The 71,164-nt window shown below is 46.1% G+C and overlaps 2 protein-coding genes across 3 annotated transcripts; both read left to right on the top strand.

Annotated features, from left to right (window-relative positions):
* Positions 1–13,060: 13,060 nt before the first annotated feature.
* PLA2G15 (phospholipase A2 group XV) lies at positions 13,061–43,890 on the top strand. 2 transcript variants are annotated; one of them, XM_053271245.1, is made up of 6 exons: positions 13,061–13,199; positions 27,947–28,103; positions 33,244–33,362; positions 34,663–34,761; positions 37,526–37,750; positions 39,159–43,890. In XM_053271245.1, exons 1-6 carry the CDS (start codon positions 13,154–13,156, stop codon positions 39,671–39,673), a joined length of 1,161 nt encoding a protein of 386 aa, XP_053127220.1. In that variant the 5' UTR covers positions 13,061–13,153; the 3' UTR covers positions 39,674–43,890. The 2 variants fall into 2 exon arrangements, with proteins under 2 accessions (XP_053127220.1, XP_053127219.1); XM_053271244.1 differs by lacking the exon at positions 13,061–13,199 and adding an exon at positions 13,337–13,600.
* Positions 43,891–52,787: 8,897 nt separating this feature from the next.
* On the top strand, positions 52,788–67,370 carry LOC128334466 (phospholipase A2, minor isoenzyme-like). Its single transcript, XM_053271332.1, has 5 exons — positions 52,788–52,945; positions 54,421–54,449; positions 59,077–59,236; positions 61,774–61,901; positions 67,249–67,370. The coding sequence occupies exons 1-5, from the start codon at positions 52,788–52,790 to the stop codon at positions 67,368–67,370; spliced, it is 597 nt and encodes a 198-aa protein (XP_053127307.1).
* The last annotated feature ends 3,794 nt before the right edge of the window (positions 67,371–71,164 follow it).

Raw genomic sequence — 71,164 nt, 5'->3', positions numbered from 1 at the left:
ATGGACAGGCAAAACCTTGTCACATTGCATATAATACTGCCTGAGAATCACTGCGCTCCTGGTTTCAAACCACTGCCTCATTCCATTACACTCTGCAACACTTTAAGCGTTACAGATCTTGTAGTCTGGAAAATGTCCGGGTGAAATATAAACAACAACACATATTTATACAACGCTCTTCAATGAACATTCTCAAAGCAGTTTACATAGAAAAACAAATAATAAATAAATAAGACGGCTCCCTGTCCCAAAAGGGCTCACAATCTAAAAAGAAACATAAGATAGACAGCAGCAACTGTAATGGAAGTGCTGTGCTGGGGGTGGAGAGGGCCAGTTACTCTCCCCCTGCTCAATCAAGAGAATCTCCACATTAAAAAGGGCTGGTTACCACCTTTAAAGACCTAAACCGCTTAGACCTGGGCTACCTGAGAGAACGCCTTTCCCTACAAGAACCCCACTGCTCACTAAGATCATCAGGAGAGGTCCGTCATCAGGCTTTCTCTGGGCTTTCTCAGTTATCGCCCGGAGGTTGTAGAATGCACTCTCCGTGGGTATAAGAGGCTTGTCTTCTTTGGAGGCCTTTAAGAAAGCCCTAAAGACTCATCTTTTCAGCCTGGCTTTTGATAATAGCTGTAAAGGCAAAGTTGTGCCATCGAGCTGGTGTCGACTCCTGACACCCACAGAGCCCTGTGGTTGTCTTTGGTAGAATACAGGAGGGGTTGACCATTGCCATCTCCCACGCAGTATGAGAGGATGCCTTTCAGCATCTTCCTATATTGCTGCTGCCCGATATAGGTGTTTCCCATAGTCTGGGGAACATACCAGCAGGGATTTGAACCAGCAACCTCTGGCTCCCTAGGCAAGTTACTTCCCCACTGTAGCAAGCATGAATTGTCTCTTTTGCTATGCAGGGTCCGCCCTGGTTGCATTTGAATGGGAGACTCCATGTGAGCACTGTAAGATATTCCACTTAGGAGATGGGACCTCTCTGGGAAGAGCACCTTCCTGCTTGCATGCAGAAGGTTCCAAGTTCCCTCCAGATAGGGCTCAGAGAGACTCCTGCTTGTAACCTTGGAGAAGCTGCTGCCAGTCTGTGTAGACAATAGTGCACTAGATGGACCAATGTCCGGACTCAGTAGAAGGCAGCTGCATATGTTCCTAATGTTTGATTGGTTAAAAATGAGTTTTATATTAACATTTTAACTGTTTTTATTTTATGTTTTATGAGAACTACCCTGAGCTATTCAGGAATGGGTGGTATATAAAATAAAATAAATTAAATTTATTATGTTAAAAACTAACCCTTTTAGGCTGAGATAATGGGGGGGGGTCCCCTAAAGAGAGTGTAAAGCTTTGCTTTACCCTTCACTTTTGTTCCACTGATGATTCTGATCCAACTGGTTCTGTGGGCCGAAAGATGCACAAAATGATGAATTGTTTGCAAAACTGCTGAGCAGCCTTACCAGGGTAATTAGTGTGGGGTCCATCCTTCTTCCTTCATTTCTGGAGGAAACAACAACGTTGTCCCCAGCCTTACTCAGTTGGACAAGGAAGCAGTGTTGCAAGACCAAGAAATGAAAACATGATGAATCGGGCTTGCAGAACCTGTTTTGTGAATTCCTGGAGGGCCATGGTGAGGCAGGGGTGGCCATATTTGGTTAGTAATGCAGAAGTCCCATTCATGTTTTTCTCTGTCTAAAGGTAAAGTTGTGCCATCGAGTCGGTGTTGCGTACTTGCGTACGAAATGAAAGTGGGGTGTTTTTTTTCACTTCAAGAAATCTCTTGGATAATGACCTGTCTGATTTCTTTCCGAACGGAAGACTCAAATGTAGATGGTCTGTGTCCTTTTGGCTTGAGGTCATTCTGGAAGATAGGGGACATAGACTCTCTTTGACGTAAAATGGTTCTTATTAAACTGGGCAATGAACAGATTTTTCTTAACGACAGTCTATAGTTTTTGGACGAAGAAATTTTTTCTTGAGCAAAACGGTTTGATCACTATCTTACAGGAGGGAAGAATTAAGCACAGTTAGATGATGTTTTCTTTAAGTTGCAGCATAGATAGACTTCACCGTAATTTTTTGTTGAATAATGCCATATTGCAGTTTGGAGCTCAAGCCACTTCCTTATAATCAGAGATAAGACCTTGGCATTAGAATTCTACTGAGATTTTAATCATTTTTGGCACTGATATAGTTAGTAAATATAATACTCAGATACCAAAGCTTTTACATATAGTTTAATTAGGAATAGTAAAACATATCCTTAATTAGGGTAGAGATAGCTTAGGGAATGCTACTTTCTGATTATTTTGATTTCACATTGAAAACTCAGTTAATTTGAGACCTGGCTTTAGATATTTTAGTACTATCTGTGAATCTTTTATAATTCTAATAATACTTTCTTTGGGACTGCCACTTATATTTAGAAACTGTCTTTTATTACTGAATTGTAATGTTTAAATTTAAGGGGACTACATTTTTTTTTCTTTCCTCATTGTTAATTTTGAAAATCTTTTCTTTTATCTTAAGTGTACATATACTCCTGAATAGTACTGATTCTCTTTACTTTTGTAAAGAGAATTTACTTTACTTTACTTTGGAGGATTGGCGATAAGATGGAAGAGATCTCCTTTTCTATTTCAGACCATTTTTGTAATACTATATATAACTTCTGTTGCTTGGAAATTCTTGATGTAATGTTTTTATCTCTTCTTCTTATAAAAATAAAAATTCTTAATTAAAAAAAGAGAACTGCTCAAGTTACAGCAGTTGAGAACTACTCAATACTGCAGTGTCACTTTTTTGTAATGACCTCCTTTATGCAACCATTTGAGCAATACAGATGTTGGGCCATTTCAGAAGAAGATACTTGACATTGTGAAGATCTTGGGAATGAGCACACTGAGCACTAAGCGAATGATACTGTAGATCAGGGGCTCCCAGCCTCGGGAACCCTGTTGGGGCTGGGGATGACGATGATGACGATGATGATGATGAAGAATTCGATTACTATACCACCCTTCCAAAAATGGCTCAGGGTGGTTTACACAGAGAAATAACAAACAAATAAGATGGATCCCTGTCCCCAAAGGGCTCACAATCTAAAAAGAAACTTAAGATAGATACCAGCAACAGTCACTGGAGGTCCTGTGCTGGGGGTGGATAGGGCCAGTTACTCTCCCTCTGCTAAATAAAGAGAATCACCACATTAAAAGGTGCCTCTGCCAAGTTAGCAGGGGTCATGATGGGATCTGTAGTCCCACAACATCTGGGAACTTAAGTTTGGGAATGGCTGCTGTATGTGTGGATACATATGGACATGTTTGAGTATTGTAAGAGATTCCCCTTAGGGGATGAGGCTGCTCTGGCAAGAGCATTTGCATGCTTGCATGCAGAAGGTTCCAGGTTCCCTCCCTGGCAGCAACTCTAAGAGAGGGCTGAGAGAGATTCCTGCCTGCAACCTGGGGGAAGCCGCTGCCAGTCTGTGTAGACAATACTAAGCTAGATGGACCAACGGTCTGACTCAGTAAAAGGCAGCTTCCTGTGTTCCTAAGACTTGTCTTGCCCAGTGCCCATGCGACCTTTACCAACCTGGGAGGGAGATGGTTCACAGCTAGGCTTGCCAACCCTGACTGAAGCTATCCATCTCCAGCCTCAGAGGCACGATGCCTCTCGATACCAGTGGCAGGGAAGTAACGGCAGGAGAGAGGGCATGCTCGTCTTAAAACAAAAGAGGCCATTTAAAACAATCAGTTCAAACTACAAGGCCACAATATATTATGACTGTGCTGTCCAATGCTGTGCTGTAAAGTTCCAGTCTGGTGGATGGGGGAGCAGGGAATCTTTGTGGGGGTGCACCCACTACCCCTTCCTACCCCTTGCGGTCAACCCTGTCAGGAAGCCTTTGTTTGTAAGAAGAACGTCCATACAGTCTCGTCAGCCCAAGACTGCTCTTTGGTCATTCAGGGTAAAAGCCGGCACGGAAAGAGGAACCGTGTTTCTTCATGTATATTCAAAGCCACCTTGTTGCATTAAAAGCCACCTGTTTGCTCACCTGACCTATTTCCCGATATACCAAGCAGACACTTCCTCTTTGCTGATGGATCAGCATAACCTCACCAAGTTCCGGTCGGTTTGCTGGTGCAGTGAGAACTGGATTGCATTCCTCTGCAGGTGCTTTGTTTACTACTGTCTCAACCCAAGGCCAGGCGCTGATCTGCCTTCAGCGTTTGCTCAGAGATCTGTTGACCAAAGGATTGCATGGTCAAGTGAAGGCTTTGGTGGTATTCGCCCTGAGATGGCCAACCTGTGTTTAGGCTGTGTGACTGCAGAATGCAGTGGGGGGCTCCCATGATAGGATAATCCTCTGTTGTTGTTGAAATCCCTTTGGACAGAAAACTAGTTGACAGGGAGAAAGCTAAGCAGCAATGCTTCTTTATGGGAGATTTATTAATATTATTATTAATAATTATCATCATCATCATCATCATCATCATCATCATCATCATCATCATGTGCCCTCTTGTCACTTCCCCTAGTGGTGAGGAGTTCCACAGGTACAGCACTACTAGGATTCTGGTTTCCTTTGGCGGAGAGATCATTGGAGGTTTACAGTCTTACTGTAGTCTTTGGTTTATTTACAGTTAGGAACACAGGAAGCTGCCTTCTAATATCTAGCTCAGTATTGTTTACATTGACTGGCAGTGGCTTCTTCAAGGTTTCAGGCAGGAGTCTCTCTCAGCCTTGTCTTGGAGATGCTGCCTGGGAACTTGGAGCCTTTTGCATGCAAGCATGCAGGTGCTTGTCCCAGAGTGGCCCCGTCCCCCAAAGGGAATACCTTACAATGCTCAAACATGCACTATCCCATTCAAATGCCAACCAGGGTGGACCCTGCTTAGCAAAGGTGACAATTCATGCTTGCTGCCACAAGACCAGCTCTCCTTCAGTGGGACGCAAGGAACCGAGGCTACAGAGCAGCACCCGGATACTTCCATTCCAGTTGCCAAGCCATCTGTCGTCCCAACCAAACTAGACAGGGACCCCCCCCCACACACACACATAGGGCCCCCAACCCAGAGCCCCCTCCCCTGCAGTGATCTCGAACAAGGAATAATGGAGGAACCCCTTACAAGCCCCATTATGGACTCCGAGACAGTAAAGCCCTTAGCTCAGGGCTGCACAGATTTGGCCTGCCTGCGCAATTTGGACTAAATTCACATCATCCCTGACTACTGGCCACTGTGGTTGGGGATGATGAGTGTGGAGCCCTGCCTTAGATCAAAGCCCTGTTCCCAGCACAGCCATATGGGATGTAGGGGTCTGCACACAACCGGCTGGTCTGGTCTGAGTCCGAACTGGACCCGAACTGGACTGGGCCAGTTTGGTCTGGCACCCCCTCGAACCCCCCCAGTCCGGTTCGGTCCGGGGGGGGGATGTGAGGGTTTGGGGGTTTTTTGGAATTTTTTTAAAATGACCCCCTGCAGGGGAGTTGTCCTAGGCGGTGTGTGTGTGTGTGGGGGGGGGTCCGTGGAGGTCCCCCCCCCCTCACTGGCCTCCCATATGCCATAACGCAGAGAGCTATTGATGCAGCGGCCTCCAAAATGGCAGCCGCACCAAGGGGGAAAGGCTGAAGAGTGGCCATAGAGCTGATTTATGGCATAAGAGAGGCTGGCGGGAGAAGGGGGAACCTCCGTGGACAACCCCCCACCACCACCTTGGACAACTCCCCTAGAGGGGGTAAGTTTTTTTAAAATCTATTTTTTAAAAAAAACCTCACGAACCACCCCAGGGTGGGGGCAGTGGGGGTGTTCAGTCCGGGGTCAGACTAAACAGGGTGGTTCAGTTCGACCCCGTAGAGTCGAACCGAACTGGTTTGACATCAAACACATTCAACATCAAACCTGTCCACACATCCCTAATGGGATGCAGATCAAGCAGAAACCCGGATGGGGGGTTTCCCTCCCAGGAGAGTGCCACCTCCCTCAACACCAGAGTGCCAAGACAGATCCCAGTGGCAGACCCTGCCGGGGGGGGGGTGTTCCAGCAATGCCACAGGCGCACAAGGCTAGCTGCTCGGTGCATAGACCAGGAAAGGTCTACTCAGGAGGAGGGTTCGGAGCCAGAACCAGCTGCTATGGTTTAAGCCTGGAGAGAGGTGGAGACCTGTTGCTTTTTTAAAGCTCAGTAACATTTCAGCCAAGCTGTTATGATAAGCTTTATTTGCTTGGCAAGAGAGAGGATGACCTATGTGCCTTCTGTGGAGTTCCAAAGAAAGTACATCATGTCCTCTGTGGTTGTGCAGTGTATAGTAATGAACAACAGGTGATTTTATTTATTTATTTATTTATTGCTGTCCAGTGGGCATTTTGACACCATTGCTGCAATCAGTTTTTGAAAAGAAGGACATCTGGAGTTTGGTTCTGTGGATCTTATAGAACTTAGTAGGAAGCTGCCATATACTGAAACAGACCATCTGTCCATTTAGCTCAGTCTGGTCTACACAGACTGGCAGTGGCTTCTCCAAGTTTGCAAGCAGCAGTCTCTCTCAGCCCTATCTTGGAGGAGCTTCCAGGGAGGGAACTTGGAACCTAGATGCTCTTCCCAGAGCAGCTCCACTCCCTAAGGGGGAATATCTTACAGTGCTCACACATGTGTAGTCTCTCATTCATATGCAAACAGGGTGGACTCTGCTCAGCATAGGCGACAACTCATGCTTGCAGATGAGATCTCCTCTTCCTTTGAGCCTCTTGGCTATGTGAAAGATTATGGCTGCTTGTCATATGTCTGTTTGACTCTAAGTGGTGATTATGGGACCTGCCTAGTTCCTAATTTGTAACTTTCCCCAGACAGAAGAAGAAGAAAAGCTGCTGGCTCAGCTCTCTTTGAAGTGCCTAGCAGCTGTGTTCTCTGCAGCTCAACTGTCTGAGTCTTCTGCTAGACTGCCAGAACCCCATGGCTCCGACCCCTGCCTACTCTGCTAACCAGCCTTGTCCGTCTTCTGGCCAGCTTGTACCTTGATTGATTGATTGATTAAGTGCCGTCAAGTCGGTGTCGACTCTTAGCGACCACATAGCTAGATTCTCTCCAGAATGATCTGTCTTCAACTTGGCCTTTGAGGTCTCTCAGTGGTGCCTTCATTGCTATCGTAATCGAGTCCATCCACCTTGCTGCTGGTCATCCTCTTCTTCTCTTTCCTTCAACTTCCCCCAGCATTATGGACTTCTCAAGGGAGGCGGGTCTTCGCATAATGTGTCCAAAAAGGATGATAGTTTGAGCCTGGTATTTGTACCTCATAAATATTGATTACCCCCGATAGTAATCAATATTTATAGTCCTGCTCTGAGTTCCTCTGCTCATCGAGGTGCAGTGGGAGAACCTATACATGAGAATACAATCTGGATCATCCCTTGAAGGATAAGGGAAGCCTCCGTGGTGTATCTTTATATTGATTTTGTTGCCTGGGTGCTTTCCAGATTACATGCCACAACAGTGTCACTACTATCCACTACGTGTGCTTCCATACTCCCTGTGTTTCAACATCACAGTCTCTGCACTGTCAGCAAGGTGCCGTTCACATTTCCGATGCCTTCTTTCAGATTTTATCCTTGTGTTTTAGTCCTACAACGCTGCATGTGCGTCCCACCCAAAAAGCTGTATTTTCCCATTGCAGGAGGGTTGCGCAAGGTATTTATGCTTTAAGAATGATTCCTGCCAAGCCGAAGCATTTTACTGCTGAACAGCATGTCATCTGGAAAGCACCCTGGTCAAGATATGGCTTTTCAGAGTTGGCTGACTGCTAATTGTGTTCTCTCTTCTGCTTTGATTGATGGGAGATTTTTTAAGTGGGATGGAATTCTTTTTAATTCTGCTGCTGCCGTTGCATTCTGAATTTTCTTTCTTGCTTGTTTCTTGAGTGATGGGTTCTTTTCCTGCATGTCAATTGTTTTGTAGTTATGCTTATTAAGGCAGTTCTTGTTCTTGGGGGTGGGGTGGGGGAAAAGCAGGGTAGCCATTTAAAAATGAACAAGTATAAATAAACATGCCCATAATGGATGTACCTTTTTGCAAGCAAACTTTACAAACAGCAATAAACATAGTTGTTTTTTCATGACAGCTTCCACCCAGGTGGTTGATGAACTGTGAGAGATGCTGGGTCTCATGTAAATGGCAAGGTAGATTTCAGAAGGATGTGTTAAAAGACTCCTTGGAAAAGAAAATATATTCTCCAGTGCATTGCTCAATGTCAGATAAAGCAATGGCTTGAAAGGGTGAGTTTCTGAGTCCCGAACCTTGCTTGCAACATCGGAAAAGTTATTGCATTGTCCCATTTGAAATGTTTTTCAAAGATGCAGCAAACTAGCTTCTTTGGTTTGTACTTTGTATGGTGATTGCATCACCAGTGCAACACACCCACACCCATCTCACTTCTGGAGTAGTCGCTCCTATTCCACCCCCATCCCCGCACTACTCCACAGCAACCTACCAGCAGTTTGATGTTGTGCAAGCCTTTCTCTATTTCTCCTAAGCATGTAAAGAATTTGGGGTTAAAATTCCTCAAGCAAATTCTCCTTATTACCCTTCTCCCCCCCCCCCCCAAATTCCTAGTTATGGATGGTGCGAGATGGAACAGTCAAGTGCCCTGAGCTTGTTGCACGGAGAATTCATCCCACCCACCCTTGCTCTGAGGTGCGGGCCTGCATTTTCGTGTGCAGAGACAGACTAAAGCATTCCTTAGGTGGAAAAGGACTGAGTTGGCAACCTTAATATCTTGTGGTATTGTCTTAAAACTCATTAACAAGGCTTATAATTAAGGACTCAGATGCAGAGATCTTGTGCTAAGTCAGCACGGTGCCTCGGTTAGACAAGGTTGCCTAGTTAGTGGGTCAGACTGGTTGGCTGATAGGAGTTAATGGTTGGGAGATAATTAGAAATCTCTCTATGTGCTTTAAATGTAATATCTCTTAAAGCAAGGGGACTTACCTGTAACCAGGGTGGATTTGATTTAAATCAAACTGATTTAAATCACGATTTAAATCACTAGCAGGGTGGATAAAAAATCAATGATTTTTTAAAAAAAATCAAAAAAATCCGATTTTTTTGATTTTTTTAAAAAAATCATTGATTTTTATCCACCCTGCTAGTGATTTAAATCGTGATTTAAATCGTGATTTAAATCGTGATTTAAATCAGTTTGATTTAAATCAAATCCACCCTGCCTGTAACTAAGAGAGAAAGCAGGTGTGTTTATGCGAGAGGAGAAAAGTGTTTGAAAGAGAAGAAGGTCATTCACACGACCATTTTCGGCAGGGGCTGGGGAGAAGGCAGGATAGTACCTACCTTCTCCCACATGACAGCCTGTTGCTCCTGAGCCACACCTCTCACACACTCACATGATCACTGCTGCAGGCCCCCTTTTCTCCCCCTTTAGGATTAGGGATTGAGGAATCCTCAAGGAGTCCCATTTACAAGTATCCCCGAACTGGCTCATGAACTGGTTCAGCCCGGTTCAGTGACCGGACTCAGTTTGGTGGCTGGACTGGACTCTGTTTGGCCAAGCCCAAGGCTGAACGGGGCCAGGTCAGTTCGAATCTGGATTGGATTCAAACCAAACTGGCCAAACAGTCACTCACACATCCCTACTGCAAGGGAGTATGGGTTTGCACCCTGCTGCACACATGGGTCTCATCCAGCCAACAGCGTAGGGAGGTGCGGCCGCCATGGCAGCCCCCTTGGCCCTGCCCCCACATCTGACATCAGATGCAGGGGTCCAGATTGCCACACCCCTGCATCTGATGTCAGACACGGGGGACGTGGTCTCCATCCCAAATGGGGCTGCGTGGACCTGTTTGGGAGGGAGATCGAAAGGCCCCAATGCGTTGGCTGTGAGACCAGGAGCGGCACTCCCTGCCTTTATTTTGGGACCAAACTAAAGCCCCACATGTTTGACGTCAAACATGGGGTGTGTGTCTGGGGCCGCACTCGTGGCCCCTGATTGGTGGCGGCCTGGGTTCTTCGAACCCATTTGCCCAATGGTGGCTCCGCTCCTGCATCCAGCTCAGTTCCTGATCAAGGAGGAAGCTAAGGAAGCTGTCTCCAGGGAAGCTGGAGGAGTCTCCTACTGGCCCGACTGCACTGGTGCCTGCATTGGCTTATTGTCTTACCCTACAATAACTCAACACTGTTGTGTTGCCTAGAAGAACCAGATGGGAATGACCAGGCAGAGATCTTTCCATGACTGCCGATTAAAGCCCAGATTCCGCATTTATTCACAATTATGTGCACCAAATATGAATGGAGAAGTACATTTAAATGCACATTAAAAAAACACCCTCCTGTCTATATTAGGCAGTGGTGAAGCTCTGCAGGCCAAGTCCTTTCCCCTGCTCCAGGGTCTCAGCAGGGACACAAAACCCTCGGCTTTCTGCATGGAAATCATATGCTGCTCTTGCTATTCCAACTGTTTGTTACATCATTGAATATCGGACTACAATTGATTTTATTACCATTCTTCCTGTCTTAGGAACATAGCAAGCTGCCTTATACTGAGTCAGACCCTTGGTCCATCTAGCTTGGTACTGTCTACAGTACACTGACTGGCAGCAGCTCTCCAAGGTTTCAGGCAAGAGTTTTCCCCAGACTTACCTGGAGATGCTGCCAGGTATTGAACCTGGGACCTTCTGCATGCAAATCCAATGATGGACTAGTGTCCAGGCATCCTAAAATGAATGATGGGGAATGACCACTGAAATGCACTGGTTCCTTCCAAATGGCAGTGGAACGCATGAAATTTCCGAATGCCCAGTGGCCATTTGGAAATTCCATGCATTCCTATGGCCATTTGAAAGGAAACAATGCATTGTAGTGGGCATTCCCTGTCATTTGTTTTGGCACATTCCTTAGAGTCTATGATTCTTGACTTTTTATAACAGAACCCCCCCCCGCCCCCGCAAATTGCATGTATCTAAGTGGAGTTGTGGCCATTGGGGTTGGCATGGCTATGGGGCATGGCTGTCATGGAGGGCACCTGATTGTCTGGATTGGCAACTACATCACAGATATTAGGGTGTGTTACTTTGGCTCTGTGCCACATTTTGTCTCTGACTCTAACAGAGATTGTTGCAGGGGCGTAACTATAACAGGGCAAGGGAGACAGTCGTCTGGGTGACAGTTGTCACTGCCTTGCCACCCCCAAGGTAAGTCACATGACTGACTCCCCCAGCTGCGCACCTGCCCAGGCTTCCTTCAGTTGTATTCATCCTCTGGAATTGAGGTGGGTGTTAAGACCTGGAGCTACCAGAAAAGCATGTCTTTCTCTAGTACCATTCAATGACTTGCATCGTCCACAATATACAATACCTTAAAAAAAATAATTTAGGATGATGTTCTGTTGTGGCATATCTATCTATCTATCTATCTATCTATCTATCTATCTATCTATCTATATAATATATATATGCTTTTTGTTACCACTATTCAGCCTCATTTAAGGTTTCTTTTCTTCATGAGCTGAGCTTCAATGGGGGGGGGGACATTTTAAAATCTTGTCTCTGAGCCCACTCCAACATTGCTACACCTTTGGGTTGTTGTACTTGGAAATCATGTATAGGGGCCCTTTGAATGAACAACCCCCCATGCAATAAAGGGTTCATGCTATAAGGGTGTTAGGATGTTTGCCCCCTTCCCAATGGCATGGGCAGAGCAGTATCCTCCAAATCAGTCCCATGTGTGCTCCGAGTCATAGGGGTGGGTGTTTTCACCAAGACAGGGTGATGTCATTGAAGGATTTATCAGTAAAGTTCTCGTTGTAGATTAGCAACAATCGGTGTCCTATTGCATTTATTTTATTTAGCACATTTTTATACCACTCCATACAGAGGTCCCTGGGCAGTTCACGATCTAAAAACAACCATTAAGACATTAACACAAGTAACACAATTTAAAATACAATCTATAAAACCTGAAGCTTTAAAACTATAAACTAAAAGCCTGGCTAAACAGGCATGCTTTCAGGTCCTTCTTAAAAACACTCAGTGAAGGAGAAGGCACATGACAGCAGGAGCTTTAGCAGTTTTCTTCCACAAGACTAATTTAAGAATCATCACAACTGATTCCACAACTTTATCTGTTGCTAGTTAAACAGAAAGGAACTCAGCAAGCAGATTAAGCCAGTCACATGCTGCCGAGTAGTTGCTTTTGGCAGCAAAGGTCGACAAACTGTCCCAGATGGAATGAATCGGGCAAAATCTCTTGTCTATGGCAAGCGTTCCCCAGATGTTGGGTCTACAACTTGCATCATTCCCAGCCACAGTGGCCAAAAGGGAACAGAAATGAAGGGATGTGCTTGGTAGAAAGTTGGGAGAGTTGGAAGGTCCAGTATAGGGGTAAAAATGAAGGCTACTGGGATAATAATACTTAGGATGCTGGAGTGCTGACCTTTTGAGTGTCAACTCAAGAGGATTTGGGGGCCCTGGACTTTGGCCCCAAAGTCCAGGGGTAAGAACACCTCTGCCCCGAAGTCCCCTGCAAGTTATATGGGGAGCATTTCACACAATTTGGGTCTTTCATTGCACGTTAGAGTGCTGCCTGATTTATATCCAGGGTCAAAAAAATCCACTTTTTGCATTGGTTTTTTAGGCAACTTTGAACTCACAGTAAAGCCTTGCAGAAAACCTAGCCCTAAAGTCTGGGAAAGCTCCATGAGACTGTATAACCTGGCAGTATAAAAATGCACTAGATCAACAAGCAAGCAAACATTCTCTAAGTGCTAAGGATGGGCTTTAAAATGCTAAGTGCGTAGGCTAACCCACAAAAGAGATGTTTACTCACACACCTCTTTCATATTTTTAACTTACAGTTATCTAAATGGCTTTACATGATGTATTGTGTTGTTTGTTGTGATTTAGTCTGTAAACTGTCCAAAGGTCTGCATGGGAGGGTAGTCTATGCATGCCATAAATAAAATAAAAAGCTTTTGCTATAAATATTCAAAACCCTTTATATTCCTCACGGCAGCGACGGGGCCTCTCCTGCAAGTCTATGTTGGGGAGCGAGAGAGAGTGCAACGGCTCGATCTGCGATTGGCTTGGCCTGGACGGCTGTTTAATGGGGTGGAAAGGAAGCAAAAAAACAAACAAACCTGTTTTGAAAATCTATGTACTCTGAACTCAACCTCCTCCCCTCAGGAGATGAAGAGGAAGGTAAGTGACGAGAAGGGAGGGGAGAGGCGGAGTGGAACGCCCTCTGCGCGCTCATTGGCTCCTGGGCAGCCGGCGAGAAGCCGATTGGCTCGCAGCCTCCCTTTATATAGGCCGCGGGCCCTCCGCCGAGCGCCTTAGTGAGGCTTCGGCCGTCGAAGTGGGCGTAGGGTGCTGCGCATGCGCTGTGCGTGTGTGTTGGGACAGTTCTTGCCTCTCCGGGGCGTCAGTCGAGGGGATGGTGCTGCCAGCCGGGGCGACGAGCACGAAGGGGCTTCTGCGGAGCGCGGTGGTGGGCGCCTCCCTGCCGGCCCTCCTCTCCCTGCTGCTGCTGCTCTGCTCGCCCCACGGCGCCTGCTGCCTGCCTCAGGGGCGCAAGTCCGGCGGCCCCCCGGTTGTGCTCGGTAAGGGGGCCGGGCGGGAAGGAGTGCGGGGTGGGGGGCTGCGTGGGGAGGGGGCGCTCCCTCGTATCACGGGGTGGATGGCCGGGGACCTGTGTCTGGGGGGCAGAAGCGACCAGGAGTCCTGTGGCGCCCGGAGGATGGCGCCCTTGCATTTTTGCGTGCCAGGAGGCAAGCATGCTCCCTGGGCAGCAGGTTTCCTCGTCTCAAGTAGGCATGTTTACTCGCAGGTAATCTGATGCGTGGCGTCTGATGGTGGCTTGCTTTCCAAGTAAACAAGCGTTGGGTTGAGCTTCTAGTCCTTAAGAAAGATCTGTCAAAACAAAAAATCAAATGCACACCTTTAAAAAAAAGGGTGGGGGGGAAGAGACCTTTAAAAATGTGTAAACAGATTGCTTGCATCTGGTTTAGTTCTTTGTGTTTTTGCTTTTTAATTATGTAATCTTGAATTTTAAACTTTTAAAATTTTGTATTCTTTGTGTGTGTGTTAGCCTGGTCTTTTTTGATTATTATCTTTAATTTATCATATTTTTATACCGCCTGATATGTACATCTCTAGGCAGGTAGTAGTAGTATTAAAGTAAAACTAAAGCTGTGCTGCCTAGTCGGTTTTGACTCCTGGTTCCCACACAGCCCTGTGGTTGTCTTGGGTAGAATACAGGAGGGGTTGACCATTGCCATCTCCTGCACAGTATGAGATGATTCCTTTCAGCATCTTCCTATCTCGCTGCTGCCCAATATAGATGTTTCCCATAGTCTGGGAAACATAGTCTGGGAAACATACCAGTGGGGATTTGAACCAGCAACCTCTTGCTCCCTAGGCAAGGTACTTCCCCACTGTGTCATTAGGTGGCTTCAGTATTAGTAGTTTCTATTTTATTAATGTTATGACCCACCCTGTGCCATAATGTACTGGAGGGATAGGGTACAAATATTCTAAAACAACAAATTAAGGAAACCTCACTATGTTCAGTGGGACCATCTCCAGGTAAGCAGTATATGTAAGATGCTCTCAGTGCACACACCTCATTGAATACTGGAGCTTGCTTCTAAGAAAACATATGTAGGGTTGTGCCACTTAAGAAGAATCCAGTGTGTTTAATGGCGCTGACCCACATGTAAGAAGCATGTGTAGGACTTCAGCCTAAATGTAAGCCCCACTGAACACAGTGGAACTTGTTCCTAAGTAATTGTGCACAGAGTTGCATTGTTGTGGCAGAAGGTTTTGTGGGACAGATGCCATGTGGTCAGATGTGTTTATTTATTATTATTTGTTTATTTGATTTCTATACTGCCCTTCCAAAAATGACTCCGGGTGGTTTACACAGAGAAATAATAAACAAATAAGATGGCTCCCTGTCCCCAAAGGGCTCACAGTCTAAAAAGCAACATGAGATAGACACCAGCAACAGTCACTGGAGGTCCTGTGCTGGGGGTGGATAGGGCCAGTTACTCTCCCCCTGCTCAATAAAGAGAATCACCACGTTAAAAGGTGCCTCTTTGCCAAGTTAGCAGGGGTTAGCAGATGTAATGCACAGAGACCTGCGAGTCATGCCAGGGAGTTGGCAAAATATTATGGCTGAGGTAGGCTGAAATTCTGCTCTTGGTTTTCTCAGAATAACAGTCTTAGGAAGCCAGCTGTAAGATAACGCTTGGATCTTCAGGATAGAGGGAGGCATTTATGTCACCACAAAAACAGCACAAAGTCTTGTGGCAACTGTGGCAGAGAGAACATAATGTGGAGCAAGGGTAGTTACCAAATCTTTATCATCTTGAACTGTCAGGATGGTAAACAGGGTGGATTTTCCCATCACTTCTAATTTGATACATGCTTGCTTATGCAAGACAGAGCGGATTTTAATCCATGTGAGTGATGGTTACTCATGTGATTGTGGAGGGGGACTATGGACTCCCTTTGTGGAAGGGAAATTTGCTTCTTGAAAGATGATAGAAAGGGGAAGTTGCAGCAGGAATACTGGGAGGGGTACAGTACTTCTTAATGCACCTGACTCTCACATAATCTCAGATGCTGCTAATAAGTCCTTGTCTAAGGAATTGGTATGGAGAGAGAAGAGGCAGGTTCTCTGTTTTTTATTTGATCTCTGGCTGCATTGATTGTACAGGTAACTGTGAAGAGCAAACACAAACTAGGTGGGAAGTGTTTGGGGTTCTGTTCAAAATAAAGCTTTGTGTATGGGGGGAGAGGGGTTAAGTTGAAAGACGTGGCTGGTAGGATGAGGGAGGTATCTGCCTTTAGGCACTGGAAGGAAAGGTGGATGTTTGTGGAAAGCGTCAAGTGCCAAAGTGGTGTGGTTTTTTAAAAAAACAAAACAAAAACTTCAGAGTTTGCTTCCTTCCGTTAGTGGGCTACTGCAGATGAGATCTTAGAGGGTTGATGGTGGGTTATAAGTGCTGAGAATAGTAATGTTTCTGAGTCTGGGCAAGGCTTGGAGTCTAGATTTTTGTCTAGTAGTCTGGTGAGATCCTATAGGCCAGCTTATTCTTACAGATTTGGACTAGTACTGGAATTAAATTGGGGTACAAAACTCCTTCCCTGTAGTCAGCATGTTCTTCATTGGCCATGAGGACTTGAGCTAAATTGCCTTCCTTTGTGAGTTCCCCAACTTGTACATTCCTGAAATCATCACAAGGAAAGTTCAAAAGATGTGTGCGGTCTTGGCTTTATTTACAGATTTCTTCTTGGCAAAGCTGCTGCTTATAACTCTGTCTCTGAAGGTCGACTCGTAAATAGCCGTTTGCCTGTGGCAAATTATAAGTATCTCCCAGTTGGCCCAGCTTTACAAGAAAGCTTTACAAAAGTTGTGTTTTGCTTCTAGGCTGCAAATGACTGGCATTGGGGTATGTATGTGCAGGTAGACTGGTTAGATGGTAGATTTCTTATTTATAAGGCTGCTGTGGATGTGACAAAATATAAATAATGTCTTGCTGTTGCGTGGTTAAATGGCTTCTAAAAGGCTACAAAAGTCAATATTTTAAGGAAGGTATTAGGAACATAGGCAGCTGCCATATACTGAGTCAGACCATTGGTCTATCTAGCTCAGTATTGTCTACACAGACTGGCAGTGGCTTCTCCCAGGTTGCAGGCAGGAATCTCTCTCAGCCCTATACTGTATGCTTTGGTAGTTTGTTGGTTCAATAAAAAAATCTTGTCCTATTAAAAAATAAATCAATCTTGTCCTATCTTGGAGATGCTGCCCGGGAGGGAACTTGGAACCTAGAGGCTCTTCCCAGAGTGGCTCCATCCCCTGAGGCCCTGACTCTCTCTCTAGTCTAACCAGCCCCTAGTTACAAAAGAGTTTTTTTCCTTGGCAAGATGCAATGTCTTCCCTTTGGCTGTTTTGTTGGGAAAGTCCCAGAACATCCCGTATAACAAAAGAGTATGCCCATGTGATTTAAGCTCAGTGGAGTCTACCAAAGAAAACCACAGGGCTTTCTGTGGGTGCCAGGAGTTGAAATTGAGTTGACCGGCACACGTTATCTTTACCACAAAACCAATATAGCCACCTAATGGTGCAGCGGGAAATGACTTACATAGAACATAGTCAGATCATAGGTCCATCTAGCTCAGTATTGTCTTCACAGACTGGCAGAGGCATCTCCAAGGTTGCAGGCAGGAATCTCTCTCAGCCCTATCTTGGAGGTGCTGCCAGGAAGGGAACTTGGAACCTTTTGCTCTTCCCAGAGTGGCTCCACTCTCTTCCAGTGCTCACACATCTAGTCTCCCATTCAGATGCAACCAGGGCAGACCCTGCTTAGCTAGGGAGACAAGTCATGCTTGCTGCCACAAGACCAGCTCCTGAGAGAATGTAGGGAAATGGTTTCAGGCAGAATTATCCACTTGATTATGTTTCTCTCGTTTTGCTTGGGAAGAGGTTAAAAATGCATGCAATCTTATTTGTTCGAGGAGAAATCAGGAAGGCCCATGTTCCAGTGTTCAGGAACCTTGACTTAAATACATGCACTAAGTTTGTTAGCTGACACACTTTACCACTTCAAGGCACAACTGAAGGTGGAAAGGTTTTTTATTTTATTTACTACATTACTTTCCCACCAGGGAGCCCAGAGCCTAAACATACATTCTTTACGTTTATCCTCACAACAACCCTGTGAGGTATGTTAGGGTGAGAGATAAAGTGACTGGCCCAGAGTCACCCAGTGAGTTTCATGGATGAATGGGGATTTGAACTCTGATCTCTCTTGCAGAAACTTGTTTTCTGTTATCAACCTCAAAAAATTCATGCAGTTATCTGCATATTGCTTACACTTGTTTTTTGACCCTCTTCAAATGGAAATTCATGATTTTATTTAAGGGACTTAAATTGTCATTTATGGAGAGTAGAATTTCTCTAGTGAAGTACAGGTAGGTTCTGAGCTCCTTCATAGAATTAATCATACAGGTTATTCATTACCTAGTTCACAGAACAGAAACGAGAGAGAGCTCTTTGGTTAATTATAGTGTAACAGTTTAAATATAGAGGTGGTTGTCATTGGGGAGAAGGCTGTTTTCCTTTTAATGAGTAACGCTTGTTTTATACATGATACTGAACTGAAAGGCTGGTTAAACAAAAGGACATAGTTTCTATTTGGATCGAGTTCATGGAGCTGCAAATACAGTAATTGGTCCACACGCTTCTTTATGAAGATGAGCAGGTATTTCCTCTGTTTCTTTCCACAGAGGCCAAACAATATGCTTTGGTGCTTAATTGTGAGTAGGGATCTGCTGAGACAAAGCAGACAGTAGCTTATCAGCTGATCCAGTATCAGTCCAGCCACATGAGAGGTAAATTAGGTTAGATCAGTCATGTGTTAGACCGTTGCTCGCTGTGGGGTTGTAGTTCTGTTGCTACTTAATTCATGATGGGTAAGCAGATGGCAATCGTGTTAACATTTGTTTATATGACCCTCCCAATCCTGCTGTGATCCTTTATCCAAGGGAAGATGGGTGTTTTGCCTTTTCTCCCAAATGAACACAAACCACTTGTTGGTATGCATGCCTTAAAAAAAGGATAGGGAAGGATTGGATTCCAGACCTGCAAATATCTCTGCTGCAGTGGGGGTTTGGAGCCAAATAAAACTTAGAGCTAAGATTGCAGCATGAATCTATAGCTCCCTACATAAATTAGAAACCATTGCAATGCATTAAAAAAAAACCCCTGAAAATCCAGATCATAGAGCTAAATATGAATGTGAGGTTTGTGGTTGAATGACCAAGGGGTGGTGGTTACAGCATTAGTTACCCACTCCTGGTCACACGTTTTAGAGCACTGTCTAAATATTTCTATTTTCAGTTTCCCCCCCTTGATGAGTGAGTGACAGAATGATGCCATGTGGTTGTGTCCTATTGAAAGGAAACTTGGAAGTAACACTGCTTCCCAACTGTGGGTCTAGAGAGGCTGGTAGGGGGTTGTCCTGGCAAATGTACAGCAGTTCCTGCCCACCTCCCCATTTCCAAGGTTGCGAGGAAGACTGGAAGTGTAGCCATACTGCTCTTTTACCACGCCGGGCCAGATCAGTACCCTGCACCTTCCTTTGCTGCCTTGAAATGAGGAAGGTAGGTACTGGGGCGGGGGCTGCTTTGGTCCCTGCTCAGTTGAGATGCCCTAGGCCCCTCTGCCAGAGCAGGAGATGAAATCTGGGAGTGGGCCTTGGCTGTGCTCCCGTGGAGCAATAGGCAGGCAACCAGCAACTGTGGAACATAATCGTGCCTCCCAGGGTGGTTGGGCAGCATCACATCTTCTCTGTACCAGAGGCTTTCAAACTTTCTGCCTTCAGGGACGCCAATCCACATCAACTCCTCTGCATGTTGCAGAGGTTTCTGGGTCAAATTCTAGGGTTCATGCTCAGTAGGGTAGTGGCCAGGCTCACTGGAGCTTTCCTGGAGCTATGCATTAACAGCGGGTACCGTCTATAAGAGTTGTCCTTGCCTTGGACCCTGGTGGCCATGGGACCCTGCTAACTTATTTTACTGCTGCTACTACTACTGGGGGAAAGTAGTACCTAATGGTGCAGTGGGGAAATGACTTGATTAGCAGGCCAGAGGTTGCCGGTTCGAATCCCTGCTGGTTCGACTGTGGGAAGCACCTCTATCGGGCAGCAGCGATGTAGGAAGATGCTGGAAGGCATCATCTCATACTGCACAGGAGGAGGCAATGGTCAACCCCTCCTGTATTCTACCAAAGACAACCACAGGGCTCTGTGGTCGCCAGGAGTCAACATCAACTCGACAGCACACTTTATCTTTATTTATTTTATTTTATTTTATTTTATTTTATTTTATTTATTTACATATTTTATACCGCCCAAAACTTGTGTGTCTGGGTGGTTTTCAACAGATAAAAACAACCTTAAAACTTTAGTTAAAAACAAAACAAGAAATTTAAAACACAACAATTTAAAAATTTTTAAAAAACAATGCTCTAAAACAACATTAAAAACAATCAAAACAGTATCAGTTAAAAGCCTTGGTGAACAGATGTGTATTTAAAGACTTTTTAAAAGCTGTCAGAGATGGGGAGGCTCTTATTTCACTAGGGAGTGCATTCCAAAGCCTCGGGGCAGCAATGGAGAAGGCCTGTCCCCAAGTAGCCACCAGAGGAGCTGGTGGCAAATGCAGACGGACCTCTCCTGATGATCTCAATGGGCGGTGGGGTTCATAATGAAGAAGACGTTCTCTTAAATACCCAGGGCCCAAGCTGTTTAGGGCTTTATAGGTTATAACTAACACCTTGTATTTTGCCTGGAAACATATTGGCAGCCAGTGTAGCTCCTTCAATACGGGAGTAATATGGTCTCTCCTAGATGACCCAGAGACCAGCCAGTTGTCTTTGCCTTGAACCCTAATGGACATGGGACCCTGCTAACGTATTTTACTATGACTACTTATATACAGCTTTTTAGCCAAAGGTTCTCACTGGTTGACATAGAAAGTGGTTCCCTGTCCCCCAAGGACTTGCAGTCTAAAAAGAAACACAATGGTAGGCACCAGCAACGGTGCCCGCAGGGACAGTTGCACTCCCTTTTTTCCTCTCAGGGCAAATCGGCATTGCAGAAATTCAGGTTTAAGTTATTCATTCTCTCTAGGGAAACTAGAGAACTGTAATTTTGTGAGAGGTGATAGTGGTAGATAATTGTAACAAAAAATTCTCAGCATTGCTCCCAAATTATCATTTCAAGGAAACTTTATGATATTTATTTATTCATTTTATTTTAATTTTTACATTTTATTTATTTATTTTATTTTATTTTTTACATTTTATATCCCACTCTTCCTCCAAGGAGCCCAGAGTACAACAACAATAACAATTTATATACTGCTTTTCAACAAAAGTTTCCAAAGTGGTTTACATAGAGAAATAATAAATAAATAAATAAGATGGATCCCTGTCCCCCAAAGAGCTCACAATACTACATACTTGAGTTTCTCCTCACAACAACCCTGTGAAGTAGGTCAGGCTGAGAGAGAAGTGACTGGCCCGGAGTCACCCAGCAAGTCTCATGGCTGAATGGGGATTTGAACTCGGGTCTCCCCGGTCCTAGTCCAGCACTCTAACCACTACAGCACAGTACTGCATAATTTGTAGTGTAGACATACTCTTTCTTTCTCCTGTCCTTCCATGGGGCTTTCTAGTCTAAAAAGAATGCCATTGGTGATACTGGTATAATCCACCTTAATTTAGCTATATCCCACTAGCTGAAGTCCAGAGTATAAGATACCTAATATTGTCTTGTAGTTGATTATTATAGCAGATCATCTGTCTACCTGTCTTTCAGAGCAACTTTTCTGCTACTACTGATCTTTCTCATTGAGGAACCCTAGCTAAATCTCCAAGGATATCCAGGGTTCTCTAGTAATCCTTGAATGCCATTGATACACTAAATAAAACAGTAATAGCGGTAACACTTTGTTTCCATGGTGGCTTCTCTGTCTTGTATATATGCTGAAAGGAATGAGATTCCTGTTTGGTGTGTTCAGTTTCCTTTTCTGTCTTCAGCACAATGGGTTGACACCATCCTAAATGCAATTGTCTCTTCCCCTTTAAGAGAGCTTGTGCCTTTTCGGACACCATTAAAAACTGGCAGCCTCTTGGAGCAAATATAACTACTGATATTTGCTAGATATTTGCATAAGCTACAGCAGTATCACATCCACTTCTGTTCTGTTAAATGCATAGCTAATAGTTCCTTCCATGGAAGTCCATGATTTTATTTGAGCCTGTGAAATAGTCATAAAACCTTCAAGTGTAACTGTCTGGAAATCTATGCAGTAGTGCAGGCCTTGACAAATGTCCTCTGGATGTAGGAGCCAGCCCCAGAATTTAGGAGCCAGACAATGGACACTTAACAAAATTACCAGATTTAGTGACAGATTGTGGAGGAGGAGGGTGAATTGTTCTCCTTATCCGCATTACAATTAACCTACTTAGAACAGAAGCAGGGCTGTCTGGGGCAAATACAGATTTTATTAAATAACTCTACCTCAGAATAGCCACCTAATGGCGCAGCAGGGAAATGACTTGATTAGCAAGCTAGCGGTTGCCGGTTCGAATCCCCGCTGGTATGTTCCCCAGATTATGGGAAACACTTATATCAGGCAGCAGTGATATTGGAAGATGGTGAAAGGCATCATCTCATACTGTGCGGGAGATGTAGTCTACCAAAGAAAACCACAGGGTTCTGTGGTCGCCAGGAGTCAACACCAACTTGACGGCACACTTTAACTTTTTACCTCGGAATATTCTAGCCTAGATGCCATGGCTCCCTGGCAACTGGGGTTTGTCAAGTCCTGCAGTAGTGATTGCAAAAAGGAAAGGTTATGATTAGGCATGATGCTGCATGTTTCAAGCTGTTCCTAGAACTCTGGTTTCAAGAACATAGAGTTCCATAGACTGATTTTCACTATTGCAATAGAGCACAGCGTTGCTTGGACATAGTGTAAGAAAAGTATGCCAATATTTGACTAATCAGCATTTCGAAAAGTGTTTTGGGGTGCTTTCTCAACAGAACCTTTATGCAAATCTTGCATATTTCCATGCCGAAGTTTGATGGAGGCTAGAACTGGCACAATTAAAGTTGGCTATCAGAGTAGCATACTGGTATATAATCTCTGTAAATGAAGTTCAGAACTGATATTTACTTTAGACACTTCAATACAATAAAATTCATTTTTCAGTTTTTATGTCCTCTGTTTCTCTGTTCTAGTTCATACAAGCTTTGTTCTAGGCTAACCAAGTAGATTAATAACATGTATATTTCCAAAAGAACTAGAAATGTTATCCTTGTGGATTATAACATTTTGACCAGAGCATGTGTAAAAATCGAAGGGGCCCTCCTCTGCTCCAATATAAATCAATGGAGTAGAAACGTTCATGGACTCAGAGGGTGCTTAACAGACAACCAACTGCATGCAGTTATTGGAACTTGGTGTCAAAGAGTGGGGTGGGGAGAAAAGGTTGAACAATGTCTTGGCTTGAAGAACTCCCTGAAAATTCCCCCGAGCCCTTCTGCTCTTGAGGGGAAAATGTGCCTGGAACTTTCACCATGTTCAGGTAACACATGTACACCAGGCCCATACTTGTGTGCGTATTAATTCAAAACTCTTAAAGTCCTTGCTCATTCTTCTAACGCACTCATTTTTTGGAAACAAGTTTCACCTCAGTGCCTCAAGTTATTCATCCCTGCTATTTGTCTCTTTGTGGGCTTTAAGCAAATGCTTGACATGGTGTTTTAGGATCAGTGTGGGCTCACTGGGCTATTTTCTGCATGTTGAACATTCCGTGTTAATAGCTGTGTTACAAATGGTTTGACCTGGCCGTTGATAAAAATCCCCAGAACTGAACTACATGTTAACACTGGCACAACTTGGGAACTGCCAGATGCTTATAAAGTGGTTGTGGGAAGACGTTTAGTGCTCCCCCCCCCTTAAAATCCTTGGAGTTCCACTAGGGGGAAAACAGCCGGGGAGATGTGGCTTTGGATGCCAAAGTATCCCAGGGAACGGCTTCAGCAACCCCTCCCAGCTGCTCATATTGCAGTTTAAGGGGCTGCTGTAGCATAGTAGAAAGCCACCTAATGGCGTATTGGGGAAATGACTTGATTCGCAAGCCAGAGGTTGCTGGTTCGAATCTCCGCTGGTATGTCTCCCAGACTATGGGGAACACCTCTATCGGGCAACAGCAACATAGGAAGATGCTGGAAGGCATCATCTCACACTGCGTGGGAGGAGGCAATGGTCAACCCCGCCTGTATTCTTCCAAAGACAACTACAGGGCTCTGTGGTCACCAGGAGTCAACACCGACTTGACGTCACACTTTACGTTTATAGCATAGTAGAACTCAGCTTGGTTCAAGTCTCGCCTTAGGCAAGTCATTCCTTCTCAGTTCCATTGACAGTATGGGGGACAATAATTCCATATATTACATGGTTATTGTAAAGTTCATAACATAACACATGTGAAGCACTTGAAAGCGTCATAATATGTATATTTGTATTGCTTTCCCCACACTCCCACTTAATAGGCATTCAGCTGCCTCAGTTGTAACACACAGGTCCGCCCCTCTGATGTTTATAAACAAAGCTATAGTTGCAAATAGTTTTTCTTGGGAGGTTTGGTCCTCCTGGAATGTTTACCGGGATCTAGTTTGGCAGTTGGTTTTCTGCAGTGTCTGTTTATACATGTGACTTTCCGAGGGGTCCCCACATCATGTGGTTGGCCTTTTAGTCCTAATTATAACTTAGGAGCATTTTGCAGAGCAAACCTCTTGTGGCTGGATGGCTCTTCGCCTTGGCCAGTAGCAATAAGTGGTGTCTCATGACTTCTTGGGAAACTGACTGGTTGAGTCTCAGTCCAGCTAACCACTCCTCTTAAGTTCTCTGCTGTGATGTGGAAGATTTTCACTCTTTTATTGACTTGAGCTGGGAGTTCTAAAATTTTTACCTTCCATGGATACTAATGCTAGTGCAAATTACACTTCTGTATGTGTGTATTAAGCTTAGAGAACAGCTTGGTGAAATTAGCACTTACACCTGCACTAATTTGAATGTACAGATGTGTTTTGGAAGATGACACAAGCTGTAAGTCTGCTTTGTGTGGTTATATATGACTGGGTGGTTCACGCAGGCAGATGTCATGTCTTCAGTATTTTTTCTAAAGCCCTTCAGAGATGATGCAGCTTTTATTCCAACTATTTCACTTCACACACTTACATGGTTTTCGGAAGTATGGTCGGTGACTGTCCTAATTGGAGCATGACAGCTGGCTGCATTTCAAGCTTAGGCTCTTTATGTGCGGATTTTTAGACTTGTGCCTGGTTCTAACATTAGTTTTTAAATGCATGTCATTTGGGTGATGGTCTGATACACAGATTCCATAGAGGCAGCGCTGTTAACAAAACCTGAGTCTTGTGTCACCTTAGACCAAGAAATTGGCTGTGCCTTAAGCCTTTATGGGCATTGCCCCAAAGCATTTCTTATGCTACAGTAAATCTAGGGCTGGGAGTCAGGAGTCAGAATAGGATTTAGGAAGCACAAGGACCTGTGTACTTTTCACAGACAGAACTGTAAACAGCATTTCATTACACTTGCAGTTTGTATTTGCATTGCATTCTTCAAATGTTTTGCAAAATATTCAAGGGCACTGCTGCTGAAAATGGCAGCTCCTCAGTATCCTGGTCTATCAGCTAACTCGGATCTCCATCTCTTTTGGAAAGTAGGCAAGAGATTAGACATTTTAACTCGCAAGCTTGACTTTGTTTTTCTGGAGTGCCTCCATATGCTGAACAAGCTGCTTGGTGAATCATATTTTCCTCAGAGTTGGGGGGGGGGATTTTTTTTTGGAGGCATGTGAATCGGAAGCATTCAGCAACTGGAAACTAGATAAAGCTGTGACTACAAACTGTATTGCTTTAAATAGCTGGTCAGCAACTTGTTTTGTTGGATGGCCAGTAAAGGGTATGTTGGATATGATGAACTAGGACCCCAGTAACCATAGCTATGTTCTACTTCAGATGCATATACCTTATGGGAGCATAGAAACCTAGGAAGCTGCCTTGAATTGAGTCAGACCATTGGTCCATCCAGCTTTGTATTGTCTGTTGTTACGGCCCAGGCCACTCATATTGGACCAGAACTCATAGGCCAGCGGGCCAGGCTGAGGCCTGTGACTTTGCCAGCAATTCCATTGATAGAAACACTGATGCAAGGCCTCACTCAGCTCTGAATGAAATGATTAACTCCTAGGAGACAAGCTGGAAGCTAATCCTTTACTTCCTTTGACAGAATGCTTACCATGTTGATGGCACCTATATTGTTTTGTTTTAGTCAAATGCATTGATTAACTAGCCTCAAACATGTACCCTTTTGCTGTTACTTTGAACATTCTTTTTTATAATTACACACTAGGTAGATGTACACAAGAAGTAATTTAATTGCTGTCTCACACATATAGTTTAGCTTATTCCTCCTTAAAGAACCCCTTTTGACTTTTTTTAAACACTCTTTGGAGCAAGAGGCACTAGGAGCTTGCTTCTTAGGCAAAGACAGACCAACAACGTAAGCAAGCAGAGAGTATTTTCGAGGGCACGCTTTAATACATTCTCATTTGCTATTCTTGAGAGCAGATATCGGGAAAACTCTGCTTATTGACCGAAAATGCCCATGTGGCACAGAGGAAATTGGAACTGTGATGCATGTGCTTTTATATTGTCCATACTATCAGGATATTCGCATCACTTTTATTGCCCCTCTTTTACTGAATATGCCAGGCAGATCAGCTGAGTTTTATACCTCCTTTCTTCTTGCAGATTGGGATCTATCAGCAACATTTAGTATGTCCAAATTTTATGTGGCAGCCTGCAAGTTGATTCAATATGTTAATTAGAACTAAAATTTTAAGGAGTACAGCATTGCTACTTTGAGTACATAGTATATAGATTTTTAAGATAACTATTCTGTTGTACTAAAATGTTAATTTTGCTGTTGATGACTATCTGCTTGTTGGTTCTGGTCAGTGACTGTAATAAAGTAATCTTCAGTGTAGATTGGAATATCTGATTTCTGCATAAATGACAGTTGAAGTGCGCAATCACATGGCAAACAATTTGCGACAAATCAAAGAAAGTGCTGATAAACTGCATTGTATAATGTAGTTGATGGGTACCTAGAGGAAGCTAAAGAAAAGGGTTCTCTGTTTCAAAATGTGCTAGTACTGGTTACTGCTTGAAGAGAATACAGTGGTCCCTCTACTTACGAAATTAATCCGTTCCGAATGCACATTTGTAAGTCGAAAAGTTCATAAGTCGAAAAGCGGTTTCCCATAGGAATGCATTGGGAACGGATTAATGCGTTCCGGAGCCTAGAAAAAAGACCCAGACCCCCAGTAAGGCTTGCAAACTGCACAGGAACATTTCTTTTCAAGAATAAACAGGCAGTAAACAGGCAGGCAAGTCAAGGAAACCACATGTAAAATTCGTAAGTCAAGGAAACCACATGTAAAATTCGTAAGTCGAGGAAACCACATGTAAAATTCGTAAGTCGAGGAAACCCCATCTAAAAATTTGTAAGTCGAAAAAAACGCATCTAAAACCGGATCTAAAAGTGCCGTTTGTAACTCGAAAAATACTTATGTCGAGTAGTTTGTAAGTCGAGGGACCACTGTATTCATGATTTGGGAGGGGGGGAAACAAACTGCTTACTGTCAAGGTTTCCAAGCAGTCAGCTTAACTCACAAGTCATGAAAGGACACATCTCCCCCACCCCCTCTCTTCATGCAGTTTGTACTCTGAGGTAGTCACATTATTTACCAGTTTCAAGGTCCAGTAGTGCTGACGGGATTCTTATAGTGGAACCTCTGAAGATCAGCTGATGTGTTTGCAGAGATCCATACATGTAGGCTTGCCTCACTAGCCCGCCATTCTTTGGGCTGGCCACTGATCTCTTCCCCAAGTTTTTCTGGCACACAGGCTGAGGGCTTAGGAGAGAAGCAGGTCGTCCGTCACTTGCACTGGAATATGGAGATAGTAAGAAACAGGGGGCCCTCTCCTTCTGCTCAGCAAGGATTCCTATGAAAACTTTTCAGAAATGGGAAGGATAACTGCATGGTGCTGTTTTCCTGCTTGCCAGAGGGCTGAGGGCAGTTGCCCCTGGCAAGTGGATTTGTAGATGCCTGCTTATTTGGCAGGCGAGTGAATTCTCCGTGGGGAGCGGATTGCTTTTGTTTTGGCAGCTTTTACGTAACACAACTGCATTTCCAAGTATAGGAAGCCTGGGAAAAAGAACGGAGCAAAATTGCAGCACATGGTGTAACTTCTGCTTCCCTCCTTCTGTCTTTTTAGTGCCTGGGGATTTTGGTAACCAGCTAGAAGCCAAGTTGAACAAACCTTCTGTGGTGCACTACCTCTGCTACAAGAAGACTGACAGTTACTTCACATTGTGGCTGAACGCAGAACAGCTTGTCCCTATTGTTATTGACTGCTGGGTAGATAATATCAGGTAGGGGTGTGTGATGTTTTTCCGTGTGACTTTAACTATTCTTTCTCAGGAGCAGGAAGAAGCATTGACGCCAGGAGTCATATGAGATCAGGGAGAAGAACTCAAGCTGAGAGGCCAAGAAATGGTTGGCATGGGTCAGCTTATTTGATTACAGCCAAATATGCCAAGAATGCTACTGGTATTCATGTGTAAGTTGGAAGGCAGCAGGTTATCTCTCCAACTTCATAATGATGCCATTGGTTAGCAAGAGCAGGAGTGACACCTGTCTGCCTTCTAAACCTGCAGCAATCAAAGCAAACGTAATAAGCCTAGCATCTCCTAGTGGCCACTTGCTGATACCTGCAGGCATCTTGGAATGAAAACCAAAGCAGTCATCTGTGGCAAAGGTCACAGCCTGGAACTGGCCATAACTCCACCTTGCTTGCTGCAGGAACCATGGAGTACTCTCTCCATGTGATCCGACCTTCTCCTCCTTTTTACAAATTCCATGGAGGGATTGGACTTGGGTCTAGCAAATTGCTAGCTCTTGAAAAGTTTGGTTGAGTTCAACAGTGAGATGCTGTTTTGAATGAGACACTGAATTGTGGAGAGGTGGAGAAAGCTAACATCTTTCCCCCCTTTCTTTCACCAAAACCTAATTGATCAAACCTCTCTTTGACCAGTCAAAGGCTCAACCAGATGGGTGTGGCAATTGCAGCCTTTGGGTGGTTTTGAATGTGAATATGAGGGGAATATTTTAAAATATTGGCTTAGCTCAACTTGCGGTTGTGCTACCCAAGATGAAATTTCTTACGCAGACGGGAGTTCCATTGAGTAAATTCTGCATATTTTGTCATTGTACAGAGACATAAGTTTTGGGCAGTATAGAAATATTTTAAATAAATAAATTGTGAGAAATGCATGTGAATGCTGGGAAGTCCCAGCATCTGAACATGGCAAAAACCCGTGTTCACCATTCATGGTTAACATGAAGGAATTGCATCATTTCCTACATAGAGGCTACTTCCATGTACGAAATGTCTCGCATGGAAAATATCTTAAAGTAATAGCTGCTGTTACATTTTGTAAAATGAGGTAGTCCAATGGAAGATGAAAAAGATGGTAGAATACTCTTAATGTGTAAATAAGTGTGCTGAAATTATATGATGGATCTAAATTATCAAAAGGTCATTGAATTCAAACCCCCTCTACCATAAGACCAACACTGTTCACACAGTGACCTCTTACCCACATCCAGATGAGGGTGTGTTTTTAGGAAGGCAAATGCAAACAGGGTGTCCTGGGCCAGAGGTGCTTGCAGAAATCAAAAGTGCAGCTCAGGCAAGTCAACCCACAGGCAAGCAACTCCATAGGGCTGTTTATGAACTTAGAGCATCAGTGCAGTTTCAGTGCAGTTTTGCATCAAAATGTGGTTAATCTAAAATTATTATTTTTTAAATCTGCTTTGCTCCTCAAAGAGGTGTTCAATGCAACTTACAACTGTTTTTTTTAAAAGGTTAGCAAAATAAAACATTACCAACAACAAAAATTTGTATACCACTTTTCAACAAGTTTCCTAAGTGGTTTACATAGAGAAGAGAATAAATACATAAGATGGATAGCTGTCCCCAAAGGGCTCACTATCTAAAAAGAAACAGAACATAAGAACAGCCCTGCTGGATCAGGCCCAAAGAGGCCCATCTAGTCCAGCATCCCGTTTCACATAGTGGCCCACCAGATGCTGCTGGAAGCCTACAGGCAGTAGTTGAAGGCATGCCCTCTCTCCTCCTGTTACTCCCCTGCAACTGGTACTCGGAGGCATCCTGACTTTGAGGCTGGAGGTGGCCTATAGCCCTCCAACGAGCTGTCCACCACGACCCCAAGTTCCTTCTCTGGTCAGTCACCGACAGAAGACACCAGCAACACTCACTGGAGAGGTGCTGTGTTGGGGCTGGATAGAGCCAGTTACTCCCCCCGCCCGCTAAATAAAGAGAACCACCACGTTAAAAAGGCATCTTTGCCCCATTAGCAGGGGTCAGCAGACATTAAAGCAGCAATTGGTAAAAACATCATTTCAGGAGCAGTGTCATCCAATACCATTATAGAGGACCTGATGAAGCAAAGCATATTTGCTTGATCCCGAAAAACTGACAGGGAGTCTGAGGAAAGGAGTTGGCCTGCTCCTATGTTGACACCGGCTGAACCTTGGATGATAAGGAGCCATGCAAGAAGGGCTCTCCCACAGAGCTTGAGGAGTGGGCAAGCTTCTATGTGTGGAGGTGATCCTTTAGGTACATTGGTCCTAAGCCATTTAGGACCTTAAAGATAACAGCCAGCACTGAGAATTCCAAGACTGCAAAGGACAAAGCCATGCTACTTCAGCCTAAGTAAGTTTGGAATGATGTGTGGACTAAGAACCCATACTTGGTTGCTGGGCCAGAATCGGAAACCATTATTTGAAGTGGGTTGGTGTTGGTCTGAATTGACAAACCTGAGTTAAGGCATTGCACACAAAATGAAAACAACCCTGTTTTAAACTTGTAAGTTTGGAAGCTCAAGCTAAGTTAACGCAAGTTATGTTTCGATGCAATGTCTTGAGTTAAGCCTTAAGAAAAGGCACAATCCTGAAATTCGCAGGAGTCCAGCTGTGAAACACTATCTGGAAAAAGCCTCCACTTGAGAGTTTAAAGTGCTGTTGAAGTATGTTAAAAAATGTTTACCTCAAGTAGCTTTGAGTTTGGCTTGCTACTCTACTTGCATTCTGCTTCTAACAGTTAATCACCGTCTTATTTGTGTGTCAGAATGCTAGCTGAGCTAATGATAAATTAAGCTGCCAGTGTAAAGATTTCAAAAGAGCAAGTGGTACAAATGATCTGTTGGAGACAGGAGTGTAATCACTCTTGCTGCTGAAAAGGAGATGTAGGTCACTAAAACCCATGTTGACAAGTGACCCACAACTTCCAACCTAGTAAGAGCATTCATGAACTTCAGTTATGTCTGGCAAACAAATGCTTGGCATTCAAGCTGTGAAAATCAACCAGAATTTTTAGAGGCTGCCATAAGACAAAGGTCTCCAATGCAGTGGTGAGAGAACTCAAGTGGTCAGGAGGACCTGCCTTGACAGCTAGGAGGAGAGTTTCTTCCCAAGAAGCTTTTGCTATTCCTAGATTTAGCTTTTTCAAGTAGCACTTTATAGCTAAGTGGATATTCATCTTAGGTCTATATTAAGCCTACTAGGGGGGCTTAGTTGAAATATCCTATTTAAAGTTCCTGGCTTAATAGGTTCCACTTGTGGATGTATTAGTAAAGGCTTTTTGATTTCTCTCTTGACTTGAAATCTGTCCTTTGGTAGCATGTCCTCATCCTGCAGCTTTATGGTGTCCATTCCTTATTAGTTCTTCATGCAAAGTTCCTCACCAAAGGCTCTTGAGTAAACTTAGCAGTCATGGGATAAGGGGACAGGTTCACATGTGGATTGGCAAATGGTTGAAGGACAGGGAACAGAGGGTAGGAATAAATGGAGAGTTTCTACACTGGAGGAAATACAGGTCCTCCAGGGTTCTGTACTGGGACCAGTGATCTTTAACTTGTTCATAAGTGATCTAGAAGTTGGGGTAACCAGTGAAGTGGCCAGATCTGCAGATGGCACTAAACTATTCAGGGTAGTGAAATCCAAAACAGATTGTGAAAAGCTCCAGAAGCATCTCTTCAACCTGGGTGAGTGGGTGACAAAATGGCAGATATGTTTCAATGTAAGCAAGTGTAACGTGGGGCAAAAAAACCCAACTTCACATATACACTGATGGGGTCTGAGCCATCAGTTACTGACTCAGAGAGAAATCTTGGTCGTGGTGGACAGCTCATTGAAAATGTCAACTCAGTGTGTGGCAGCTGTGGAAAAAGTCAAATTCCATGCTAGGGATCATTAAGAAGCGGACTGAAAATAAAAATGCTAATATCATAATGCCCTTATTCGAAACTATGGTGCGGCCACATATGGAGTAGGGATGTGCACGGACCGGTCCGGCATTCTATTCCTAGAATGCTGAACCGTTTCAGAAACCCCACTTTGGAATGTGGGGGGGCTTGCTTTAAGGCACGGGGAGGGTGCCCTTACATCCCCCGCCACACTTCCCCTCCGGCGCTGCTTCAAAAACTGCTGACATGGGATGGCTGTATACCCTCTTGGCACCCTGGTCAAGTTATGAGTGCCTGCCACTTCCAGTTTTATGCTGACTGTGGCGGCAAGAGGGTATACAGCCGCCCCGCGCCAGTGGTTTTTGAAGCAGCATGGCGGAGGAGGAAAGGGCACCCTCCCCGTGCCTTAAAGAGACCCTCCGGCTCCCAGGTGTGCACGGAACCAGTTCCATGCACATCCCTTTTTTGGAGTATTGCTTACAGTACTGGTCACTATATCTTAAGGACGACATTATAGAATTGGGAAAGGTGCAGAAGAGGGCAACCGAGATGAGCAGGGGCCTGGAGCACCTTCCTTATTTGATTGGGTTGCAGCATCTGGGGTGTTTTAGTTTGGAAAAGAGGTGACTATGGGGAGACATGATAAGGGGTGTATAAAATTGTGCCTGGAGTAGAGAGAGTGGAAAAAGAAACTTTTCTCCCTCTTTCACAACACTAGAACCAGGGGTCATCCCATGGAATTGATGGCCAGGAAATTTAGAACCAACAAAAGGAAGCACTTCTTCACACAGCGCATAATTAATTGATGGAATTCTCTGCCATGGGATGTGGTGATGGCCACTAGCTTGGATGGCTTTAAAAGGGGCTTAGACAGATTCATGGTGGACAGGTCCATCAGTGGCTACTAGTCTGGTGGCTATAGGCCACCTCCAGCTTTGCAGGCAAGATGCCTCTCAATATCAGTTGCACGGGAGCAACAGCAGGAGAGAGGGCATGCTCTTGCCTCTTGTCTGAGGGCTTCTCTGGTGGGCAACTGTGGGAAACAGGAGGCTGGAATGGACTGGATAGACCTTGGGCCTGATCCAGCAGGGCTGTTCTTATATTGGTTTATTTTTGGGGAAAGATAAAATTTGTGTTTAGAGTCTTATTTGCTATGTGCTCTTTGTTTACTTGATAATGCAAGCATGTAGATGCTATAATTAGTAGGCCATGACAGTTTGTCTTAATTTTGATCTGTCCCTAGGCTAGTATACAATCGAACTACTAGAGCCACCGAGCCACCAGCTGGAGTAGATATAAAAGTTCCTGGATTTGGGAAGACGTTTTCCTTGGAATTCCTTGACCCCAGAAAAGAAAGCTTTGGTATGTATCTTTATCCAGCTTAATGTCACTAGGGCATTGGTGAAGATGCCAACACCTCATAACGTCCCAAACAGATGCACACAGACTCCTTCAACTTAATATTCTTGAAGACGCAGCACCTGATTCTGGGTTTCTTTGGAAGATGTTGGCTTGGATCATGCTGATCTTGAAGGAAAAGAATCCTTGAGTTGAGCTGAGAGTGCTTCTCAGTGGGCCCTTGTTTGCAACTGAGAAAAAGACGACGTGAGTGGACTGTAGGGAAGGAGCTGATCGGTGTGCATTTCTAAGGCCAAGGTGTCCAAGCAAGTGTGTGTTTCCCAGCTGGCATTTCAGAAGGAAAGAGGGGGAAACACAGTGGTGTGTGTCTTCTGCCTCTATTGCTGGCCGACTTGGGGCCAGGTCACACTGCTAAGTGGGCACGTAACTAAATGGTACACATAATGAGTTGGCAGCCGTTTTTGTGAAAGCATTTCCCCCCTGACAAATATAATCTCTATCTATCTATCTATCTATCTATCTATCTATCTATCTATCTATCTATCTATCTATTTGATTTCTATACCGCCCTTCCAAAAATGGCTCAGAACTAGCATTGCATTCATTATGGTCTGTATCAAAGACTGCTTAATATGAACAAATTAGCTAACGTGTTAGATGCCATTTTGTTTGCATTGTTTGTGTCTTTTAACATGTGTGGACTTGTTCCCCTTGTTTCAACACCAGCTTATGAAAGCTGCTCCCAAGTTTCCTGAAATTCTCAGATTTACAGGAGAACCTCATTAATCGTGCTCTCTTCCACGGTTTTGACTAACCATGGTCGGGTAATTGCCACCCGACCTCCATATAGGCATTAAATTAGGCAATTAAAGGGTTAAGACCCACATATTTGTACGTCTGGGAAGGGCAAAAGTGACCTCTGAGATAATTTCCATCTGCCATTTTGAGGACAGGAGCCATTTTGTGGCTCATTTTTGTGAAAAAGGAAACACTCTTTTTTTGGCATTTTTTAACCTTTTGGAGGGCATTGTTGGACAGCTGGGAGCACCCAGAGCACCTTAGGGCACTTGCCCTAAATTTCCCCCATTTCCAATCTGTTTTTCATCCTTTCATCCCACTACCTCAGAAACCTAACCCCCAAATTCCCATTGCTCTAATGCTCTGTTATCTGTGGATTTACTACCCCCCCCCCAGCGGAACAGAACCCCCATGGATAACGGGGTTTTCCTGTACTCTGCAGAAAAAGCAAATTTGACCTGGCTTGCTGTATCTTTGCTATTGAGTTTCTCCGGCTTACCCACAGGCAACTATTTCTACGACCTGGTGGAGAGTCTGGTGTACTTGGGCTATCAACGGGATGAAGATATCAGAGGTGCTCCCTATGACTGGCGGAAGGCACCAAGTAAGCCAGACTTCATTATGGGGTTTGGGTTGATGTCGCGGGTTGAAACTGCCATCTCATCTCTCTCTCTATAAAAGCCTTAGGAGGTATGTGGCAAGCGAGAGCTGGGGCAGCATGGCGGCGGCTTGGGGCCAGCTGGGGAGACGGAGGAGCCTGATGGGGCAGCTGAGGAGTAGGTGAGAGGCCCAGGGTCGAGGCAGCGCAGCGAGCCGAAAACCTGAGGGAGGCTGGCGGAACCGGAGGAGACTGACGGGGCAGCTGGCACCACCGCCGGAGACGAGGAGGAGGAGCAGGAGGGTGGTGGAGGAGGAGGGAGGCCTGAGGAGGAGGCAGTGAAGGGTGGGGGGCGGGGGAGAAGTGCTGCCCCCGCCATGCTGGAGGGTGGGGAGGTCTCTGGGTTGAGGGGCCTGTGGTGGGAAGTGAGGAGAGCAATCTACTAGCACGTAGATGCTCTGCACCGATCAAGCTAGTTTGAAATGATGGTCTTAAACGGCGGCTCATACCACTTGTACAGTTTCTGGGGACAGCAGGTGGCAATAAGCAGGCCTCTACCACCCTAGTTTCATTATTTGATTTGGAATCCAGACTCGGAAGGAATCTCTTCAGAGTCACTGTAACTCTTTTTTTTCCAAATCAGTGTGAGTTGGAGAGCTGTGCTTCTATGCGCCAGTGGGTGCAGTTCAGCTCTTGCACCGACTTCAGGTCCCATCATGCTCTGCCACCGAGATGCATTTAGTGCACAAGGTATGAGCTGGTCTTGTGGTAGCAAGCATTGAATCATGCCCTTTGCTGAGGAGGGTCTGCCCTGGTTTGGATTTGAATGGGAACATGCGAGCACTGGGAGATATTCCCCACAGAGGATGGGGCCATAGCTTAGTTAAAGAGCATCTGCCTACTTGCAGGGAGAAGGTTCCAAGTTCCCTCCCTGGCAGCATCTCAAGATAGGGCTGAGAGAGACTCCTGCCTGCAGCCTTGGAGAGCTGCTGCCAGTCTGGGTAGACAGTTCTTCTCTCAAAAGAATATTGGCCCCTTGAGCACAGTGGCATAGCCACCATTGGAATGAGTCTGCAGGGTCTGGGGATTGCCAGAGCACCTCCTCCCACACACAGCCATTGGACGGAGTGCTCACCACCTGGGAGTGGAAGGCGTGGCCTCTTGTCTGCTCCTAGCTGTCATTTACAAATCGTTTTTTTTAAAATCCATCTTGGGTAAATTTTTGTGCAGTACCTAGAATCAGTTCTCCAAATGCTTCAAATTTTGCTGTCTGAGACTGTTGGTCCAAAACAAGTTAGGAACATAGTCTTGGAAATCAGTAAGGGCATGCAATTTGATTCACCCTCAAATAAATTTGGGTCAAATCGGGAGTGATTCACAAATACGACCCCGAACCAAATCACCCTCAAAATAGAGGGCCTGCTTTGGGGCTGAGGAGAATCACCCTGTGTTTGACCTAATTTGAAATTTACTGGAAAAATTGGCCTCAAAACAACCCTTTTTTCGCAGAGCTGGTCTACCAATTGGGATTTGTAAGTAGACCAGCCCTCCGCTCTGGACTTTGTGCATCAGCCTGCCTCGGAGGACTGGTCTACCCAGGTGACATTTTGAGGCCCATTTTTCTCAGAGAAACGGGCCTTAAAATGGCGGTTGAATCGATTCAAGTGATTCGAGGTTGTTTTGTTGAGGCAGTTTGATACACACACACCCCGCAAGTTAAACCAGGGATGACCTTTTAAAACACACAGGCAGGGTTATGCATATTCTGTGTGTGGGAGGGAGGGATAAAGAAATCCTTCAAGACTGAACCTGGGGACCTTCTGCTTGCAAAGCACGGACCATACTACTGAGCTGTGGTTCATCTGTTCTCGGGGGCCTGTAGCACAACTGGAAAGGCAGGGCCTCTTGGACACCCGCAAGGAGGAAGCTAGTCACGGGCTACAGTTCATGCTAGTCGTGCGGAAGCCTTCCTTCAAGCCTTGCAAGGTAGGCTAAGGTACCATGTGGGCTGTCTTACATAGCCTTTATTAATACAGACAATGGCCAGAATTACTAGAATAAAATCATTTAGAATTAACAACTTCATTCTGAATAATACCACAAATATAACAACATTTAACACTGAATAAATTCTCCTCTTTACAATTCTTTAAATTTAAATTTAAATAGTCCGTTTCAGTTAATCCTGGAAACAGCATAAGTTGAGGAGAAATATATTTCTTCCTAATGTCACTATAAAATTGGCAATACAAAAGGACGTGAGTTGTCATCTCAGCTTCTCCCGATCCACACGGACAAACACGACAATGATAAGGAATATTTTGGAATCTCCCCTGCATTCATGGCATGTATTCATGGCGTTACAACGGGCCAAAATTAAAGCCCTAGGAAATTTAGGTTCAGTAAGAAGAGATAAATATCTAGCTGGGAAATAGCTTACAGTTTCAGCATGTGGGCTGAAGTACAAGTGGCAGGAACTGGGTATGCCAAGATATCTGATCTAAATAAGGGCTTTGTGTTGATATGTTATCATATGGAGCCAGCCTGAACAATTGAACATACTTTATTTCGGTCATTGACCAGAAATAGAGCCAACCTGAGAATACAGCACCAAAGCATTCACCGACTATTGCTGTCTAGCGATAATTTCAGAGTGGTAAATAGCTGCCACAGAGGCCTGCATTTGGTAGAAAGGAGGGGTAGGAATATTTGCAGCAAATAAATGACGCTAAATCAATTCAGGTCACTGGATACGTTCTCTTCTTTCTAGATGAGAATGCAGACTACTTCATGGCCCTCCAGAAGCTGATAGAGAGCATGTATGAAGAGTATGGCCAGCCGGTGGTTTTGATCGCTCACAGCATGGGGAATATGTATACTCTCTACTTCCTCAGCAAGCAGCCTCAGGACTGGAAAGACAAATACATCAGAGACTTTGTGTCTATGGGGGCTCCATGGGGAGGAGTGGCAAAAACCTTGCGTGTGCTAGCATCGGGTAAGTGTCTCTGCTGAGGAAGTGTTGTCCCGAAGGGAGAGGGAGATAAGGAGGTGTGTGTGTGTGTGTGTGTGTGTGGTGCAGCCACTCCCTAGTTCAGTGTTCTTCACTGAAAGGCCTTCAAGCTGATGGCAACACCCCCTCTCATTGTGCAGAGGCTGCAGTTCCCACAGCAGTGTTGTGCTTCCTCCAGCAGCATGCTGGGCTTCTTCATCGAAGCCCTCTTGGGCCCTGGCGCCATCTTGGAAGGCGCACATGGAATGGAGTGTGGGGTGGGGGAGAAGTGTAGTTCTTCTCATAGAAGGGGTTCTCAAACTTGGGTCTCCAGATGTTGTTGGACCCATCAACATCTGGCACATTATTCCTAGCCGCAATGGCCTCCCCAATGGATGATGGGAGTTGTAGTCCAATATCTGGGGGCCCATCTGCACTATAGAATTCTATGGGTGCCTTCCAAGAGAGCACTGGGGCTTGAAGAGAGCTCCATTTTTCTTGAAGGGTCCCACAGCGCTGGGTATAGCCAGAAACAGCTCTTGCACTGAAGGGTTTTTGCCGGTGTGGCCCACAGTGGAAGATCACTGCTCTAGTATAGCTTGACTGATCCTCAGAGGGACCAGTAGTATGTGCCCCTTGCCTTTTATAGACAGATCGTTCCTCTTCTACTGGACAGTGGAAGTGTCTGCTAAGTTGTGGACATTAGAGATGTGCACAAATCAATTTTTTTGATTCAGTTCGAGCTTGAATCAAACCAGCTGGATTCATTTCCGCCCAGAGCCTCTAAATGTGGCGCTTTGTTGGCAGGCTGTTTTGATGTAAATGATGTTAACATTTGGAGTCGTATCAAATGACACGAAACACCTGCTGAAATAAGTAGCTAAAACACTTCATCCTAATACCAACTTTGTACACTGGAAGCTAGCCCAAAAATAGCTATTGCGGCACTTCTGGCAAACACATGTGCTTTGAATTTCCAGGAGAACTGGATTCCCTAATTTTGGGAAGCCAGGTATAGCCTTAAGTGCTGAGTGCTGAATGTCCCTCCACAGTTGGAATAGTTAGGAGCTTGGAGATTATGGTGACATGTTTAGGCAGAGTTCTAGGTAGTTGTTGGTGAGATCTTCATCTGGCATGATGTCTTAAACAGGCTTGGTCCTCTTCCAGAGTGGATAACACTGGGCTTAAAGGGAATTCTGAATATTAGATTCCGGTTATCATAGGGCAGTATTGTCTTCATTAGAGCCTTGGCATCAAATACGCCCACCACTTGATCACCCAAGGAAAGGCATGTTTTATAAAACATGCCAAGTTTCAGACTGTTCTCTTTGGGTCACTCTCAAAGGACCATGCACTGCACATTCAGTTTATTATGACTCACGACCACTAACAAGACCTACTTCCATTACTGCAGGTGACAACAACAGGATCCATGTTATCAGCCCCCTGAAGATCAGAGACCAGCAAAGAACTGCCGTTTCAACCAGCTGGTTGCTCCCTTACAACTACACGTGGCCTCCCGACAAGATCTTCCTCAGCACACCAACCGCAAACTACACTCTCCGGGATTACCGCAAGTTCTACCAAGACATTGGCTTTGAAGATGGCTGGTACATGAGAGAAGCCACCGAGCCCTTAGTCTACGAGATGCGTCCTCCTGGGGTGCAGATGCATTGCCTTTATGGCACCGGAGTGAAAACCCCCGACTCCTTCTTCTATGGCAACAACTTCCCGGATGAGGAGCCGAAGGTCTTCTATGGAGATGGAGATGGAACAGTGAACGTGGAAAGTGCCTTGCAGTGCTGGAAGTGGAAGGACCGCCAGAAGCAAGACGTGACGCTCTATGAGCTACCAGGAAGCGAGCACATTGAGATGCTCTCCGACCACCTTGCCATTAATTACATCCACAAAGTACTCTTGAGCTCGTGATACCACGCAGAGCACCCTTTTCCTTCAACACTTGAGGGCCTTGAGGGGGGAAGGCAGGCTGGCTCTTTTGGACCCCTCTTTTTAAAGCCTGTTAGTTTGGCTTGTTGGGCCTTCTTGGAAAGCTATTTCGATGTCAATTGATGGTCATGTCTCTTGGGGTAGTGCTCGTAATACGTGGCGGTGTCTTACATCCAGAAGGCTGATCTCAGCTGCATTTAGGCGAGTCTAGTGCAGTGTCCATCTCTGTGAAGAATATGCTATGCTCATTGGTCTTTGGGGGAAGCTTTCTTTGCCACCTTTCTTTAGTTACAGTTACAAAGGAGAGAATGTTGGGATGGACTCTGGGACAATTGTTAGCTCAAGTGCTGGATCACTGTTCCTGAGAGGAAAGGCTGTAATTGGGGACATCACAACTGGAGCGATTACAAGCAAACCTGGATTACACATTGCATTCGGTTAGCTACATCCAGTGAGATGTCTACAATTCTTGGAGAAGATCCAGGATGTCTTGGTGTTCCTGATAAGATTGTCTGCCTCTTAAGATGAACCAGTCAGTTTGATCCATGTGTGTGAGCTAGACGTCAAAGACTTTAGGCAGCAAGGTTGTTTTACTACTACTGAAACTTGGCCACCATCTTGGTGGCCAGCATCTAAATATTGTCAGGCTAGATGTTAACCACCACCTTAAGGTGGTGGTCTTGATGTACTCAACTGACACCACCTGAATGTTTGATCTTTGTTTTGTTCTAAGGCTACTGCCATGGTAAGCACTATTTCAGCAAAATGTACTCCGGCTGTGATCCAGGGTGTCTGAAGACAAAGCTATACTTATTATGGTTGAGCAGAATACCTGTTACTGTAGACTTGTTTCTGCTTTGGATGGAGTTAAATGAATTTGCCATAAATCTGGCTCTGCCCAGAAATCTTGGTGGTTAAAAGGTGGTACTGTCCTCTTGGAGTCTCTTTTGCTTACACTGTAATACTTTCCTTGGTTCATTGGACAAAATCATGGGGCCCTGTAGATGCTCGTGTTCTGGTCCAGTACTGTAATGTGCAACAGAAATGGAGGGAAGTGTCCTTAGAAAAGGCAGATAACTGGAACAGGCTGTACAGGTGGCAGGGAGCCCTCACTGGCCCTTTCAGTTGTCCATGTCAGCGTTTGGGGTCAAGCATGGACTTTCGACCCCTCCTCACAATGCAAATAGATTTCAGATCTTGCACATGTTGCTTCTAAACACCCCAATAAGAGCTTGCAACCCTCCCCTGTGCTAGTAGGAGTTGCTTCATGATTGTCCGTATCTGGTTAGTGCCTATGTTGGAACCTTAAACAGCAGGATAATGTTGCTCTATTTGCTGACTTCATAGGGTACTTGCAAATACGAGATTTCCCTTCAGAATTTTTGTGCCATATGCTGCAGTTTGGAGGTCGGAATGACCTGGGAGTCCTAACTTGATTTTAAATAAGTTATACCCAAACTGGTTCTTTGCAGTATAGCGGATGTGGGCCCTCTAGCCAGTTCTAGAATTTCTCGTCTTTGGGCATCCTTGTTGGGTGAGCAGATGAGAGCAAGTGGAATCCAGTGATTGGGCATTTCTTTGCTTCCAGTCGTGTGTAACTTTTTTTGGTAAACATTTGGCCTCTTGTGCTTTTTTAAACTATCCAGCTCTTTAAGTTGTGGATTGTTACAGTACAGCAGTTTTAGCATCATAATAGACCATCATAATGGTCCTAAGTTTATTTGGTCATTGACCAGCAAATGGTCCTAATGACCCTTCGAGATGGTTCATTTAACAAGTATTCCTTGCCTTGGACTGCACAGTCTCATTCCTTCAACTTCCCATTTCTCAGTAATACGGCAACCAATTTACACAATCCAACCGGGCAGTTCCAAGCAGTTGCCGAAAACTCCTGGCAGCTCTTCCTCCAGATGTGCTGTCCTGCCCTGCACCCTGAACTGCTGCCAGGAAGTGTCTTTGACTCATCAGCCCAAACCTGTTTTGCTTCCTTAAGCATAGTTGTCTTGTCTTGTCAAGAGATTGCTGCAAATAAGACCTGCCCAACTGGCCCAGTTTCCAATTAGAGCCTTTAAGTTGGCCTTAAACCTGGTTTCTCCTTGGCTGGAGGACATTCTCCTATCTGTCATAGCCTCAAGATCTTATTGTGCTTGGTTTCAGATGAGTGGGGCTAAACAACTTCTTTTTCCCCTTCAAAGAGTGAAACACAATCCCTCTTACATCCAGAGTTATTTCTTATTTCTCAGTCTTGGCACATCACAAGAGTCATTCTACAAATCGGCATGGCATCATTTTCACAGCAAGTTCTGAAGTTAGCACACACTTAAGTGCTTGGCAGAATACTGGTGGAGGAAAACTCCTTCCTGGAAGCAAGGGGTTGCCACTTCTCCAGTGACTCTTCAGCACTTGCTAACACACTTACTATATTTTATACTGCTGTCTAAAACATCAATATGCAGGATGTTGAACAGTAATCTAACAGTTCTCTGACCTTGAGGAACTTGCAGTCTAAATGACAACAGAGGGAGTGGTTAGCGGGAGGTGCCACAGTGACAGGCAAGTGTGCTTGTTTCAGTTACAGTACTTGGGTTTAGTTTCTATTGGGGATAAGGGCTAAAGGGTTGGGTCAAAGGCCTCGCCGTGTATAACTACTGTGCATGTATCTGTACCTTGTTGAGCATGCACCATTTTGTCTCCTCGTGGCTGGTCACTGATGTGTCTTGTTGCCACATCTAGTCATTCTCTGTTGTGCAGTGCAACGCTGGTGGGCTTGTGTGTGACTCAGTGATACCAGAATGTCACCACCTCCTGTTAGTCTTCTCTTTGGTCCAGATCTGTCTCCATCCTCTGCTGCCTTGTTGCTTCCAGTTCAGAGACTGTTTACTATCAGTCCTTGTGCCAACTGACTGCTGTCCAATGAATATGACCGAGCATTGTCGGGTGTCCTGTCTGTGGTTCTGCTGGTGATATGACCGCTTTCCTCTGTCTGCAAATTTTGGCTCATCAGAGTATCGGTGTTTATATTGTGGCTTTACAAAATCCTATTAATAATGCATTATTCGGTGTTAAAACTTTGGCTATATTTAGCCATTTACTGTCATCCTGATTTAGACTCCAGTTACTTGATGCATATAGCAACCCAGGGCAGATTGCAGTCATTTATATCCATTACTTAATTTCCTCCTGAATGCTGGTAGGCCACAAACCCAGCAACAATGTCTTAAATGCAGTGCAGGCATCACTAGTTCATTTGAATGCCCTGTTGATCTTGGCCAGGGTCCCACGAAGTGGGTAACATTCTTTGTGAGACTTGGTTTTTCTCAAATAGCCTCTCCGATGTTCCATTCTAAACTGCTTTTGAAACCGAGGGAGAGTTTAAAGTAGTTCTATATAGTTCTAGGGGTCAACCGTTCAGAGTTGTTTAAAAAAATAATAATCAAATTTCCAATTCCATACGCACGCTTCTTAGTGACCCTAAAGCGCAGGGGTAGGCAACCTTGGCTCTCTGGGGGATGATGGACACTAGAGTTCAGCATCAGCTGGAGAGCCAAGATTGCCTCCCCCTGCTTTGGGGTCACTAAGAAGTGCATGTCTTTGATTCCTAGCTGGTAGTGTTGACCCGCAAGAACATATCGGGAATGCATTTCCAAAAAACTCACCGCTTCACAGAACCTCTTGAAAATCTCAGCTCTCACAAATGCATCCAGTTTTCACACCCATATAATTTCTTTCCCCCCCTGTGTTTGAAAACCAAAATACTTTCCAAGGACCAAATGTATTTCTTCTGGCAAAACGTGGAGAGAGAGAGTGCTCAGTAGGGCTTCAGCCGTTCTTTTTGAAAATGTGATGTCACTGCCACGAGGTCACGATGTGATTCCCTACAAAGGGGAAACTTCTCCACTGAGCAATAATTGCAACGGAGTTTGCAAGCCAAAGTTGAATTCTTGCCGTTAAGCTAGTTCACGGAGCACATTGTGTTGAAGACTTTCAAAAATTCAGGAACTGAAAATTCCTTTATTCTCTACTTTTAACAGTATTTTGTATAGAATACCATAGCCAGGTAGGCTGTGGTATTCTATTTTATACACCTTCTATTGTTTGTTGTTTTTATATACACCTTCTCTGTATGAATGAGTTTCGTAGGTTTTTGCATATTTTATTGTCATACTTTGATAACACAATAAAGTTGATCAAATACAAAATGACTCGTGTGTTTATAGGCTAGTACCATATTTAACTGAGTCCAAGACTAGTTTTTTTTTTTAAATGAGTTCTATCTTCAGTCCTTAAAGTGTTCCTTTTAGATTAATACAGGTATAATCTGTATTATTTTTTTTGGAGGGGGTCTTACATTTTGGGCATCTGTAATGTTTCTGTGTTGTGTGTTTTTTCCAATATAATAAGATACTGGACATCAGCAGTGTGCTCAGTGCTGTATCGAATAGTGGTGAATGCAACATGTAATTAGTTCCAACAAGTGGAACTACAAAGACCTCTTTCTTTGGTAGTCACCACTAACCTGTGTGAGTGAACCTGGGATTTGTTCTCCCTTAATGGACATCACTTTACCCTTCTGAGCCTCCTTTACCTGTACAGGGTGTTGCCTGCACACCCAGCTCATGGAGGTTATTGTTGGCTTCTTCAGTCTGTTTGGGGGGAATTCTCCATTCGGAACTACTTTGAATGGTCACCACATGTTAAATGGTACCTTCCTCAGTGCAATTCCTTGGGACCTACTGCTCGGCTCCCTTTGTTTGTACATTTTTATCCTGTGCTTCCTCCAGGGAGTCCAGAGCAGTGTATGCTGTTAAATTGATCCTCACAACAACCCTGTGAGGGAGGCTAGGCTCTGAGAGAAGTGGCTGGCCTAGAGTCACTCAGTGAATTTCATGGCTGAATGGGGATTTGAACTTAGATCTCCCTGGTCTTGGTCCAACACTCTAACCACTGTGCCATGCCAGATCTCTGCTTGTGAAAACCTAATTCCAGTCCTCTGCTTCCTGGTCTTTAACTAGTTGTGGATCAAATCCACATGAATGCCTGTTTTGCAAAGGGTACTCCAGAATATTGGATGAGGGACTTTGTCAAAAGCCTTTTGGAAGTATAGGAACCTAGGAAGCTGCCATATACGGAGTCAGACCACAGGTCCATCTTGCTCAGTATTGTCTGCATAGACTGGTGGCAGCAGCTTCAAGGTTGCAGGCAAGAATCTCTCTCAGCCCTGTCTTGGAGATGCTGCCAGGAGGGAACTTGGAACCTAGATGCTCTTCCCAGAGCGGCTCCATCCCCTGGAGGGAATATCTTCCAGGGCTCACACTTCTAGTCTCCCATTCATATGCAACCAGGGTGGACCCTGCTTAGCTTAGGGGACAAGTCATGCTTGCTACCCCAAGACCAGCTCTCCTCTCCTTGTATAAACGATGCAATCTCTGCTGGATCACCTGTATCCCTGTTGATGCACTCAAAAGCCTGAGCCTGGACACTTCCCCACAATCATGATCTCCCTGCATGTAGACATCTAGTAACTCAAGGAGAACGGTTTAACTTTCCTCCCTGACATTCTACCTCTCTATGGGCTATGGAGTTTCTTTCCTATAGGAGCTTATCGGTGTGATTCCCAGATGCCGCCCAAAGCAGATGGCTCCAAATTACTCAGGCAAGCCAAGCTGCATGCTATACAGCAAGGGTGTTCCCTGCTGGTACTCCAGATGTTGCTAAATCACAACTGCCACCATCCCCAGATATGTTTGTTGTGGCTGGGGGTGATGGGAATTGTAGTCCAGCAACATCTGGAGTACCACTGCTTGGGATCCCCTGCTATACAGTAAGGCAGGGATAGGCAACCTTGGTGTTCCAGCTGTTGAACTACAACTCCCATCACCCCCAGCCACACAGGAGTTGGAAATTCAAGAGCTGGACCATGAAGCTTACCTTTCCCTGTAAGACGTTTGTCCTTAAGGGAGACCGGTTCAGTCTATAACCTCAGTAGCCATGTTCCCTCCAAGGGGATTCCCAGATGTTGACTACAACTCCCATGATCCCCAAGCAAAAGCCATTGCAGCTGGGGATTCTGGGAACTGGAGTCAACAACCTCTGGGGATCCCTGATGGGGGGAACGCTGATCAGTAGTGCTGGATCGCAGCAAGCACAGTCCTCTACTTTGGATTAACTGGGACTGTTTTTCTTTGCAGCTGCAAACTGCCAAGAAGGGAGTGGGTTGGATTACATGGAGAGCACCTTGTATTGCCGATAAAGCATCACGTGGCACAGTGGCCTATCATCTGCTTTGCACACAGAAGGCCCCAGGGTTCGATCCCTGGCAATTTCAGGTAGGGCTGGGAACGGGTCCCATTTCAACCCCTAGAGCAGGGGTGGTTAACCCTAAGGCTCTCCGGCTCTTGGAACTGCAGCTCACTTCATTCTTGGCTGCCGTTTTATATCGCTTGCCCTCCCTCTGTGGGCCGGGCCGGGAGAGACTCTTGCCTGCAACCTTGGAGAGCTGCTGCCAGTCAGTGTAGACGATGCTGAGCTAGCTGGGCCAGGGGTCTGACTCAGTAGAAGGCAGCCTCCTAAGGTCCTTCCCCACTAATTTCAAGGAAAGCCCTGGGAAGACTTTTGCAAAGAGAGAAGCGTGAATATTTAGGGCATAACCTGACACACGCTTGGATGGCTGTGGGCTACAGGGACCAGACGGGACGGTTTCATGAAACAGGAACTCTTGTTTCCCAGCATTTCAGCAGTGGTGGTTCTCTGTCACCCAAGAGGAATGTGCCAGATCAGCTGCTGAGTTTTACCTTTTCATTTACTCTGTTGAATAATTGGCTCATAAAAGACTTTTCCCTGCCAAGTCCCGGGAGAAGATGGGCTGTTATAAAGACAGGCTGCCTTTTTACACAAATGCCCCTAAGTATAGACGGGGGGGGGGGGCGGTTCTGCTTGACCCTTAGTTTTGTCGAAGGTGTTCCGTGGCCAAGGTTAACATAACATATTCTTGGAACAGACTGTGAAAGGTTTCAGTAGCTGGCAGCAGAGTCAACGGTTAGCTTTGTTAGGCAACAGGTGTGCTCTCTGCTTTTCTAAGAAAAGGTTGGTCACAAGATCCTTTTGGCGACCGCAGGCTTGTGACTGGGGAAGGGCACACTTTCCCTCGCTGTGTCCTGTTCAGTAGCACCTGATCTGAAACACAGGAAGCTGCCTCCTTTTACTGAGTCAGACCATTGTTCCATCTATTTCAGTATTGTCAACACTGACTGGCAGCAGCTTCTGAAACTACAACAACGATGAATATTTATATGCCACTCTTCACCCAAAGTTCTCAAAGCAGTTGATATATTTTTTTTAAATACATGAATAAGATGGCCACCTGTCCCCAAAGGGCTCACATTCTAAAAAGAAACATAAGGCAGACATCAGCAACAGCCACTGGAGGGATGCTGTCTTGGGGTTGGATTGGGCCAGTTGCTCTCCCTCTGCTAAATAGAAGAGAATTGCCACTTTAAAAGGTGTCTCTTTGCTCAGTTAGCAGGGGTTAGGGGAAACCTCCTGCAAGGTTTCAGGCAAGAGTCTCTCCCAGCCCTACCATGATCAAACTTAAACTCTGGGCCACCACCAAAATTAGCAGCTACATATCTAGTATCTCCCTGCTATTTTACTTGTGTTCTCTAGTACGTACACCAGAAGTACCAGCACTCCCCCCTCCCAATTCTTAAAATTAGTAGGACAAAATGTACATGAGAATCTGGTGCCAGTCTGTGTAGACAATACTGAGCTGGCTAGACCAATGGTCTGACTCAGTATATGGCAACTGTCTATGTTCCTATGAAATACATCATTCTACAGATGAAGCCGGGGTGTGCTTGTGGAGCTCCAGTTTTCCGACCACAAATTGCTTTGTACTACTCACTCCATTACTGAGTGTTGCTGAGTGTTGCATTACTGAGTGTTGCATGCTTGTAGTAGCAAGCATGAATTGCCCCCTTTGCTATGCAGGGTCCTGGTTTGCATTTGAATGGGAGACTACATGCACTGTAAGATATTCTCCTGAGGGGATGGGGCCACTCCCAGGCTTGGAATGGCCCACAGGGCATATTCCAGGTGCACCCCACCCACACCCCAACTCCTGCCCTTAATTACCTATTCTGCTCAAAACTTGGTGCCCTCCCCACATACATTCTACCGCCCTCTCGGTGCCCCCGGTCCATCCCTGGCCACTCTGGGGAAAAGCACCTGCCTGCTTGCATGCAGAAGGTTCCAAGTTCCCTCCCTGGCAGTATCTCCAAGACAGGGCTGGGAGAGACTCCTGCCTGCAACCTCGGAGAAGCCGCTGCCAGTCTGTGAAGACAATACTGAGCTAGATGGACTGATGGTCTGACTCAGTATATGGCAGCTTCCTATGTACCATTCATTGTCTACTGTATTCACAAGCTGCTGCTGATTCAAAAGCTAAACAAGAAGTTCTGGTGAGAACTAGAGGCACTGCTTTGCAGTGGTTCCACTCTTACCTCTCGGGCAGATTCCAGATGGTGTCCCTTGGGGACTGTTGTTCTTCGGTATGGTGTCCTTCAGGGCTCCATATTTTCTCCAGTGTTGTTTAACATCTCCATGAAACCACTGGGAGAGATCATCAGGAGATTTGGTGCAGGGTGTTAGCAGTATGCTGATGACACCCACATCTTTTTCTCCGTGTCAATATAATCAGGCGAAGGCATAACTGCTCTAAATGCCTGCTTGGAGGCAGTGATGGGCTGGATGAGAGGTCTGAGGCTGAATCCAGATAAGACGGAGGTACTTATTGTGCGGGGTCGGAACTCGGGAGATGATTTTGATCTGCCTGTTCTGGATGGGGTCACACTTCCCCAGGAGGAACAGCTATGCAGTCTGGGGGTGCTTCTGGACACAGAACTCTCCCTGGTGTCCCAGGTTGAGGCAATGGCCAGAGGTGTCTTTTATCAGCTTTGGCTGATATGCTAGCTGTGTCCGTTTCTGGAGATAAATGACCTCAGAACAGTAGGACATCTGCTGGTCACCTCCAGACTTGACTACTGCAATGCGCTCTATGTGGGGCTGCCTTTGTACATAGTCCAGAAATTGCAGTTGGTCCAGAATGCGGCAGCCAGGTTGGTCTCTGGGTCATCTCGGAGAGACCATATCACTCCTACCTTAAAAGATCTACCTTGGTTGCCGATAAGTTTCTGGGCAAAATACAAGGTTTTGGTTATAACCTATGAAGCCCTAAACAGCTTGGGCCCTGAGTATTTAAGAGAATGTCTTCTTTGCTATGAACCACACCGCCCTTTGAGATCATCTGAAGAGGTTCGTCTGCAGTTGCCACCGGCTCGTCTGGTGGCTACTCCGGGACGGGCCTTCTCCATTGCTGCCCTGAGGCTTAGGAACACACTTCCTGCTGAAATAAGAGCCTCCCTTTCTCTAACAATTTTTTAAAAGGCAGTCAAGATGCATTTGTTCACCCAAGCTTTTAATTAGACATTGTTTTAATTGTGTTTTAATAGTTTAAATGTTTCAAATTTTAATTGTAGAAATGTGTTAATCTTTTAATTGGTTGTTTTATTGTTTTGTAAACTGCCCAGAGAACTTGCGTTTTGGGTGGTATATAAACGTGTTAAATAAACTAGTCTGCCTATTTTCTCTATAATCTTAATTGATGATTTCCATCTTCACAAGTTAGCCCACTTCCGCCGCAAACATTCATGCATCCATCATCTTGAATGGGGATGGAGGACGTCATCGCAAACTACACGGTTGCGGTGTCCCTACAACTGTGTTAAATTTGGCCCCAGTGGATTCCCACTTGCACCTCAAATGTTCACACATCTGCCATCTTGAATTGGGGGTGGGTGGAGGACAACATCACAAACTCTGCCATTGCGGGGTCCTTACATTTCTACCGAATTTGGTTCCAATCGGTTCAGGCCAGGGGTCCACAACTCAAATGTCCCAGGGAGCCAGAATCAACCATGACGATGTATGGGGGAGGGGAAGTCAATTTTCAGTGCATTGATTATTGCAGTAAAATTAACTATAAAGAAAAATATTAAAGCAATTACTAGTAAGTTGCGTCCTTGCCCCCCCCCCGCCCACCATGGGCCCACAATTTTAACCAAGGTTGGAGGACAGAAAATAAGTCTGGTCCTTGCTCAGTCAGGGGCCACCTTTCCAGCCCCACACAAATGCCAAATTTTGGGGCTCCTGCTGTTGCTGACTGCCTGGGCCATCAAAAATGTCCCCATGGGCCGGATCTGTACCCAGGCCTTAAGTTGTGCAGGGCTGGTCCAGGCAGAGGCGAGCTGGTCTTCTGGTAGCAATCATGACTTGTCCCCTTAGCTAAGCAGGGTCCACCCTGGTTGCATATGAATGGGAGCCTTAATCTGTGAGCACTGTAAGATCTTCCCCTCAGGGGATGGAGCCACCCCTCAGGGGATGGAGCCACTCAGGGGAAGAGCAGAAGGTTCCTTCCAAGTTCCCTCCCTGGCAGCATCTCCAAGGTAGGTTTGAGAGAGATTCCTGCCTGCAATCTTGGAGAAGCCGCTGCCAGTCTGTGAAGACAATACTGAGCTAGTTTATGGTCTGACTCAGTAAATGGCAGCTTCCTATGTTCCATTGTGAAGTTGATAGGGAGACACACACACAGTGTGAGAAAGCTGGATGAGCTCATAAGCTTACTTAAGGAAAGGAGACTAAAAAGTGATTGTTCACTTGTAAATTCCAATCCAACAACTTCTGTGGACTCAAGACTGGAAATGCCTAAGTTAAAGAATATGCCAAGCAACATAATTGTCCTGTAATCTGTTGATCACACTTCAAAATCTCTCTCGGCAGTTCGGCACGTGAAACTTAACTGCATGGAGCCTGTGTCTTCACACGCCCACACACACAAGTATATTTGGGTGCTCTCTTCGCCTCTCCGTTTCCAAATTCAGAACTGCTGCTTCTCCCTCCCACATCTGCTGGGGGCATCTCTCAGACCCCGCCACCTGCAGGGCTATGATCACCCACTGCTATTAAAAGAACATTCACATCATTTTGCTTAATTGGGTGACACCTGGGGTGAAACCATAGTGATAAAACCATACCGAGAGCAATCAGCTCATTACAGTAAATAACCCTAATTTGGAGATGTCTGATAAAATCTGATGATGATGATTTAAGTGAAGCTGGTATGCAGGCAGAGCTTGATTTGCTCTGGGGTTCACAGACGCGTACTCTGCAATCAAGTCCAGTGATTCCATTGTTTTATGCACAAGCTGCTTGTATGTACCTTCACAATCTTATTGTGAATATTAAGCTGAATATTGCTTATTCAGCTCTAGTACCTGCAACCAACTGTAAGTGGCATCTCACCCTGCTGCCTTCGATGCTTAGAGTTGCCTCTGAGCTTGGAGGAAGAGTGGGATATAAATGCAAGGAAGGAAATAAGGGATATACTGCCATAATGAAGCTTGCTTTCCCTTTCATTATCTCAGAGAACTTATGTTTGGGGTGGTATATAAATGTATTAAATAAAATAAATAAATAATAATAATAAAGTCCTCAAAACCATCTTGCTACAAACATTAAAAAAAAAACTTGTTACACACTATTTATTTATTTATTGTTAAATTTATATACTGCCTTTTATTCAAACCAAAAGTTAAAAAAATATAATGAAAATGAGAGTTAAAAGTATTAAGCTAAAAATATGACAACAAATCTGATTTAAAATATATAAAATACAAACATAAAAACTGTACACAGATAAAAACACACAGAAGCAGCAATAAAAGAATCAGGTAAAGGCCTGGATAAAAAGCCAAGATTTAGCTTTTATATATCACTCTTCCTCCAAGGAGCCCAGAACAGTGTACATAGTTATGTTTATTTTCACAAGGACCCTGCAAGGTAGGTTATTAACAAGCTTTGGTACCTACTACAAGCTATACCAAGGTGCTGAGAGAAACCACTATTTCCCGGTAGACGCAGTGCCACAAGTTACAAGATGGACATGGAGTATGAGGGATACTCCTAGTCAAGCCCCCAGTACTTTGGACGGTCAAACCCCAGTGGAACAATTTGCATGTGCCTGCTGTTCCGCCTGCAATAATCTATATATTCTCCTAGGTGTATCCGTTGCTAATCCCATGTGTGGCAGCTCTCGCGAGAGCTTGGCCACCAGGATGAGGAGGCGCTGGCCTAGCTGCTGAGAGCAGGAGGATGGGAGGGGCCGGCTTGAAAGCTGGCCAGAAACCGCGGCCGGGCCGGTGTGGTTGGGAGGGGGGGCGGGGAGGAGCAGGCCGGCAGAGGTGCAGATGCTCTAGTTGTATGAAATTGAAGGAGGGTATCTGTCTTGTGGGTACCAGGGAGCAAATTACATATGTTTATCCTCACAACAACCCTGTGCAGTAGGTTAGGCTGAGAGAAAAATGACTGGCTCAGAGTCACCCAGTGAGTTTCATGGCTGAGTGGGGATTTGAACACATGTCTCCCGGGTCCTAGTCACAAACTCTAACCACTACACCACACTAGCTCAATGTTGCTCTGCAAGCAGCTTTGCGCTGGGAGTGGTGCTGACCAGACGAAAGGCAGTGCAGGCGTCCTTCTCAGCCGGCTGGCATCCTCCTGGACCTAGAAGAGAGGATGCCCCAGAGGCTTCTGAATTCTTTAGAATCCCCTAGAGGTGGTCTGTCATTCCACAAGAGTCATTTTCGGCACTGGAGATGGGGCCTTATGCACTGACAGACACTCTAGTGGTTTTTCTGTCAGAGGCTGGATGGGCATCAGGGATGTGGCCGTTTTGGAGGCTGGTGGCAAGCATGCTCCCTGGCCATTTGTGTAGCTGGGTCATGACAGAGCCAGCATAGTGTAGTGGTTAGAGTTCTGGACTATTTCGGGGGAGACCCGAGTTCAAATCCCCATTCAGCCATGAAACTAGCTGGGTGACTCTGGGCCAGTCACTTCTCTCTCAGCCTAACCTACTTCACAGGGTTGTTGTGAAAGAGAAACTCAAGTATGTAGTACACTGCTCTGGGCTCCTTGGAGGAAGAGCGGGATATAAATGTAAAAATAAATAAATGACCCAGGCCATGCAAATGGCCAGGAACCATGCATGCCGCCAGCCTCCAAAATGCCACCTCCACCAGGAAAAGAGCAGGAACAGCCCTTGCAGGACCGGGGAGGACGGCAGAGGGAGATGAAGATGAAGGAGACAGCCCCCATGGCCATGCCAGCACTCCCCAAGGCCACTGGACCCGTGGTGTTGTGGCGGTGAGTTAAACAATATATATATATTTTTAGTTTAGAACCCCCGAACCACCTCAAATTCAAGCCAGGCCAGGGTGTATGTGTTTGTTTCGGTGCCACAAAACCGAACATGCCCAGTTCGGTTCGAACCGAACCGAGCAAACAAGTTTTGTACACACCCCTACTGTTGGCCTACCATTCCCATAATCCCTGGCTATTGGCCGCTGTGGCTGGGGATTATGGGAGTTGTAGTTCAAAAACAGCTGGGGGGGCTTAAGGTGAGCCGGCCTGGCTCACATCAAAATTCAGACATCTATCAGTAGTGAATTAATGTTTTAAGACAAACAAACTGACCCCTCTGTCAAGATAATGGCAGGGCTGCTGAAACAAGTATCTTCTGGGGCCAGCAGAGGGCAGTGCTCCACCAAGAAATGCCCAGAAATATTAGAAAATCTAGCATAGGTGAGGTAGTCTCTTTTACCACATCAAGCTCAATGGGCAAAAGCAGATTTCATTCAAGGTGAAGTGTGCCGTCGAGTCGGTGTCGACTCCTGGCACCCACAGAGCCCTGTGGTTGTCTTGGGTAGAATACAGGAGGGGTTGACCATTGCCATCTCCCACGCAGTATGAGAGGATGCCTTTCAGCATCTTCCTATATTGCTGCTGCCCGATATAGGTGTTTCCCATAGTCTGAGAAACATGCCAACGAGGCTTTGAACCGGCAACCTCTGGCTTGCTAGTCAAGTCATTCCTCCGCTGTGCCGGTACTGTCTAACAAAAAACACTGCCAAGGTTCGATAAAAGGAGGCTCTTTCTTGCAGGTATACAGTCTTACAAACGTTTTTTTAATGACAGCCGTTTCAACAGATTTTAAGAATACTGACATGGCGTTGGGCGGGGTTGAAGTCACAGTTACTTGCCAGGTACTAGAACCCATCCGAGTCCAATTTAATTTTCCAGGCATCCAGAAAACATCTGGGAAATTGACTTGGTGCTTACTCTGGATTAGGGGTTCCCAACCTTGGGTCCCAGAGGGTAGGCATGATGGGAATTGTAGTCCAGCAACATCTCTAGATTCAGAGTTGGGACCGCCCACTCTGGATCTCTTTGGGAGTAGTCTGGAGGGCTCTTCTATCCCAATGGCGGCCAGCGTGCTGCAGTGGTTAGTGTGTTGGGCTAGGACCAGGGAGACACGGGTTCCAATCCACCAGTCAGCCACGAACCTCACTGGGTTCCTCTGGGACAGTCTTCTCTCTCAGCCCCATCTACCTCACAGGGTTGTTGTGAGGGTAAATACCACTCTGGGCTCCTTGTTGGAAGAGTGGGATATAAATGTTAAAAAAAATATAAATGTTTTTTAAAAGCGCAGCCCTGAATTCACGGACAAGTGCTATTTTGTTCACTGTGCTATATGCTTATCTATGCATGTCTAACTTCTGGCAAGCGAGTGGAAGTTTTATCAGCCTGTGTGTTTTCCCAGGTGGTCTTTCCCCCAACAGCAGGAAGTCGTGGAGTTCCTCAGAGACAGGTGAACAGAGCCGGGTGCCTTGGGCCACTTAAAGCAGGGGGTGAGCCTACCTCCTGTGTCGATGTTTCCATTTCGTGGCCCGGTAGCACTGGGAGTATGTATGAGCAAATGGACAAAGCTCCTTCCTTCAGCTGCCCTGCTTCTTTCCGCCTGCTTTTATCTATTTCCCAGAGTGCAGAAGGGAGAGTCAGGGGCGTAACTATAATAGGGCCAGGGGAGACAGTTGTCCAGGGGCCCCCTGCCTTGGGGCACCCCCAGAGGCAAGTCACATGACTGACTCCCCCAGCCGCGCACCCGCCTGGGCTTCCTTCAGTTGTATTCATCCTCTGAAACTGATGTGAGTGTTAAGACCTGGAACTACCAGAACAGCATGTCTTTCTCTAGTACCATTAAATGACTTGCATCGTCCACAATTTACAGAACCTTTAGGATGATGTTCCATTTTGGCACATAGGAGATGTATATATGCTTTTTGTTACCAATATTCAGCCTCATTTAAGATTTCTTTATGTCATGAGCTGAGTGTTAGTAAGGGGGGGGCATTTAAAAACCTTGTCTCTGGGCCCACTCCAAACTTGCTACGCCCCTGGGGAGAGTGCTGTTTGTCTGAGGTGTGGTCACTAGACCCATTGGTAAGTTCTTCTGAAGGGCAAGACAGGGTTTGATCCACTGGAAGTTTTTCATACCCGGCTTTTAGTTCACAGCTCTTCTCTGGAATGGAGGTGTACATTCACATATCAGCCAAATTTACCCTGAAGTCCCTATGAGCTATCTGGGAACCCGATGTATATCCAGGGTAAAAAAACACACCACTTTTTGTCTCAGTTTTTTGGGCAACTTTGAATTCGCAGTAAAGCCTCGCAGAAAACCCGGAGTAAAGCTTGCTGTCTGAGAAAGCTCCTAGTAAAAGTGGGAACTAGAATTTAAACCGCCCAGAGATGGAAGTTTGGGGCAGTCTACAAGTTTGATGAATGAATGAAAATGGCAGGGAGGGCAAGCAAGATTTCCCCCCTTAGACCATTCCCACATGCCAGTTAGCACTTGCCACCATCTTAAAGAGGCTCCCCTAAAGTTTTCTAGGCATTTGCGGATGCCTTAATGTCACATATAAATCTAAATGATCTGTTCATCAGCAAAATAGTTTCAGAACAGAGCATTTAAGCAAAGAGCCTTTACATTCATGGGCATTTAATTCAACGGAGTGAAAATATGGTTCTCACCTAGGAAATCTCAATCACTAGACATTCATGCATGAAATAAGAGGAGGGTTGGCATGACGCTTGTTCTCACAGAGCCGTAAGGCTTGGTGTGGGGCTGCAGCAAAGCTGCAAGGTAAGTCTCGATGCTTTGAAAACCCAATGGCTGCAGAAGTCTCATTATGGTATTTATTAGGGATGTGCAAATTGATTCGTATTTGAATCGATTCGACCCGAATCTGGTCGATTCGGCTGATTTGAGCTTGAAACAAATCTGCCCAGACACTCTTGGCCAAATTTGAGGAGGGACAGAATATGGGTTGGCTGTGCATGTCCTACCCAGCTCTCTCACAATCACTCTCCCCTCTGCCTATCTTGATCTTTGCATGCACAAAGATCTCGTACCCTGGCTGGGTGCTTATTCTACCCTTCTTAGGGTTGTGAGAATGAGCCTCCTATATGGGACTAGACCGAGGCAGCTCAACGTCGGCCCTCCTGCATATGTTAGCCGAGAACTCCCATCATCCCTGACTACTGGCCACTGTGGCTGGGGATGCTGGGAGCTGTAGTCCATAAACAGCTGGGGGGGCCTAAGTTGAGCAGCCCTGGACTAGACTCTGTACAGCTGAAACAACTGTATATTCCCTCCCTTTCTTTCTTTCTAGACAAGTGAAGTTTCGAATCTCTACAAGCTTCAAATCCATTGGCTTACCTTAAACATTAACCTTGAGCATTCTGTTTGTCAAGGTGCTCTATAAAAAAACAAAAAACAAAAAACAACAACCCGGAACTCAAACTTTCTAGAGCTGATATGTTGGAAGTGTCAAGGTTGGGCTCTGATAGATGGACCGTGCCTTACTTTCATTTGTCCTGGTGTAAATCTGGAGTGGCCCCACATGATGAACCAGCCTGGGTTTACCTTGATGTAAGATGGAGATTTGGCCCTAATCACACACACAAATATATACTGAGCATTCCCTGCGAGAGGCCTCCGGCTCAACACACAAACCAGAAAGATGTTCCTCCACCTTTTGATTCTCCTTGGGGCAGGTAAGAATATTCTCATTCTCTTTCTCTCTCACACACAAGTCAATATATATGTTGTGAATTTGGACATACCTACATTACAAATTTAGACTGCTTTGATAGCAATTTAACTGCTGTAACCAGCTTCCCATAAAGAAATGACTGCCATGAAATTGATTGCCAGGAATATAGGACCAACAAACGGAGATACTTTTTCACACCACGCAGAATCAACTTGTGGAATTCTCTGCCACAAGATGTGGTGACAGCCAACAACTTGGATGGCTTTAAGAAGGGTTTGGATAACCCTTCTTAGGGTTATGGTTGGTGAGACCGGTCACAATTTCTCAGTTGCGGATACTCAAAAATATATTGGGAAAACTACAATTGGCAAAGGATGACTGTATTTGGACTTCAGACCTTCTCCAGGCAGAATACCAGTTTCCCTGGGGATTGTAATTCAGTGAGGGTTTTGGGAATGATCTGCTAAATATCTCTATAATGTGCTATAGGTCCCAGGTTCTTTTGGGGAGAGGAATTTACTATTATAAAAATTTAAGATTAAGTAGCTATGCCCAAAACTAGAAGCTCGTGAATGATAGATCCTAAGGCAAGAGTTCTCAAACTTGGGGCTCCAGATGTTGTTGGACTACAACTCCCATTATTCCTTGCCACAGTGGCCAAACTTCAACAGCAGAGGGCCCGTGTAGTGTAGTGAGTGCTGGACTAGGACTTGGGAGATCTGTGTTCAAATCCCCATTCAGCCACGGAACTCAGTGGGTTACTCTGGCCCAGCCACTTAGCTCTCAGTCTAACCTTCCTCACAGGGTGGTTGTGAGGATAAAAATAACCATGCACCTCTGGGCTCCTTGGAGAAAGAGCGGGATATAATTGTTAAAATAAATTTTAAAAAATGAAAATCTGGGTACCCAGGTTTGAGAAGTCTGAGATGTGGATTCTTTGATGGACAGCAAAGGTTTGCCTTTGACGGAAGCTCTTTCCACATTCTGAGCACCATGATGGTTTCTCCCCTGTGTGGATTCTTTCATGGTAAATTTGATCTTCACGCTGATTGAAGCGCTTCCCACACATTGAGTAATGATATGGTTTCACTCCTGTGTGTGTTCTTTGATGGCAAGTAAGATGTGGGCTAAGGGAAGAAGGCAGCCTCTACAGCAGGACTGCTCAACTTCGGTCCTCCTGCAGATGTTGGGCTACAACTCTCATAAGCCTTGGTTATTGGCCACTGTGGCGGGGATGATGGGAGTTGTAGTCCAAAAACAGCTGAGGGGGGCTACGTTGAGCAGGCCTGCCTTACAACAAGGGCAGGCAACCTTGGCTCTCCAGCTGTTGTGGAACTACAACTCCCATCATCCCCAGCCACAATTTATTGTGCTCGGGGATGATGGGAAATGTAGTTCAACAACAGCTGGGGAGTCAGTGTTGCCTACCCATGTAGTCTTTATTCTGGCTAGAGACCAGAGACAATCACAAGATTTACATGCACTAACTCCATCAATAATATTTTTCTGTCCCCCCATCTATTCCAGATAGTGGTACTTGATGGGCTATGCCAAGCTATGGGCTAATACGAATAACTTAACTAATTAAATACCAGTTTAAAGGCCTGAGCCAAAAAGGTAGTGCCTGATCTTACAAAACAGCTACGCAGAATTTGGCCACCTTCAAACTCATGGCTATATTCTGGTCTGAAAATAAATAAGTAAGATAAAACGCTTCAGTATGGCCAGGAAGGGACAATAAAAGAAGAGTAATACAAAAAATCCACATTTCCTGATAAAACTTACAATGAAAAAAAAAATGTTCAATTGACTCCACTGAGCTTAAATCACATGGGCATACTCTTTTGTTATATGGGATGTTCCGGGACTTTCCCACCTAAACAGCCGAAGGGAAGACATTGCATCTTGCCAAGGAAAAAGCTCTTCTGTAACTAGGGGCTATTAGACTAGAGAGACACAGAGAGAGAGAGAGAGACAGGGCCTCAGGGGACGGAGCCGTTCTGGGAAGAGCAGAAGGTTTCAAGTTCCCTCCCTGGCAGCATCTCCAAGATAGGGCTGAGAGAGATTCCTGCTTGCAACCCTGGAGAAGCCGCTGCCAGTCTGTGAAGACAATACTGAGCTAGATAGACCAATGGTTTAATATGGCAGCTTCCGATATTCCTATGAGAGTTTGTCAGCTCAAAGTTACCATTTATTCTTCCCAAATTCAAACAGCTAGATGCTCTCTTCTACCCAAGCTCTACAGGATGCCACTGCCAAGCCATTTTAGCACTGGACTTAACTTTGAGCAATATATTTTTTAAAAAGCTCAAAGACGAGTGACTGGACAGAGTGGACTACTTCTTGCCTAAGACTCTTCACGCACCGTTACGTCTTTTCCAGTCTGTGCCATGACGTCTTCCCCGATGCCACGAGCTCTGTGGCAGTTCCGGACAATGATCCGATGTGCCATTCCGGGCAGCCGACCACTCAGCGAGTACAACCATTACGGATGTTACTGTGGACTTGGAGGCGCCGGGACACCTGTGGATGAACTTGACAGGTCCGTCGGTGAGCGGGCGAGCTGCATCATGGTCATGTCTAACCTCATGCCGTGTGAGAGCTTGTGAACGATATTTGGCGAGAGGTTTAGAATTGGCCCGGAGCTTAGCACAGGGCTGCACGACACTGTCCCTCCGGTAGATGGTGCCTTACAAATGCTATAAGCCCTGATGACTGGCCACTCTGGCTGGGGATGATGGGAGCTGTAGTCCAAAAACAGCTGGAAGGCTGGTTATGCACATTAGCTCAGAGTCGGGGTGATGCTAGCTACTTAAAGGATCCAGGACATGGGCCTACAGCCCACTTTTGAGAATTACCATCAATCATACCACCACCCCACCAGAAGAATAATTACATATGGGTTGTTGTTTTTTTTAAAAAAAGTCTGCACCAGCAACAGTCACTGGAGGTACATCTCAAAATGCACCTTTTTAAGGAGGCTTTTTAATGCTCCATTATTGTTTTGTTATATCTGGTAGCTTCTTTAGTGTCTTTAGCTTTTTATAATTTTCAGTTTTAATATGATCCTAATAATTGTGGTTTTTAATCGGACTTTAAAAAATTAGTTAATTTTATTACTTTTATTGTATCTGTGTCTATCTTATTGTTGTGAGCCACCCTGAGCAGTAGTGCACTGGAGGGGTGGGGTATAAATGTTTTAAATCAATAAATAATAATAAATATTGTGCTGGGGGTGGATAGGCCAGTTACTCTCCCCCTGCTAAATAAAGAGAATCACCACGTTAAAAGGTGCCTCTTTGCCCAGTTAGCAGGGGGACAATATGTGCCTTCCCAGAGGCATCTGGTGGGCCACTGTATGAAACCGGATGCTGGATTAGTTGGGCCTTGGGCCTGATCCAGCGGGGCTGTTCTTATGTTACTGCAAGTTCTGTAAGGAGTGTGAGGCGAGGTACTCCTTCCAAAACCTGTGAGCTCTGGGTGGCACTGTCCGGGGAAGGGAAAGTCTGCAATGCACATATTGTGGACTACTTCTTGCCTAAGTAGGCAAGAAGTAGTCCACAATAGTCCCACTGAATTCAGTGCAACTGGAAGGCAGTTGCACTGAATTCAGTGGGACTGGCTCAAGCCAGGAAAGGCAAGGGATGGATGTCCATGTCATGAGCTGGCGCCCCAGTATTCTGCCACCTGAAGTGACTGCCTCCGCTTGCCTCATGGAAGAGCCGCCTCTATTGTAGCCAAGGTTTCTGGTTGCTGTGAAGCAGGCTGCAAATCTGAAAGAAAACGGGGCTGGGAAACAGGTTTCTGGATAGACGCAATTGCAGCAGGTTCAGCCTGGATTTGTCGAGAATTAATTAAAATTTGAGCTTCAACAAGGCAGTTTCACTGGGGAATTTGACACAAGCTGAAAGCAAAGGTGGGGGGGGGAGTCGGATTGTGTTTAAAGCCCCAAACCGAGTTGAAATTGCTCCGTTCCTCCCAGCCCTCATTTGTACACCTCACAGGCCTTGTCACGCCCGACATTTCTAATCGAAGCTTAGTGTAGCAGAAAGTCAGCTGGTGTGTTCAGGAAATTTCAGCGTGATTAAAAATGAAGGGGAATGGAAATGAAATGCCATCGCTGTCCTTACCAGGCGGCTAGATCTACCCAAGCGGGAATGATAGTTACACAAAGGTGAAACAAGCTGTGTTGAGAGCTGTAAGGTAACTGGACGACAAGTGGATCTTCATCTTCCGGATGAGCTGTTTCAACAGGCCCTGGGATTCATGCTTCTTTGGTCTATATTTCTTCAGTCTGTTCTGGGGAAAGACAGGCTAAGCCGGGTGTTAAACAAGGGTGTGGCTATTGGAATGGTTAGACTAGGACTGGGGAGACCTGAGTTCAAATCCCCATTCAGCCATGGTGATTCTGGGCCAGTTGTTTCTCTCCCAGCCTAGCCTCCCTCACAGAGTTGTTGTGATGATAATCACAACCATGCACAGCACTCTGGGTGGGACAGCATTCTAGAACTGGCCAGCGGAGTGACACGAAAGCCTGGTCAAAGGCAACCTAGCCATATCCCCATTTTACAGGTGAGAAACACTGAGGCTGAGAAAGATAAGATTCACACAGGGTCTCTATGGCAACAATTTTTTTAAAAAAAGTTGCCTGTTGACTTGTATTTAAACTGTTGGGAGTCAGAACACTTGCTGCTCTACTGCAAATGACCCAGGCAGCAACCAGTAGATCCCAATCCACCTGGAGCTCAGTCCTGCCTTAGGAGGAGAAGTCCCCACTGAAGAATTGCAGTTGAATGGTCATGGCACCGGTCATAGGAACATAGGAAGCTGCTATATGCTGAGTCAGATCACTGGTCCATCTAGCTCAGTATTGTCTACACAGACGGGCAGTGGCTTCTCCAAGACTGCAGGCAGGAGTCTCTCTCAGCCCTATCTTGGAGATGATAGGGGAATCCCCTAAGGGGAAGATCTTCTTCCAGTGCTCACACTTCTAGTCTCCCATTCATATGCAACCAGGGAAGACCCTGCTTAGCTAAGGGGTCAAGTCAAGCTTAGACCAGCTCTCCTCTTTCTTGACAGGTGTTGTCAGATCCATGACAACTGCTATGGAGCTGCTGCAAACGTCCCCAAGTGCTATTCCTTTCTTCACAACCCCTATACCAAGATCTACGACTACTCCTGCTCTGGGACCAACATCACCTGTGCGAGTGAGTGTGTTGCTGCTGCTTCCTCTGCCTCCCAGAACTCCAAAGTTCCATCACCCCAATCTGTGGACAAGAGCCACGATGCTCATAGATAGCCCAGATCCCCAGTGGGGACCATTTTACTCCTCAGCCACAGGATGTGGTGACAAAGCCACCAGCCTGGATGGCTTTAGGAAGGATGCCTCTCAATACCAGCTGCAGGGGAGTAACCGCAGGACAGAGGGTGTGCCCTCATCCCTTGCCTGTGGGCTTCCCAGGGGCATCTGGTGGGCCACTGTGTGAAACAGGATGCTGGACTAGATAGACTTTTGGCCTGATCCATCACTTCCAGTCTGTGGACAGGAGCCCCTGTGTGAAACAGGATGCTGGACGTTGGACGACAGGATGTTGGATGACAGGATGTTGGATGCAGGATGCTGGATGTGAAACAGGATGCTGGATGTTGGGATGTTCTTAAGAAGGCAATCTGCTCCCGTACTTTTCACATCCAATCTGATTGTCTCTCCCGAGCACTTGTATCTGTGGCCAGCTTCCCAGCTCGACATCTTCCCAGTTCTACAGCTTCCTATGTCTCTGAGGCTATTCCCACGATCAGCCGAAATTGGGCTAAGGGAGACTAGCCCAGTTTTGGCTGATTGTGGGAGCCACTGGGCTTGCAGGCTCGCCCGGTGGCCTCCCGGCAGTTAACCCACCAAAACAATCCCTCCCCTTAAACTGGGTTTGCGGAGTGCTTTTTTAAAAATCGTGAGTAGCCGCTGTGTGGTTCCGCGCCGCAGCTACTCACGAGTAGACCCCTGGAGGGGAGGCTAAAAGCCGCCTCCCGGCACCGGGGGTCTCTCCAGTATGCCGCCCAGGGCTCCCTCTGCACTCGTCTGCGGGAAGAGCGGGCTTAGCCTGCTCTCCCTGCTTACCTTCACAAACCACGTCTCATCGATCGTGAGACCCGGCTCTCTGTATTCTTATCCCCCTGTGGCTTCATGACATTAATTACTTAGGAAGCTGCCTTATAGCAAGCCAGACCATGGTTCCATCTAGCTCAGTATTGTCTACAGACTGTCAGGATTAGAAGCAGGAGTCTCTCTCAGCCCTATCTCGGAGATGCCAGGGAGGGGACATGGGACATTCTGTATGCAGGTGCTCTTCCCAGAAAAGCCCCATCCCCGAAGGGGAATATCTTACAGTGCTTGCACTAGGGGTGTGCAAATTGATTTGAATTGAATCACCCCATAAAAGGTTAATTCAATTCTAATCCGAATCAAATCAACCTGATTCGAATTTGAACCGATTCAAATTGATTCCACAACCATTTTGGTACCTTATAAAAACCATTCAGGCACCGATTGGTTAAAAAAGGTGCCAAAACAAGGTCGAATTGATTCAAATCGAATTGATTCAAATCTAAATCAAAGTGACCCCGTTTCAAACTGATTCAATTCGAATTCAATTCAAATTCAAATTGAATGGGGCCAATTCACAAAGTTTGATTTGTGCCCATCCCTAGCTCACACATGCCATCTCCCATTCAAATACAAACCAAGGTGGACCCTGCTTAGCAAAGGGGACAGACATTTCATGCTTGCTGCCCCAAGACCAGCTCTTCTCTGGCTCAATATTGTTGCCTACATTGACAGGCAGCAGCTATCCAAGGTTTCCGGTGGGTACCTGGAAACGCCAGAGACTTAACCTGGAAGCTCTTGTACACAAAGCTGATGTTCTGCCACTGGGCTGCATTCCTTCCCTGTTATGTTACCCTCTCCATTCCTTTCTCCTCTGCCAAATAAGGGCAATAGTGTTGGAGTGGAATGGAAACTTTCTGCCAGAGGAGAGCTGGTCTTGTGGTAGTAGCAAGCATGACTTGTCCCTTTAGCTAAGCAGGGTCCGCCCTGGTTGCATCTGAATGGGAGACTAGAAGTGTGAGCATTGCAGGATATTGCCCTCAGGGGATGGAGCTGCTCTGGGAAGAGCAGAAGTTCCATGTTCCCTCCCTGGCAGCATCTCCAAGAGAGGGCTGAGAGAGACTCCTGCCTGCAACCTTGGAGAAGCTGCTGCCAGTCTGTGTAGACAATACTGAGCTAGATGGACCAATGGTCTGACTCAGTATATAGCAGCTTCCTATGTTCCTATGCCACAATTCTGTGCATTTAAAAGGATATTTAATCACATGTGCAAGGTTTCTGCTGAAAATACCAAGCCCCCATCGCCCCGGTCAACACTACTGTCCAAATAGAAACCCACCAATCTCTTTTCTCTTCCAAGGCATACGCTTTCCCTCATGCTCTTCGGATGTCGTCTAGAATCCCTGGTGGGTGGCTTGATCTGCTGAGGGGATGGCAAACCCCCTGGCAAGGCGGGTGCTTTGGCTTCTGCTGGCTGGAGGGAGCTGGCCATGGGCTAGAAAGCCGAGACTCCTAGAGATGGATTCTGCATGACAAGGAACACCGGAACAGCCTGGTTCTCATTCCTGCAAGGAGCTCCTGGCTGCAAGGGAAAGCCTCCTCGATCTTCTCTCCCCTCCACCCAGAGCATCCTGACCACCCTGGGCACAAACGAACCTCGGGTTTTGAAAGTAAATAGAATGGGAGCAGATGATAGGCATGAATTGTGGTATGAATAGGAGACGGGGCTGGGGGCAATCGACTGTGGCTGGCTCGGTGACTACCATCTCAGGAAATCGTCCTGCAGTGAGACGACTTCAGCATCTGCTTCTGTGCATTTCATGAGCCTGTCCGGAGTGTAGCTTGTTGGGGTTTGTGATGACTGAGCAAAGCACCAAGGAAGCAACCACTCCAGTTACAGAGTGCAGAGTTCAGTTGTTGCCGTTATTTAAAGAACACGAATGGAGATTGTTGTACAGTCTAAGCTAAATAGATTGATTGGTGCATTTGAGATAGGAAAGACTGATCCTATCTATCAGCTACATAATGAATAGGTAGGGAGAGAGAGAGAGAGAGAGATGTTCCCATCTTCTCTCTAGGAGGAATGGAAGACGGCTGACTCACTATTGGAAGCACATGAGGAGTCATGGCAGGGTCATAGGCAGGGGTCATAGGCAGGGGTCATCAGGGACAGGCAAGACCCTCACTAGCTACCTCTACACCCAATGTCCCTAGTGGTCATTAGGATAGTTGGTGCAAAAGGTCGATGCACTGGAACTCCATTTCCAACATAGCTATAATTTAGTGGATGGGTTCAAAGAACCCAGGGCCCCCAACTCCTGAGGGCCCCCAGCTCACCCCTCCCTATTTTCTTCATTATCTCCCTCCCTCTGAGGGGCCAACGAGCAGAGAGGCAAACATGGGCCCCCTCTCCCCTAGCTACACCCCTGAGTCTGCCGTGCTTCTCCCATGGCATTCTCTCCTAGCCATTACCTCTCTATAAAAGCTGGGCTGTTCCTTTCTTATCAGTGCCCCAATACTGTTTTGGCAGCTAAAGCAGTATTAGTACTAGTAGAACCATATTTGCCTCAATCTAAGACTAGTTTTCCCCCACATTCTCTGTGTTGGGTATTCTCTCTGGTAGGAGAAACCCTTATTCATTATAGCAGAGTGCACAGAGGCACAACACAGCGGAATTTGGTTAGGCATGCGTGTATGCTCAGAGTAAAATAACTTGGAGCCAGTTCATAGTTTCAAATCAATATAAGGAGTATTTATTAGAGAACTCCATTCTAGATAGTAAAGTGGAGAGATAGGATCTCTAATCTATCCATCTAGCTGGATGCAGAGGGATTCTGCATCTTTGCACACATGGTGCAGGGAGAGAGGAGCTTGCATCCTCTGGAACTGGAAGGGAAGAGAAGGGAAGAGGAAGTGGCAGGCAAGCAGGAAGTAAGTAAGTCCCTAAGAGTAGCAATCTACATATCAAAGGGATAGTGTCAGAGTAGTAGAGAAGGGATGACCAATGTCTTTACCCTCTAGCCCTCTGACTCAATAGTCCGTCCTCCTATGTCATTGAGACAAGAGACAGCACATAGTCCTTCACTTCCAACACTCTGATGTTAGAAACTGGGGGTGTGATTTAAATTCAGAGTCCTGTCCCTTTCAAGTAAATACAATCTGTACTTAGCCTCTATTTTAAGGGAGGTCATCTTAAATCCAGAGTTGTCTTCTATTCGGGTAAATACTGCAGCAGCAGCAGCAGCAGCAGCAGCAGCAGCAGCAGCAGCAGCTGCCTTATCTGGCTCATGGCAGAGCCGGAGTGGGATCACTAATGGGGAGAGGAGAGGCGATGGCCTCGGGTGGCCCGTGCATCCCGCCCTGCACCCACCACCTGCTGGTCCTGTGGTAGCAAGCATGACTTGTCCCCTTAGCTAAGCAGGGTCCACCCTGGTTGCATATGAAAGGGAGACTAGAAGTGTGAGCACTGTGAGATACCCCCCTTAGGGGATTCCCCTGGCATCTCCCAGAAAGGGCTGAGAGAGACTCCTGCCTGCAACCTTGGAGAAGCTGCTGCCAGTCTGTGAAGACAATACTGAGTGAGATGGACCAATGGACCAGTATATGGCAGCTTCCTATGTTCCTCACCTGCCTGCCACTCCCCATGAAGCTCACCACCTTCTCATTCTCTTTCTTTGTGCCGCTGTACCTTCTGAGTGTGGGGATGGATGGGAAGTTAAAAAGCTATGCAACCTGTAGGGGCATAACAAGGTTGAAGGATGGGCCCCTGGGCCCCTTGCCTTCCCTCCTCACACTCCCCCCCCCAGAATGGCTTTCTTAGCCAGTGTGGGTGGCACCTTAACCTCATGGGTGGCCCAGGGACACTTGTCTCCCATGTTCAATTATAGCTACGCCCTTCTCACTCCACATGCACAGGAGGCACAGTGGTGGAAGAAGCAGAGAACCCCTGCTAACTGAGCAAAGAGATACCTTTTTAAAGTGGTGATTCTCTTATATTTAGCAGGGGGAGAGCAACTGGCCCAAACCAATCCCAGCACAGCATCTCTCCAGTGATGGTTGCTGGTGTCTGCCTTATGTTTCTTTATAGATTGTGAGCCCTTTGGGGACAGGGGACCATCTTATTTATGTCTTATTTCTTTGTCTAGGCAAGGACAAACCATTGCACAACTGGATGCACGAAGCAAAACCTGGAGAAAGCCCTCAGGCAGGCCTGCACAACTTTGGCCCTCCTGCAGCTGTCGGGCTCCCACCCTCATATTCCCTGACTATTGACCACTGTAGCTGGGGATTATGGGAGTTGTAGTCCCAAAGCAGGCTGGAAAACTGAAGCTGTGCAGCCCTGCCCTAAAACCTGGTCCATGATGATTCTGAGGGTAGGGAGGTGTGGGGTGAGTTTTGGTTCTGGAACAAGCCCTCCCCTAACAGCTGCTTCTCTCCTCTCTGCTCTTTTAAAGGTGACAACGATCCTTGTCAAATGCATGTCTGTCAGTGTGACAGAGCTGCTGCCATCTGCTTCTCCGGGGCCCGCTATATCGAAGAGCACAAGAGCCTGGACAAGAAGAAAAATTGTCAGTGATGACATTTTCGGGGATGGGGGGACTCCTAAGGGATGGGACCAAGGCACGCATCCCAATGCACACCTACTCAGCGGTAACCGCATCACAGCTTCCTCAGGTCCTTTGCAATGGGTTGGCCCCCCTGCCCAGATTTCCTCTGGAGGAGGGAGCACGGGACAGACCCACAGTATCTTCAGAATAACTTGTTTGTTTACCAACGGGTTCCTGGAGCGGGTGTTTGAAGGGCTACAAAAGCAGTAACGTGGGCAGGTTAGTGTGTGCAAAGGGGCATCTCTTAGTGGGACCTCCCCTGCCCCGCCAATTAATGTTAAATTCTTCATAACACCATTCTCAAGATAGGTCCTGTTTTCAGTTGACTTTTGTCCACATCAGGGGCATAGCTATAATTAAGCGGAGGGGTGCAAAGACCACAGGCCACCCAGCTCCTGGAAGCCACCTGGTTCACCTCTCCCTGCAAGCTCCATCCAACCTCATTCCACAACGTGGGCTACATTGTTGACAGGGTGTTTTCTCTGTCCTCTCTCTCACTGGGGGAGAGAATGAAGAAAAAACCCACCTGGCAACGAAGTCAGCTGGGAAATAAGCCTCAGAGGGCTGCACAAGCCTTTCTGGGTGCTGGTCACACCCCCTGCGAGTGACATCACACAAGGGGGCGTGGCTGGTGTGCTTGAGGGGCCGCCAGGGAGAGGGTTGAACACGAGCCCACTTTCCTCTAGCTAATCACCAGGCTGGGACATATCTCTTTGGGCTCAGATCAGTAGCTGCCCATATGGGTGGGACGAGAGGGGAGTGGAGACACAGAAAATGATGCATCTTGTTCCTACCCTCCTCTCCCACTCCGGCTGCCTTACTGTGCCTCACCTGCCTTGCTGTGATGTTAACCCCAGGTGCATGGTCTCGTCGTTCGTCCATTCCCCAGCCCTGCTACCTGCTCAGATGATCTCTCAGCTGCAGTCTGACCACAGTAAAGTGAGCCCAGGGACAGAGCCACCGTTGAGTGGTAGGGTTCAAAGAACCTGGGCCGCCAATGAAAAGGGCCACCGGTGTCCTCGTGTGTGATGTCACTCACAAACAGGGCATAGCCACATACAAAGGGGGCATGGCCCGGGCTCTGGAGAGCCATGTGAGTTCTCCCAAGCAAAACCAGCAAACGCTGGCTGGTTGTGTTTATTTCCTTTTCTCTTTTCTCTAAACACATCCAGCCAGCAAATGCTGGCTTGAAATGCAATTGGGAGGGCTGGGGTGGGCCCTCTAGGCAATTGGTCTACACCCCCTTGTGTGTGATGTCATGTGCACAAACTTCATGCATGGGGGCCAAAAAGGTCTTTACCTGGCATCTAAAAGAATAAAGTGCCGAAGCTAGGCAAACCTCACTGGGGAGGTGTTTTCATAAATGGGGTGCCACCACTGAAAAGGCCCTCTCCCTGGGAAGCTACCTGCCTCACCTCATTTGGCAGGGGTACCTGGAGGGCCTCTGAAGAAGACTTTGAGGTTTGCATTCTGACCTATGGGGCAAGGCGCTATCTCAGGTGACCTGGTTCTAAGCCCTCAGGTGACCTGGTCCCTCGTTGTGGGTGGGTGGAGACGATAAGAAGTCTGTGGAGGGGATTTCGATTGAGGAAATGGCATGAGGAGAAAGGATAACCTGGGGTTCTCAAAACTGGGTTCTAGATGTGATTGGACCACAACTCCCATCAGCCCCAGTCCTAGCAGCCTTTGATCATTGTGACTGGGGCTGATGGGAGTTGTGATCCCACATCATCCCTCTTTGCAGGTGCTTCACGTGCTGTGCCATGACACAAACCCACCCCTTGCTGGCTACTTTAGCCATAGATTAAAATGTCAGAAGATCTGGAGAGTTAAAATTTCCGAAGAGGCACCTTTTAAATGTGGTGATTCTCTTTATTTAGCTGGGGGAGAGGAACTGGCCCTATCCACCCCCAGCACAGAACTTCCAGTGACTCTTGCTGGTATCTTATGCTTCTTTTAAGACTGTGAGCTCAGCCGCGGAGCCAGCTGACCGGTGACCTGAGTCCGGTCCCGCTTGGCAGCCCCCTCCACATATGCCCATGCGCGTGACATCATGTGCACGGGGCGTGGCTCTGGCTCTGGAGGAGCCCAGAGCAAACTCCCCCTTCCCACCTGGGTTACCAAGAGCCTGAGCAAACTTTCCGTCTGTTATTTCAGGCAGTGCTGGATGCCTGATAGGACATTTTCCCCTTTCTCTGCTGCCTGAAATAACAGACAGAGAGTTTGCCCGGGCTCTCGACGGGCATGGGGGAGGGGAGTTTGCTCTGGGCTCCTCCAGAGCCTGAGCCACAAGACTTCAGTGGCCCTTTTCATTGGTGGCCCGGGTTCTTGGAACCCATTGGCACAATGGTGGCTACACCCCTGTGTGAGCCCTCTGGGGACAGGGAGCCATTTTATTTATTTATTATTTTTCTATGTAAACTGCTTTGGAAACTTTTGTTGAAAAGCGGCACATAAATATTTGTTGTTGTTGTTGTTGTTGATTGTGGATCATGATCAAGTTTGCTCATGAGCTTGTATATTCCTCATGTGGAATGTTGCACAAATCCATCTCCTCGTGGACAGCAGCTTCTTCGAAGCATGCTTTCAGGACAGTGCAGCCCCCTTGGCTGGGCTCTTCTTTCAGCACTAGGAGTGAATCCACAAGGTGTTATTCAGAAGCAGGCAGGAAACCAAGATGAAGGTCCCCCCCCCCACACACACACACAGAAAGTCCAAACCAATCAGTCCTCCTTCCCTCCAGCCTTTCTGTTTGCATCAATGTCTGATCCAGCTCAACCCTGTTAAACGCTTTTGACAAAGTGTGAAATCACACCGGTTGCAAAGCTGCATCGCTGGAGAGCTCTCCATGGCATCGTGCGATGACTCGGCAGAAAATGCCTCTAGACAGTTCTGGTTTGCCTCCCTATCTGGCACGAGGGAGGTGCCTGTGAGCCATTTCCTAGAGTTGCCATGCCCCCCGAAATTCCGGGTTTCTCATAGCTGATGCTTTTCTCCCTTCTGCCTTCCAATATCAATTTGGTGAAACTGTAGCTGAATTTATCTGCTGGTTTACACATCATGGACTACAAAGTGAGTTGTTGAAGTAAGACACTTTAAAGCCCATGTGTTGAAGTGCATGGTTAGGCCTTGGCACTCCAGCTGATGTTGAACTACAACTCCCATCATCCCCAGCTATAATGAATTATGGCTGGGGATGATGGGAGTTGTAACTCAACAACAGCTGGAGAGCCTAGGTGGCCTACTCTTGTGTTTTAATGAAGTCCTTTGACCTGTTTTAAAAAACAGAAATTGGTTGCTTTAAGAGTAGTGGGGGAGCACTCTGCACATTCTCAGAGGCACTGCATCTTCAGGCTTCTTATAGAAAAAGTGCTTGCATTATTAAATTTTTAAGTGGTTTACATACAAAAGCAGTGAGAAAATGGTCCTCTGGCCCCAAGGGCTCTCCCCCAGCTAAATATAAGACAACCAGAATTTTAAAAGGCGTCTCTTTGGCTATTGAGTAAACCTTGCTACTTACTTGCTGACAATCTAAAAAGCAGCAGCAGCAGCAGTTATTGGAAGGGATGTTTTGATGGGCTGAACAGGGACTTTTGCTTCTCCCTGCTGCATATAAACGAGTCACCACTTTAAAAGCTGCCTCTTGGTGTTTTATCAGGGGTTCATTCCTCTGTAGCAGGCTTGCTCAATTTAGGGACCCCAGCTGTTTTTAGACTACAACCACAATGGCTAATAGCCAGAGATTATGGGAATTATAGGCCAA

The sequence above is a fragment of the Hemicordylus capensis genome, chromosome 9 (assembly GCF_027244095.1).
Source record: "Hemicordylus capensis ecotype Gifberg chromosome 9, rHemCap1.1.pri, whole genome shotgun sequence".
Taxonomy (NCBI): Eukaryota; Metazoa; Chordata; class Lepidosauria; order Squamata; family Cordylidae; genus Hemicordylus; species Hemicordylus capensis.
The sequence above is the reverse complement of the archived record's forward strand: the minus strand, read 5'-3'. Positions and strand labels throughout refer to the sequence as shown.

Excerpts from the sequence above, each read along its gene's own strand:
- PLA2G15 (XM_053271244.1), top strand. The coding sequence starts at position 13,435 with ATGGTGCTGCCAGCCGGGGCGACGAGCACGAAGGGGCTTCTGCGGAGC. Across the intron at positions 13,601-27,946 it reads CGGCCCCCCGGTTGTGCTCG|TGCCTGGGGATTTTGGTAAC; the intron begins GTAAGGGGGCCG and ends CTGTCTTTTTAG. Across the intron at positions 37,751-39,158 it reads CTTGCGTGTGCTAGCATCGG|GTGACAACAACAGGATCCAT; the intron begins GTAAGTGTCTCT and ends CCATTACTGCAG.
- LOC128334466 (XM_053271332.1), top strand. The coding sequence starts at position 52,788 with ATGCCGCCAGCCTCCAAAATGCCACCTCCACCAGGAAAAGAGCAGGAA. Across the intron at positions 59,237-61,773 it reads CCTGTGGATGAACTTGACAG|GTGTTGTCAGATCCATGACA; the intron begins GTCCGTCGGTGA and ends CTTTCTTGACAG. Across the intron at positions 61,902-67,248 it reads GACCAACATCACCTGTGCGA|GTGACAACGATCCTTGTCAA; the intron begins GTGAGTGTGTTG and ends GCTCTTTTAAAG.